The sequence below is a fragment of the Gracilinanus agilis genome, chromosome 3 (assembly GCF_016433145.1).
Source record: "Gracilinanus agilis isolate LMUSP501 chromosome 3, AgileGrace, whole genome shotgun sequence".
Lineage (NCBI taxonomy): Eukaryota > Metazoa > Chordata > Mammalia > Didelphimorphia > Didelphidae > Gracilinanus > Gracilinanus agilis.
The window spans coordinates 285185493-285252927 of NC_058132.1; the positions used below are offsets into that span (position 1 = coordinate 285185493).

The 67435-nt window shown below is 35.6% G+C and overlaps 1 long non-coding RNA gene across 1 annotated transcript; it reads left to right on the forward strand.

Moving 5' to 3' along the window:
* The first annotated feature begins 21479 nt into the window (after positions 1–21479).
* On the forward strand, positions 21480–41935 carry LOC123239320. The gene is made up of 3 exons (XR_006505725.1): positions 21480–21553; positions 30279–30344; positions 41853–41935. It is a non-coding gene; the product is annotated as an uncharacterized LOC123239320 (long non-coding RNA).
* The last annotated feature ends 25500 nt before the right edge of the window (positions 41936–67435 follow it).

Consider the following 67435-nt stretch of genomic DNA (forward strand, 5'->3'; position numbering starts at 1 on the left):
TCTCTCTCTCTCTCTCTCTCTCTCTCTCTCTCTCTCTCTCTCTCTCTCTCTCTCTCTCTTTCTCTCTCTCATACATGTGTGCACAAACATATGCACACCATACCCCCCAACAGATATACACACAAACTTGAAAAGATTTATATGAAGTGATGGAAAGTGAAGTGAGCAAAACCAGTGGAACACTGTACACAGGAAGAGCAGTAATGTACATTAATCAATGGTGAATGACTTTACTATTATGAGTAATGCAAGGATCCAGGACAACTTAAAGGGACTCATGACTAAAAAGGCCATCCACTACCATAGAATGGACTGAAAGTCTCTGAAAGCAGATTTAAGCATATAATTCTTCATTTTATTTGCTCTAGTGTAAGTGATGTGTCTTATTTCATAATATGACCAACATGGATATATGTATTACATGATAACACATGTATTGCCTACAGAATATTTCCAACAGAATACTATCTTGGCAAGTGGGAGGGAGACAAGAGAGAACATGGATCATAAAATGTCAGAAAATTAATATTAAAAATTGTATCAGGAGTCAGTTAGGTGGCTCAGCAGATTGAGAGTCAGGCCCAGAGACAGGAAGTCTTGGGTTTAAATCTGACCTGAAGATACTTCCTAGTTATATAACCCTGGCCAAATCACTTAACCCCCATTGTGCAGCCTTTACTGATTTTCTGCCTTGGAACCAATATACAGTATTGATTCTAAGATGGAAAGTAAGATTTTTAAAAATTTGTATCAATATATAATCTTGAAAAAATTTTAAAAAAATTTTAATGTAAGCTATCTCAAATTGGTAAAATCCAATTAAATGGGAGAAATTTTCCCTCCTTCCTTCCTTCCTTTCTTCCTTCCTTCTTCCCTTTCTAATTCAAAGTTCTAATCAATCAGCCAACAAGTTCTGCAATTGTCTCCTATGAGATACTTTTGAATAATGGAGAATGTACAGACCTTGGAGTCAAGAAAGTTTGGGTTCTGTTGTGCCCCTGTTATATATTCTCTCTGGGCTTGACTTTATAGTGTCCCAGGGGCCCAGTTAGGTAAACTATGCTTAGAAGTCTTGAATTTTTTCCTGGAGCAAAAGGGGGGCCATTTAAGGTTAATGGGTTACAGATGAGTTGCCAATTAGTATGTGGGGGGGAGTTTCTATAGTTATGAATCTAGACATGGGAAAACATATCCTATGTATATTTTTTTCCTTTTCATTCTCATGGCTTGGTTTAAGCTCTTATCCCCTCCTTCCTGTTTTACTTAAACAATAACAACAAAATCTTCTAGCCATTCTTCCTTTCTCTCTCCTATCGAATTGACCCTGTATGCTTCCACCAGAAGAGTACTCAAAAATAAACACTTTTTATCTTGTCATCACTCCCCTATTAATTAGTCTTCAGTGTCTTTCTCCATCCATCCACTGGAGCAGGAAAAATTCATAACTCCAAGCATAGCATAGATCATTATCCAGTTTGCTTTTCCATCTTCTTCCATTTCTACCCAATATTTACCTTTCATTGAATCATTTATTTTATTTATTTATTTTGAGTTCAAATGAAGTCGCTGAGGTTCACACAGCTAATATATCTGAAGGCAGATCTGAACTCGGGAAAATTACTCCCAGCCATGAATGCTATCCATTGCACCATCTACCTTCCCTGCACTATTTTCTTTTAAATATGGTAGGTAAGTTTACAACTGGTTTCACTCATAGTACTCTTCCCTAATTAGGTCACATCTGAGTCCAGTTCTAGGTTCCACATTTGAGAAATTACTTGATAAATGATAGAACATCCAGATGAGTGATTGAGATGAAAGTGTCCAGATCCTACCATTTGAAGAATTTTAAAATTAGAAGATGGGGGTAGGTGGGAGAGGAATCAAGGACTGAATAATCATCTTAAAAGTATTTGAAGTGTTGCCACTTGAATAAGATTCATTCTTGTTTTGTTTGCTTAAAGAGCAGAACTTAGAGCAATGAGTTCAAGTTGCAAAAAAAGCAAAGGCATAATGTCAAGGGACATAAAATAAAAGCAGGGCTTTCTAATAATAATCTATATAAAGGTGGACTATGACATTCCAGTTGCAGTAAGTTTTCTATCTTTTGAGGTCTTGAAGCAAAGGATAAATGGCTATGTGACTAGTATAGTATAGAGGGGATTCTTTTCCTGGTATGATGTGTATAATATGGCATTAACATTCCTTCTTATTCTGAAATTTCTTGAATGTATGGTCTCCTCTCAAAGACACAAATAAGACTTATACAAATTAAAATTTGGTAAGTTCCCAAGAGAAGTATAAAGTTTTATGAGCATTCAGAAAAGGGAACAATTCATGTTAGCTGCATTATTTATTTATTTATTTGTTTATTTGTTTATATATTTATTTATTAGCCCTTACCTTCCATCTTAGAATTGATAGTGTGTATTGAGAGTAGTAAGGGTGAGGCAATGGGGATTACTTGACTTGCCCAGGGTCATACAACTATGAAGTGTCTGTGGTCAAATTTGAATCTAAGACCTCCTTTCTTTATTCATGGCTCTCAATCCACTGAGCCATCTAGCTGGCTCCAGTTTTGTAATTTAATAATCATAAAAGACTATAACATTTTATAATGATAAAAGTTTGAACAGAACTTTGAAAGATGAGTAGGATTTCAAGAGGTGTATATTATGGAGAAGAAAGCAGGATAAATAAAATTTCAGTAGTAGAAGCAATTAGGATGTCTTCCAAGGTCTAGCAAAAAATCTTTTTTACTGGAAGGACAGAGTAGTTAATGGAGAATAGAGGTAGATACAGCTGGAAAAGAACTTCAAATGTCAAATTAGGGAGTTTGGACTTAGGTTATATAATTTAATGGAAAATGATACTTCATATCTGCATTTCCCATTTTATCTCATTCTTCTACAGGTGTCAAAAGTGAGCAAATAAGTAATTTGCCAAGTAGTGACAAATTATCTTAGGATAACTATGGAATAAAAAATAATTTAAAATTATCTTCATTATTTTGTGAAATTTGGTATGTATAATAAAGAGCAAATATGTATGAGTGAATGACTCAGTTATTTCATTTTTAAATTTTCAGTTTCCCTTCACAAAAGGGAAAAATATAAAAGGAGAGAAAGATGAGCATAGAGGAAAGAGAAAAAGAAACTACATGGGTTTTACATATATATATATAGTATAACGTATATATGTTCAATATGCAGCAACATGAATTATAGCAGGTTTCCTTAAAAATCCATTACTTTTAAAATATTGAGTATAAATTTTTCCATCCAAAATTGGCAAATAAATAAGACCATGCTGTCAGGACAGATCTTAGCATAAGCAGAGTGAGAGATCTCTTGATGGTATGATGTGAAGAGTACTGAAAAGTACCCCATTAAACTTCCTAAAATTCCCACAATAGCTATTCTTTTGGATGAAAGCCTTAATAGCTTTAATACAAATGGGAAACAGTGTGACTTTATTATCTCTAGTCATCCTGTAGGTACACAGGCCTTAAAGAAAATGGACACAGACAAAGTACATTTTTCCCTTTGGTATTACAGAAAGGAGGGGAGGATCTAGATTAGGAAGGACATATCTAAGTGGGACATCATAACAAAAAGTCTGAGATTAATAGGGACTGCTAAACTTGAAGAAAGGCTTTCCAAATAAACCACCTTCCTCGAAATTTCTCCTAGAGTTGCAATCCTGATACAATAATAATGCCCTATATGAAGCACTTTACAAAGTATTCTTCCTTACAAAATACATACATATATATATAAAGAAATGATTCAGTGAAAGGTTATTGGGTAGAAATAGCAGAAGATGGAAATAAATATATAAATAGAGGCAGTTGATTATAGGTGACACGAAAGAAGATTGAAGAAGCATAGACATTTATCCAGCTAGAAAGGACTAGTGCTGCAACAACAAAAAAATAGTTTCCTTTGCTCCAAGGTACTATTCTTTTCATTCTACCATGATTTTTCAGTAATTCAACAAACTTTAAATTGAGTGATATCTCTCAAGTTCTGAGTAATCTCTTAAATTTAACTTGCTGAGATTAAGGAAAGGAATATGTACCATTAACCATAGCTGGGGGAAAATAATTTGGAAATGATTTTGACTGCTTTTTGCCATGGCCAAAGAATTCATTACCAAGTGTCTAATCCACTGGTCATGAGCATCTCCGTATTAGGCTAGCCCAGTCCTCAGAAAATAGACATGGTTTAGTTCATTCTCAACATGGTAGATGCTGCCAGTCCTTATAATACACTGGTGTAGCTTCCAAGCACAAAGTTACCCTCCTCATCCAAATGACATAAGTAGAGCTTTGTGATTTCTATAGGATGTCAACAGAATACAAAGAAGGAACTAGTATAGTCAGTGGGCCATCTACACATAACGGAAGAGAGAATTGAACAACAGTCATATAGGGTTAGCAAGAAACAAGAAGCTTGTAATTTAGCTTCCTTGGAAGAAATGGCCACATCCATGATATCACATATCCAATGCAGCATATTTGATTTATTCATATATTCAGGTTCAATAACAAGAAAGTGTCTGAGCCCAGTAGAAGAGTATATTCTTTAGTGAAAGGTTTCAGAAAAAGTAGAGAAGAAAAAGTCTATTCTATTAGCATACCTGCATTGAAAAGAATAAAGACATATTGAACTCCTCAGGTGGTATTTTAGTAGTTATAGTGCTGTAGTGAGGAAAACCAGTTCAAATACTACCCTAGTTATTTATCTGATCCTGGGCAAGTTGCTTGACCCTTTGAGACTCAGATTCTGAGACTTTAATCTCAGTTTTCAATTTTTAAAATGTAGATAGTAATAGTGACTACTTCAAAGAGTGGTTTAGAGAATCAAATGAGACAATATGCATAAATCACTTTGAGAAACATAAAATGCTATCTGAATTTTAACTATTATTATTATGTTAAAATGCATAACCTCTGACTATGTTTAGTCCAATAAACCATTCAGAATAGTTCATCATTTTTTTTCCATCAGAGAAGGAAGTGCCATATAAGATCCATCCCCAATTCCCAAGTTACAATTGAACCATATTTTAAAACACAATTGGGAAATACTTAATGAAATAAATACAAATAGAGTAAAACATAGATAACATGATGCCTTAACACTAAGTTACTATGAAGCCCTAAGATATCCTTCAGTATCGGCTAGTAGCCTTCATTTCTATGGGTTTGACACCACTTTCATAAGGGATCATTGCACACAGCTGCCAAAGATATATTCCTAAAAGGCAGGTGTGGTCATGAAGCTCGCTGGCTTGGTAAATTCCAGTGGTTTCTTATTATATCTGTCCAAAAAAATACATATAAGGATTTTTTGTGGGTTTTTTTTTTTACATTTGTAGCCCTTTAGATCCTGGTTCTACCCTACATTTCCAAGTTTCTTCTATGTTACTTCATCTCGGGCATTCTCAAGCATTCTACAGCCCAGCTAAACTTGCATTTTGCAATTATTGTGATCAATATGTCAACCCTCACACGAGATACTATATCTTCAATCCCTGTGTATCATTCCCATACCTAGAATGTCCTCCCTCCTCTTGTGAGCCTATTAGAATCCCAAGCTCTCTTTGCCACATGCACAAGTCCTTAACTACCACTCCTCCACTGATAATACCTCCCCCAGAATTATCTTGTACTTATTTTGTTATATAGATATGTATTATTTCTCCTAAGAGGTACCTAATAATACATGGATAACCCAGGGGAATTGCTTGCCAACTCTGGGAGGGGAAAGAAGCAAGGAAGACAACATGTGTGGGGATTCAGGCATGAACAAATCAGGTAAATATTCTAGATGTGCCCAAAAGATGACTTTTATAAGCAATCTGCTAATGTACCAGACTTGTGAATATGGTTCTTGTATTTCATATGATTGATTTCTTGCTCCTTATAACAAAGTGAAACTCTAATCTCATGGTATTCTGACCACTCCCAAAGCCTTCAGCCCAAGGGTCCTTTGGACCTCTGAGCAGGGGGTTCACTGCAACCTTGTCTTAGCCTCCACCTCTTTGATCTTGTGGTTGCCAACCAAGCCAATGTTAAATTCTGTACCATGTCCCATGTTCATTAACTACCTCTCATTCCCCATTCCTTGACTCGGAGATAAAAACTGGATTCACCTATGGCCCTCTCTCTCTTTCCACCATCAGAGGAGCACGCAGACAGAATCCCATGCTGCTGAACCTTCTATCCTTCTGTCTTTCTTTCTTCCTCATGTTCTCCCTCTCTTAACCCCTTCACCCATATTCCTGCAGTTTTTAACTTTCCTTTTAGGTGCTCACCAACAAAAAGAATATTTTGTGGCTGCTGGCAGCTACAACATGAATCATGTCACCTCGGAAAACTTATATGTAAATTTGTCACTGCGATAAAATAAACTTTTTTTAAAAAATAAGAGGTATCTCATTTTTTTTTTATTCACAGAGATTAGCACAGTCCTTAAATACCCCTGTTCATTGATCCATTAATCTGTATGTCCCTTAAAATCAGGAATTTTCTTTTGCCTTTCTTTTTGTCCCCAGCACTTACTATAGTGTTTGGCACATAGTAGGTGTTTAATAAATGATTCTTGACCAACTGGTTGATTGGTATGCTGACTGCAATAATGTCATAAGTACTAGAATTTAGCCACTGATTTGAAATATCCAAGTAGAGTCAATAAAAGAAGGAACAGCAAAAAGGGCCAGATGGATAATTGGAAAGCTATGTTAAGAGTTAATATTAAGATCCATTAAAATACATTCTTAATTGGAGAGAACTCTATAAGGCATCCCTACCAAAAAGTTGAAATCTTAACATTTAATTTTTGCTTAAGCCAGCAAAAATGGAAATTTTGCTGGTTTTACAAAGTGCCCGTTTTTCCTTTTTTTTTTTCCTTTTTTTTTTTTTTCCTTTTGTAAGGCTTCACTGAACAGTGGTAAATATATAAGGCTGTCTTTAAAGCAGCATATCGACCAATTACTCGGAGCTCACAGACAGACAGCCGTTTATTTTTCTGGCATCAGGAAACTAGCATATTTGTATTTGGAGCTGGTACCCAATGAATCCTTGTTCCATGAGCAGTACAAGGCTCCAGATGGGAGAAGAGCTGTCTTCTTTTGTGGAGTGAGCCTGCCATCCAAGCTCATGGTGCATGATTGAAATCTCAGACATCTGACTTTGTCAGAGTTCAGTTCCCTTTCCCTTTGAGACACTCTGCATTAATAACTGCTGTAACCCATTGCCAATCTTCCCCCAAATATGCCTCCTTTTGATTGGGAAAATTAATGAAGAGGCCCTGGTTAATAGAATTAAACACAAACACTCCTAATTTCAGTATGGGGGAGAGAAAAAAAAAATCCATGCTCTGATTTTCTCTTGACAGCACAAAAGTCCTGCCATCCCTAAACTGCTTAATTATTGAAATGAACTGTAACAGTACACTGGATAGGGGCAGAGGTCACTGAGCAGTACTGGGAGTCAAACAGCAAACAGCAGCTCACAAGGCTCTCCAGTGCCTGAGGCTCCAGCTAAAAACCCACACACTTTTTCTCAAGCATTCAGCCTCTGATAGGTAGCCTGATAGCAGCACCAATTTGCTAGTATTACAGAGGTCCAACGGTGCTTGCTTGTTTTAAGACAAGCCAAACTATGCTCTGGTGACCACCGTGACACGACAATTCCCATGCCCTATCGCATTCCTCTTTGCAAATCCCAGGCATTTTTTTTCTCCCTACGTGCAATCCAGGATGTAGACAAATTGAATTCCAAGTGACCTATGTGGGGGTGGATTTTTTGGAAACGACACAACAAAGAAGGAGGGAAAAAAAAAAAAGATATCTTCTCTCATTTTTTTTTTTTACTTCCTCTGCTTTTCCTTCAGAGCTATTTTCTGTTTGGCAGTGAAACTAGATTTTAATTCTATAATAGCATCGGTATTCCTTTCATTTTGCAGAATTCCAGCCTTCTTTCTCATTAATCTGCCCTCCCTACTCCATAGGTTTCCATTACCTGAATCTTGCATTCATTTTTCTAAATGAAGAGAGATAGGAGATTATCTAGAATATGTGTGCACAAATCTTATCCATATAAATATATAAATCTTTAATATATATTATCTATAATATGTGTATATAAATCTTTAATATATATTATCTATAATATGTGTATATAAATCTTATCTATATAAATCTTAAATTATCTATATGTGTACACAAAAAGGGGCTTTAATATATGTATGAAAGTATATATGTGAAGATATATAGATATATATCTGTGAGTTTAAGAGGCCACTGAAGTTCACACAACTTCATACACATACAACAAGAATAGGTAATTAATAAATTCTAGGCCTGGAGTCAGGAAAACTCATCTTCCTGCATTCAAATCTAGCCCCAGACACTTTCTAGCTTTGTGACCTTGGGAAAGTCGCTTAATCCTGTTTTCCTCAGTTTCCTTATCTGTAAAATGAGCTGGAGAAGGAAATGACAAACCATTCCAGTATCTTTGCCAAGAAAATCCCAAATGAGGTCACAAACAGATAGTATAAAACAACTGGAAAATAAGTGATTGTTGAATGTTTGATTGATACAGTAGCAACCACTAAAGCCATATAAACACACCACTCCATTAGGAGCATAAATGGCACTGTTTAAAAGAACTGAGTTTACATCTGAATTAAATATGCCATAGAAAAATCATATATTTTCACAGTAAAGGTCAACCTACTTCACAGGACTATTGTGAGCAAAGGGCCACTTACGAGGAGTGTGGTCTTGACCAAATTATTTAATGTTTCTAGGACTGCTTCCTCATCTCTAAAATAGAGGGAGGAAGAAGGGAATAATCATTTGGAGAGTGTCTACTACTTTCCAGGCACTGTAATGTAATGTTTAGGTAAGCACTAAACAAAATCATCTCAGCCGATACTCACAACATCTCTGAAAAGTAATTGCTATTATAATCCCCATTTCACAGTTGAAGAAACTAAGGCAAAGCCAAAGATTGGATCTGAACTCAGGTGATCCTGATTCTAGGTCTAGCATTCTATCCCTTTTGTCACCTAGGTTTCCTAAGGGAACAATAATGCAAAACAAAATGGAAACAATATCCACTCCTTCTTTCATAGAGATGGTAGGAAGGCAGTGTTTTAAGTGGTAAGAACACAGGATTTAGAGACAGAGAACCTTGATTTGAACCTGGATTTGAGATTCGTTACTTATTAAATATATATGACCTTAAGGAATTCGTTTCTATTTAGAGGGGCCTCTGTTTTCTTATCTTTAAATGAAAAACCTAGACTATGTTCAACCCAATAATTTAATAAGAATTTATTAAACATTTGCTTTGTAGCTGCCAGGCAATGAGAAAAGAAAGTAAAAAAAAAAATCTTACACAGTCCTTGCCTTCAAGAAACTTGCTTTCTACTTAAGGGATACAATATATAAGCAAATAACTATATACGTGATTATTTTAGGAAAGGGAGAATGCTGTCAACCAAGAGAATGAGGAGGATGCTTCTCATAAAAGGTACACATGAATCACACCTGGAAGAAATCATAGGATGCTCAGAGGTAAAGATAAAGAAGGGGTTGCGTTCCACAGGCATGGGGAGTCATTAATGGGAAAGTATGGAGTTAGGAAATGGAATTATTTGTATGAGAAATGGTAAGTAGGTCAGAGTAACAGGAGTAAACAATGTATGAAGGGAGGTAATATAAAATGTTGAGAAAGGTAAGTTGGAGACAGAATATGAAGAACCATCAAAGTTAAAGATTTTTTTGTTTGTTTGATTGATTTTTATCCTAGAGACAATAAGTTTTTTTTTAGTAGAAGAATGACATGGTTTGATATATTCTTTTAGAAGATTATTTTAAGCTGCTATTATGGAAGAAAAATTCAAAATGGAGCAAATTTGAAATACAATTTCCAATTTGTCTAATTAGGTTACCAGAGACCAGATGAGGTATTTTGAAAGCCTAAACCAACGTTAAGGCAATGATGACAGAGATGGGACATATTATGGACACAGGACTGGCAAAAATATCAACTTCTTGGATATAGCGAGTTGGGGAGGGTAAAATGTGAGTGACACCGATTTTAATAACCTATATGAGGATGTATGACTGTATACTCAATAGAAGAATAAAGAGAGAAATGGAAGACTTAGGTAAAAAGTTAATGAGTTCTGAGTTGGACATGCTGAAGATGTCTAAAGGATATAAAATTAAAGATAATCATGTCAGTTGGTGATAAAGGACTAGGCCTGAGGAAAATTATGAGTTTTTTTATGTAAATGTGAGAGTCAACTACATATGATTGCTAATTGAGCTCGTGGAAGCCAATAAAATAATCAGTTCAAGTCAAATCCACAAGCGTGTCTTAGTATCTACTATACAATATACGAGGAGACATAGAAGAGAAAGAGGACTGGACAAAGTCTTCAGGGTATAGTTAAGGGGAAGGAAGGAATAATGATGTAGTAAAGAAAACTAAAATGAGGAGAAAGGAAAATTGGTCAGACAGCTCAAAAAGATCTAAGAGAAAAAAAAATCATGAAAATCCAGACTGAAGGTCTAATGGATTGTGTCAAATGCTGTCAAAGAGTCAAGAAGGATAAGGGATGGCAAAAGAACATAAGATTTTGAGTAAGTCAGTCTCACTAGATCTTAGCTTCCTTAAAATTTAATGAAAAGTAATACTAGATGATCTCCAATATTCATTCTAACACTATAATTCAATAAAATTAAGTATTATAACTTAAAAGATGTTGTTAACCATAACGGAAATAGTGTTAACATTTAATAAAGACCCAAGACATTCAGAGGTCTAAGTCAGATTTCAAGAATTATGAGTTAAGCAGGATTATATAGTCATTTTTCATGAATTTTACTGTGAAAGAGAAGGCATATGAGAAGATAGCATGAGGACATAGCATCTATGAAAAATGATATCTAGGGATGTGGAGAGGGAGGGTCAGGACATATTTGTAGGAAGCAAGAAGGAAGAATTTAAAGATATGAGGTGATAAAGGGAAACCTATGATGGAAATAAAAAGAATAAAAAGAATCAGAATCAATAATTTCAACAGAAGGGTTTGTCTTGACAAGGAAAAGGTCTACTTCTTTCCCAGAAACAATTGTAACAATAATAAAAATAATTGATAATAATAATAAAGGGATAAGTAGGTGGTACCACTGATAGAGTGCTAGGGTATGGTATCAGGAAGACTTGAGTTCAGTCTGGCCTCAGACAAATACAAACTTTATGACTCTGAGCAAGTCACTTAACTGCTTCAGTTTCCTCATCTGCAAAATGAGCTGGAGAAAGGAATGGCAAACCATCCCAGTATCTTTAAGATGCCAAGAAAATCTCAAATACAGTCACAAAGAGATACGACTGAACAATAATAACAGTAATAAATAATAATGATAATAAATAGCATTAATATAGCATGATTCCTATGCCAAGAAATGTGTTAAGCACTTTATAAATAATATCCCATTTAATCTACAATAAGGAAGAATGTGGGCTAATATTGAGAGGTTTTAAGAGATATAATGGATTAGACGATGATACCCAAAACAGATGGTTTCTATTCAGTAAAGTAAGAGTTCAGTCAATGTCATTTGCTCAGAGGAGTGGGATTAAGGTATGAGGTGTTTGAAAAGGGAATAAAAAAAGTTCATTCTGGCCACTATGGGGTTTCACAGAGCATCATTTGAATAAAAAATAAATAAAAGTTTGCTGCCTGGCAGTGATGGCTCTGTTGAGATTAGGTAACATAAATTCATGGGGACTCCGATATCATAATTGTATGACTTCCTCCCTGGGCACTGAGCAGCCAATGAGATTGACAAGGCATGGTCAGGAATAGGACAAAAGGGAAAGATTCCTGAGTGGAGGTAAGCGTGTAATCGAACGTGTTCACCGCAGAAACAAAACTGGAGAGAGAAAAGTGACATCAGAACACAGATGATGAGATAGAAAATGAAAGGGCTAGCATTATGGGAGATTATGGAAAGGAAAAGATGGTGATTTCTATGATCAATTTTAGCTTCAAATGCTATAGTTCTATCAATGGTAGGAATGGGAATCACTATCCTGGTACATGTATAAATAGGAATAGCAAAATGGGCATTGGAGTTAAGTATTTGTGAGTTTCTGGAATCCTGTCCATTCACCATCATATCCTGTCTCTTTTTCCATACTTTTCACTTGCTCCTACCTTCCAGTTCTTATGATGTCACCTTCAGTCCATGGAACCTCTCCCTATTTCCCCTCTATACTCCTGTTATTCTGAAAACTTCATAAATGCCCAATTTTATTTACTGCTGGTACCAGTTTCCTAAGACTAACCACGCAGTTCCTCATGGATTAGTTCATTGAGAAATTGCTAAGAATTGTTTGATAATATGCAGTCTTAATCACATAGCCCATTCATGAACTGCCCCATATCTTAGCCCCTCATCCATAGTTCAGCTTCGCTCAGAATCGATTCCATTCTAAAAGAAACTTCATTTTTTCATGCACAGCTCTCAACTGGTATGTTTAAGCTGCAGGCCAATCAAGTTAAAATGTGGCTTGTTGGTAAATAGGCTCTATAAACTAGAACTAAAAGCCACATACCCCACACATTACACTGTCATGGAATAAAAAGCTTGATCTAACACAACATATATTATTTCTTTTCCTTGAATACTAACATTAAGGAATTTTACTATATTTCCTTTTGATAACATTCATCAAAAGTTGAAAAAAGAAAAACCAAAAGTTCAAATGACATCATCTTGAGTTTTCACAGAGATAAAAAGAGAATAAAATAAACCCTTTTTGGTTGCCTAGAAATAATGGTGACTCACAGGCATTTATTTCATGTATTGTACTTCTATAGATCCAAGAGATGCCCCCAAATATCTAGCACAGAAAAGTTGTTCAAACTCTCTGGTCCAACTTCCTCATTTTATAGGTAAAAAAAACTGAGGATGAGAAAAGGCAAAAGCAGTTGTCACAAATAATTGGCATCTCCTTGATCATCAAGTCCTGGGAAAGAAAAGTTAGAGTATCTCATATGGAAGAGTCAGCAAACTTGATGCACAGCAAAAGCCATAGGGATTAATAAGATTAGAGAAAAGTTGGGAAAGAGTACACATTATTAGAACAAGGTGAGGTTCCCTGGCTCAGGCAGTTTAAGATTCCAGCATGGAAGAGAATCCACATTCATCAAATGTACTTAATCCATTCTTTAAATAGCATTATAGCTTCTTTAATTTCTCTCTACACTGCATTTTGTTGTTTTTGTCTCAAAGGCTTTAACTCAGAGCTGGGACCTTCACTAGGAGGCCTGTGGATTACAGGAAATAATGACCCGTATATATTTAGTTGTTCAAAGGAAATTAGAGTAGCCTGATTTTTATTATTCCCTATTGCCCCACGTTCTCTGGTGTAATAACTTGCCCTGTTCTCTAATTTACTTTTACATCATCAGAAATGTATACCATTTAGTCCAGATTCTCCCATGACCAATCAGGACCTGCTGCGAGCTAGGTTAACAAAACCTTCAATAGAATGCCGACCTTCTTAACACAAACTAGCCAAAGACACTAAGGAGCTAATCTCTCTATAAATTATGTGAACTGAAGAAAGTAATTTAACAACTTATTCCCCTAGGTAGCCCAGTGACCACTGTGTGTCCCTTTTATTGAATTTGACAGCTAACCTTTCTAGGTCCAGTACACATTTTAGATTAACCTTTGTCCCTGAAAATTTTGTTAGCAATTTCCTTCGGGTTAATTTTTTAATTGTTAATATTTTGGAATGTTTTTAGGAGACGTGACTTCCCTCCTCCCCCAGTTCTTCTTCCTTTGCTTTCTCAGTCAGCACTGGCCACCATATTCATTCAATCTGTTCAAGGTAAACCCAGAAACAGAATTGACTTTTTTCTTATTCCCTTATAAGGACAAATCTAAGTGGAAGGAAGGAAGGAAAGAAGGAAGGAAAGAAGGGAGGGAGGAAGGAAAGAAGGAAGGAAGGAAAAAAAGAAGGAAGGAAGGGAGACTAAGGAGGGAGGGATGAAGGGAAGGAGGGGAGAAGGGAAGAAGGGAGTCAAGAAGGAAGAAAGGAAGGAAGGAAGGAATGAAGGAAGGAAGGAAGGAAGGAAGGAAGGAAGGAAGGAAGGGAGGGAGGGAGGGAGGGAGGAAGGAAGAAGCTGGGAAAATAGCCGGGAAGGAAGCTGGGAAGGAGCCAAGGAAGAAAGGAAGAAAACAGAAAACAGGTTGAAAAAAAATCAGATATTTATGTTGACTTTTATTTTTCTTTTTGATTTTTTAAAACCATTGTCATTTTAATTTGTTATTACTAGAATGCAGAAAAAATACAACCGTGCAGCCAATAACCATCTTCTAGACAAAAGAACTTTATATTTTATCAGTTTTTCTTTTAATTAAAACTTCTAAATCAGTCTATTCAAAGTTCAAGATGAAACTAACATTTCAAAGGTTGTGTAAAACTGATTTCCTGTTATACTCCTTGCATTTCTCAGGACAATTGATGAAGTTTCTTGGATTCTCTAAATTCCATTACAATAGTTTAAACTGAGTGCTCTTGAACCAGAGAGATTTGGCAGGACAAAGATGAAGAGAAGTAGTAAGTAGACTTAATAATTACAACTCCTGAAATTCCCTCCAACACGATCACATTTTAAGAGCTCTATAAATTTGGCCTTTACAAACTTTTCTGCATCCCTCCCAAGCATTCTTTTTTCATCTAGGCAGTTGTTTCATTATTAAATAAGTTCTCCATTACAAGACAAACTAGAGCTACTCATTTTACTTTAATTTTCTTCCATCTTAGATATTTAAGATGTGTGATATGTGTTATTGCTCTTGTGTCTATGTATGTTTTAGCAGTAATCTGACTCATTTATTTCCCCATGTGTACTGTCTTAGATTGTTTTCTCTTTAAAATTCTGACAAACCTAATATCTCTAAATGATCCTTGAATTTTTTTAAAAACCTAACTAAATTCATCCATTGGTCCTTAACAAGTTGCTAATTCTTATTCCTGCTGCAAAAATTCATTATGATTTTATAATATGGTCCGAGTCTTGATCCTTGATGCTGGAGTTTCAGGATTTGGGTCCAAATGTTGGCTCTAATGTTTGCTAGCCCTGTGATAATGGGCAAGTCACTTGGTCTCTTTGGTCCTTAATTTCCTTATATGTAAAATGAAGGAGTTGTACATGATTTCTTAATGAGTACCAGGAAGATTTGTTTTTTACAGCAAACCTTTCCATACCTCATCCCTGTCACCCCGTGTAAATGTGACTTGCTTCATTCCCAATACCCTTATACTCAGCCTTTCCTAGGAAAAATCGTGAAAAAAGCAAAATTTGTCCCAACCATCATATTTCTAGTTCAGTGTCATACCCTTCTTATTTTGTCTTCAGTAGACTATATATAAGCACACACACACACACACACACACACACACACACACACACACACGCACGCGCGCGCGCGCGCACGTGAAAGAACCCCCATCCCAGTGAGACATTTGGTAAAAGTAGAAGATCTGCTGGAACTAACAGAAAGAGATTGTCAGGTAAAGAGGAAAGACTTCATATACAAAGTAGATATTCCCTAGCTTGAATACCTAAATTACATATGAAGAGGCCAGCTAGACATCTTCTTTAGATGATCCTCTGTGTAGATGGGAGATAAAAATGACTATTAAAACTAATCACTCTAAGAAAATACTAGGGGCAAGAGTATTTGAGTCAGGAACAATTTGTTCACAAAAGAAGCCAACTTTCTCTCATAGCCTGAGGATGACAAACAACCTCAGAGCTGAGGCTAATGACAGAGACAAAAGAGAAAAGCTTCTCCAAATTCCAAGCCATTGATGGCAAACTTTTTAGAGATCCACCCCCACCCTACCTGCCCCAAACTAAGTGCCATGCCCACCTGCCCCCAGAGACCAGGGGCCATCCTCCTCCCCTACTTCCCCCGCCCCAGTCCCCAGTGTACCCTGGTCCCTCTTTACCCCACACAGGGTAGGAAGAAAGTGCTCCCATTGGGCTGCTGGGTGGAGGAGTGGGTTAAGTGAGCAATGTCCTCAGAGAGTGTATAGAGGGGGAGAGGAGTGGCCCAAGTGCTCCACTCCCCTCCAGCTCTGCCACCTGTGAGCCACCCACATTATCCCCCATAGGGTGGAGTATGTAAAAAAAAAAAATGTCATCAGGCAGGGTGGAGAGTGGGAAGGGAGAAGCTCCTCCTGAGTCCCTCTGCCTTTCTAGTAATTAACTGATAGGTTAGGGAGAGGCTGTGTGCCCACAGAGAGAACTCCATGTGTCTTCTTTGGTACCTGTGCCATAGGTTCACCATCACTATTCTAAGTTATAGATCTTTACTCTAGAATGAAAGGGGTATGGAACACTTACACTAAAAAGATCACAAGCACACACAATTCTATCCAGTCAAGCTAGGGGCTGTGAAGGTGGAAATGGATTTGCCTCTCAAAGAACAACTGCAGGTGACCAATAGATTAACTCCTTCAATAGTCTCACATATCCAACCTTTACAGGGACCAGTTGCTGGGCAACCTCCTCAGTACTCTCAGGCAGCAGTAGTAGCTCAGCAGCACTGGCTGTGCCCACTGAAACAAGCTGGAATCTGGTGAAAAGCCTGGACAGCTACCTAGTGACATGCTCCACTCAGCCCAACTTCACAGTGTCCTGTCCAGCAGAGACATTCACACCTCTGGAGGGGCAGCCCCAGATGAACTGTGGAGCAACTCAGAGAGAATATTATCAAAAATCCTCCAGAAAGGCCCTGGACATGGTGGTTGAGAGCTCTGGATTCCCTACCTGTCTCTTCATCACTGCTCCACCTACAATACTCTTCACTCCTAGACTTTGAGTGAATTTTTAATTAGAATGTGGCTCTGGATTTGGGAGAAATGATTTATAAATACTGTTCTTGACATACAATTTAGGTAATTATCTTTACAAAAGAACTAAATGACTCTACTAACTGATCCCTAAGTAGAAGCATACTAATGGGGGTTCATGAGCCAGTGTTTAGGAGGTTAGCCACATAGAGGGATACATCTTGAACTCTGGAGGTACCACAGGAGGTATAACCCCTCTGAGGACCTGTCATACATAAAAATATGCCTATATTTGTAACTTTTGTGCATATGTGTACATATGTACACATATTCATATGTCTTTAATGTAAATATATCTACAAGGATACATAAACTTGTCTACATGACCTAAGAGAAAATAATAGCTAGGAGTTAGTAATTATCTGAGATAGGATTCAAACACTATACACACATACACAAACATACGTATACATGTATACAAAAAGGGGCAGGTAGGTGGCCCAGTGGATAGCGTACTGGCCTGGAGTTAAAAGACTCATTCTCCTGAGTTCAGATCTGGTCTCAGATACTTGCTATGTGACCTTGGGCAAGTTATTTAAACCCGTTCGTCTCAGTTTCTTCATCTATAAAATGAATTGGAGAAAGAAATGGCAAACTACTCCAGTATCTTTGCCAAATGGAGTCACAAAATGTCAGACACAAATGAAATGACCGAACAACAAAAACACATAAAAATACATAAATACAAACATTTGTACATATACATGTTTATTTGTGTGGATACATATATGTCTAAGAACTAAAATATACCTATGATATCAATGCACAATTATGTATTTTATGCACATTGACACTTCAAAGGGAATTTGTTCTACTAATGTAGGGATATAAACATTTTTGTCTCATCATATAAATGAGAAGCTTTCTTCTGTTAAAGGAATACTAAGAATCAGTAGATGTGTATGAGGAACAAGTCACTTTACCTCTAAGGGCTGTCTTTTCCTCATCTCTAAGATGAAGGGATAGGACTAAATGATCTTTTAGGTCCTTTCCAAATTTTAACTTTCTACAATTCCAAGCATTTAGGGGCCTGAGGATTTTTTTCCTGTCACTGAAACCACACCATCTAGACAGCTGCCTGATTAACACTAAATCCTTGGTGAAAAGTGCTCCATAGTGGGTTTTGGCTTATGTGTATTGGCAGGGGCACAGGGACAGCAGATGGTCCCTCAAATTGAATTTATTTCCTCTGCACAGGTGAAAAGAAAAAAAGAGGAAGGGTTGCTTTTTATGTTAAAAAAAGCATTTTCTCCACTATACCAAAAGCACTTAGGAAAGAACCATGAACTTTACTTTCCTACAGGAAACTTTTGTGAATAACTCTGGACTTGAACTCAAGAAATCTGGTGTCTAAATGCCACTTCAAAAAATCACTACTTCTATGACCCTGGAAAAGACACTTAATTTCTCTGGGTTTTGGTTTTCTCATCTGCAAATTAAGGCTAATGATCACACTAAATTATTGTTTAAAAGTGTTGCTTTGAGAACCAAATATGATAATGATTATAAAGTGATTTGAGAATTTTTAAGAATACAAATATCAGTTATTGTTGTTATTCCCAATAACCAAAATTGTTGGTAAATGAATGAATGGAGAAATTAAAGTAAAAAAAATTAAGTGTAAATAGGAAGTGAGGTTCTGAGTACATACATGCAAAAGTGATGCAGAGACTTTGTCCTCAATGAGCTCGGGGGCTAGAGGTTACAAAGAGAAGGGAGGAGTTTGGGTTTGGTTTGGTTTGGTTTGGTTTTTTTTCCCCCAGGAAGGGGGTATGGCTAATACATATATATAAGTGTGGCAGCAGCAGTGCAGATGGCAAGATGGTCCATGTGAAAAACCATTTAGAATATGAGAATAGTCTGATATATGGGCTGGCTAAATATGGTAAAATAGGGGAATTTGCACTTGCAGACTTAGAAAGACTGCTCAACTCTAGAGAATGAGCTACAAAACTAAGTGGATTAACTCCCTGGGAAATTGAAGGCATATTGTGTGAAGTTCTGATCCATACAAGAAGAAGAAAGGAAGCTATAGGATAAAGGCTTTATGATGTGTTTTTCAGGTACACTGAATCTCTGGGATCTTCCTTTATGGAATTTTACATTGTTGTTTTGTAAGAATGAGTTTCTCATTTAATTGGGTCATCCATTATTTTTGTTGTTTTTGTTATTATTATTCCATCTATAATAAAATTATTGGTGAATTATCTTGGAATTTGATTCAATGTGCATGTATATGGAACTTATAACATAACTGGACTTCTAACATGATAGTATAGTTTTTCTTCCTAAAGTTTGATATTCTGAGGCAAAGTGTCACTCCCTCTGGCAAAAATAAACTAAAATAAAATAAAGAAAAAATTCACTAAACTCTCTCACCCTATGTGACTGTATACTGGACTGTGGAGCATAGCATTGGTTTGGAATGATGGATGGCTTAACAATTCAACCCAATCAGACAAGACTAGTCATCAATCACTTTAAATCAATGATAGACCTTAGGTGTATGTATGTGTATATATGTGTGTGTCTTTGTGTGTGTGTGTGTGTGTGTGTGCGTGTGTGTGTGTGTGTGTGTGCATGTGCCTTTCCTTCTTATTCATTCTGGTGACCAGAGAGTTGTAGAAAGTACCCTCATGGCCTAAAATGAGTAAAGAAAATGGCTTTTAACGCTGCTTCCATGCTCTATCCATCACTCACTCCTGTTCAAGGCCCCATAAAGTGGATTTTCTCAAGGCCCATCTTTCTCATCTCACAAGCAGCTTAAACAATAGGTATGTAGAAGTAAAAAAAGAAAAAGAAAAAGAAAACAGGTCCGAGATGCATGTATTGCATGCTTCGTTTTAGCAGTGTTCCAGAATGTAATAAGATTTTAAAAGAAAGATGCAGAAGAATTCATAAAGGAATCACACTTCCTTCTTACCAAATGCTCCCCAGCTCCCCATTAGTGGTTCCCTAAGAACAGTATTTCTTCCATCAAAATATATCACCTCAGTACCTATCTCATGATATACTCATAGTGTCAGAATGTTTTTGTTTTTTTTTAATGAAAAGCATCCTTTTAAAAATGCTCCCCATGGGGGCTGCTAGATGGCTCAGTGGATTGAGAACCAGACCTGGAGTCTGGAGGTCCTGGGTTCAAATCTGTCCTCAGACATTTCCTAGATGTGTGACCGTAGGCAAGTCACTTAATCCCCATTACCTAGCACTTATTTCTCTTCTGCCTTGGAATACACAGTATTGATTCCAAGATGGAAGGTAAGGATTGTTTTTTGTTTTTTTTAAAACATCCAGCACGACGGATTCTACTATTGCCTTTTATTTTGTTCTGTTTATACAAGAAAATAATAGATCTCAATTCTACTTTTTCTTTAGGACTCCATTTTTCTATACCTGCATGTTGCTGAATAAATAACAAATGAATTAAATGTAAAGAAGTACCTTATAATCACTAGATTGGGTCTCAGACACATCAGAATTGCAATGTAAGGATCTCCTATGTCATATATATTGGTAAATCAAGTCCAAGGAGCTCATATGTTATTTTTTCCAATCTCATTAAAGAATATTATACAACATGACTGAGATCCAGATTTTCTGATACTAGCTTGCTCAGTGACCTAGGTTCCAATGACAGTTAAATAATAAGAATATCAGTTTAGTACTTGAAGGACCACCTAATCCAGTGTCTTCATATTTACAGATTAGGAAACTGAGACCCAGAGAAGTAAAAGGAATGACTTTCCTAAAGTCTGACAGGTCCAAATGGCAGAGCCAGATTTTAAATTTAGATTATTTTAATCCTAATCTACTACTTCTTACCAAGGCTCCTGCTTAGAATAGTGAAAAGAAGAGAAATTTCAGGAGTCCCACCTCTGATGTTATTATCCATGTTGCATTGCTAAGTCAATGAATTTCCATTTCTTTTTCCTTAAAATAAGGATGTTGGACTAGATATCTTGTGAGGCAACTTCCAACTTTTAAATGAGAAAAGAAAAAAATGACCATACCAGTAATTTTACTGGGATAAGGAATAAGGGAATATCCAGATGAAGAAACCCCCTATTCCAATAAAAGTCAGTCTATCTAGACCAGTTGGGTCAAATTCAAATAGAAATCAAGGTCACTTATCAACTTAGAAAATCATTTCAGAAAAACTTGGAAAGACATATGAATTGAGGCAAAGTGAACAGAACCAGAAGAATACTCTATTCAGTGATGGAAATATTGCACGATGATCAGCTGTGAAGAGCTAAACTATTATTAGGAAAACAAGATAATCTCAAGGGACTCATGATTGAAAAATGCTTTCCACAGCCAAAGGAACTGTTGGAGTCTGATTGCAGATCAAAGCAGGGCATTTTTCATTTCATTTCCCTCATGAGTTTTTTTTTTATTATTGCATGTGTGATATGTGTCTTTCTTCATGACATGGACAATATGGAAATATGTTTTGCATGACAGCACTGGCATGACTTATATCAACCTATTTTTTGCCCCAGGGCAAGTGGGAGGGAGAGAATCCGAATTGAGAATATCCAGTAATAATCGTCAAAAATCCTTTCTTTATGTCATTGAAAAAAGGAGGTAAGAAAATATTGGAATCCTCATATTAACATTCTCTATGTTGCATTGTGTTTTTATTTACTCATTGAATATTTACCAATTAAATTTTAATCTGATCTGGGCTAAATTCACACAATCAAATAAATAAATATTTATTTATTAAGCAAATAATATGTGATGAGAGAATATTGGCAACAATAGCAAGAGTAACTTTATCATCAGGTCTTTTTGAAAACATCTATGAGTCTACCTATTATCTTTTTTTTTTTCAAATTCAATTTTTTAAACTCCTTCAGGTGGCGAAAATTTGAGAGTTGTAGGAGTGTAATAGTCCATCCAACATGTCAGACCATTTTAGTAATATTAATAAGTAACAAGGGCCATGTCTCCCATTTTACAGTTCCAGAATCTAAAGATGAAGGAAATGCCCCTTCCTGAGGTCAGACTGTGAGTCAGAGCTAGTCATGGAAAATGGGAACTGTGGTTGCTCAACTAGTGAGGTAACGCTGTTCTTGAAGTAATGAGACAAATGACAGCCTGAATCCATTCAAGCCCTGATTTTTTTTTTTAAATGTGCTTGTGCTACATGAGGACAACTGGGCATGTGATAGAGTGACTAAGGCACAATTAAAATGAAAGTAATGAATTCAGGAGCACAGGTCCTTGCAGAGGAGTCAAAAATAGAACCCTAAATCTTTTTTTTTTCCAGGTGAATTAGTTTAAATTCGCTGAAAAACAAAAGCAAGAAATAATTATCTCCAAGTACAGAGAAACAAGTAAACTTCTACTCCATCAAAGATAGAAGATCTGGGAACATCTTCCTGAGGTTGTATTTTTACATGCTGAGTTGCAGCCCAGATACTGTTGTATGGCTACCAAATTATAGGCTATATCCAATTCTCACATAGTTCTTTTTTTCATTGGTTGTACAGGAAAAGTAATAGCATGTCATTCTCTTTTACTTGCGGGATTTAGGTATTCTTCTTCCTAAAATTGGTTACTTTGCTATGAAAACTTGCCAGCTTGGGCATTGGAGGTGTGTGCTTGCTGTTGAAGCGGGGGTGGAAAACCCCATAAAAATGGGAGGATCTGCCAAAGAGCTGGTTATAGTTACTCGTTCTTGGATTGAAGTGGCATGTTTATGACTCATAGGCTCACTATTATCTAACCTTAACAGTATTATCCAGAGATCTTTATCATTTAAATGACTACTTCAGAAAAAAGATCTCTGGGCAATTTTACTATGAAAAAAATTATGAACATCCACTCAATAGGTGGTTGGCATCCTACCAGTTTCTTCTTTCATTTCACTGTCCTATAGATAATCTACAAAAACTCTATATATAATATTTTAAGATTTAAAAAATATTATATATATACATATATATATATGATCTCATTTGATCACAGCCTTGTAAGTTATGGTTATACTATTTTTGCAAAGAAGGAAACCAAGACTTGGAAAGGTTAGGTGTTTTGCCCAGAGACCCACAGCTATTTAATGTCAGGAACAGAACTAACCAGGTCTACCTTACTATAATAATGCCACGCTGCCTCAGTCTACAAATCTATAAAAAATCCAATTAAACAACGTGCAAAAAAATTCTCCAAATGCTTAACTTCTTATATCTTAAGCATGAGGCTAGTTAAATGTAATTTAACACATAAAAAAAAAACTACCAAACACAGATATTACCAATTAACATATGATTTGAACAATCAACATTCAGGCAATTAATAGTACTCTTTCCATTTCTTTAATGTGGGTTTCTGTGAGAGCATATGTTAACTTGAGGGAAAGAGAAATCATTTATTTAGACAAGGTTTAAGAGAAATTTTGCATGCCAAAGAACAATGGTTATTTCCATTTCAGTAAGATTCAGCTTATCAGGCTTGGGACTGCTTGACCTAACCTAAGACAATATTAGGGAGCGGTACAAATCCGTCTGGGAAAGATGCTAGGAATTTTGACTCAGTTGAGAATTTCAGAGGAACTATTTTGGCAGACAGGACCTCTGTTCTGGACATCTGTGTTTTCTCAGATTCATTTGATGCTTTCTCTTTTTTCCCCTCTTTTTTTTTCACCCTTTTTTAAAGTGTCCTCTTGCCCTCCATCTATTCATCTGGCTTGTAGAAAAGTATATAATCATTTATTATCACACTTCATTTTTGTAGAATAAGAAGCCATTACTCTATTTTTATTGAAATGGGAAATGGAAGAACAAAGATTCTAAGTGAGCTCTACCCAGGAATGCTGAGAAAATCAGCAGTCAAATTATAGCACCTAGTGCCTGAGCCACAACAAGCAATTTGTTAACATGGGGCAAAGAGCAGGAAACATGCCCTCAAATTGACTTTTAAGTTGGTAGAGGTATACACCCCAGGAAACAGGCATCCCACTGAGCTCAGAGATCTGCTACAATAGAGATAAAGAATGGGATGTTGTGGAAAGAGAGCAAGGAAAGACCAAATAGAAACTCAACTGAAACAAGGGGAGGAAAGGGAGTCTTTGCTAAACTAATTGTTTTTATATTTCTAGGATAGAGAGGGTCCTTCTACATTATACTGAAACCTCCTTTCTTGATTTCAGTGCCCTGGACAAAGCCCTGGTAACCTCTTCCAAGTTAATCCTCTGCCTACTGCATTCCCAGGTAGCAATGGATCCAAAAGAAGTGTTAATTGACAACAGTAAAGAAAGATAGATGGCATAGAGAGACCTAAGTTTGAATTAGGCAGCTAAGGGAGGTTAAGTGGATAGAATTCTGAACTCAGAATCAGGAGATCCTAAATTCAAATCAAGTCTCAGATATTTTTACTAGCTGTGTGATTCTAAATGAAGAATTTATCTACTCTGTCTGCCTTAGTTTCCGAATCTGTTAAATTCAGTTAATAATAACACCATTCTCCCAGGCTATTTGTGGGTATAAAATGAGATAGTATTTGTAAAAAGCTTTTCAAACCATAAAATATTATATAAATGGTAGCTTTTATAATCCTTCTTTAGATAGTTAGTAGCCAGTGTTATTTCAGGTAAATCACAACCTCTTGCAGCCTCAGTTTCCTCATTTATAAAATGAAGATAGCAATATCAGGGGATTTGTGAGGTCAAATGGGATAGTAAAGCATCTACAAACCTTATTGTCCAAATGCTAGCTATGATCATGAATTTGACACTATTGGCATTATTGACAATGGTCATCCCCTCTGCTGAAATATGAGATGGAGTCTTCAATTTCCTGTTGAACTAGAAGACTTCACTCTATCTTCTTCCCATATTTTTGATTGTTTAGTTTGTAAAAGCATCAACAGACTATTAGATTTATAGAAACACAGAAGAAAGAACAGGCTCTTTTGTCTATCAAAAGATTGTTTCCAAACCATCAGGAAGAAAAGAACTAGATTCTTTAGAATCAATGGTTTTATATTTTTATACTCTCTCTTGGAGTGGTGCGCTATGGTAGGACTAGCAAAAGTTTTCAAGTTTACATGCCCAAACTGCAATTTCAACCTGCCTGTGAGCCCCTCCCCAACTCCTGCATTACTCAGAGGGTGGAGGAAGGAAGTACTTGCTTTGAGTGGCTGGACAGGGGGGAGGGACATGTAAAAAATGTCCTTCAGAACTGGGAAGAGGGGGAACAGAGCAGCTCCCCCAGTGCCAGCTTGGCACATGTGCCAATACTTTGCCAATGTTGCTCTGTGGGTTTTGACAAGGAATGACTATTCTAGAGTAATTACTTATTCCCTCCTACCTGAATTAACAGTTTTTATTTCATTAAATTTGCTGAAAGCTCATAGAGTATATTTTAGAATGATGTTTCAGTACATCTCAATAGCATCAGCAACCAAGAGAGCTAATGTAATTTTAGCCTATAAGGAAATGTAGTGTCCAGGACTAAATAAATGTTCATCCCACTGGATCACATCTTGAGAAGAGTTTGTTTTAAGTATTACATTTTGGCAAGGTCTCTTGAGAACTGAAAATTGTCCAGAAAAGGGCAACCAGGTTGATTGTCTCAATATTATGCCATGCCATGTGAGGATCTGCTGAGGAATTCAGGGATATTTAGAGTGGAGAAATGAAAACAAAATTGATCCAATAGTTTTCAAGACTTATAAAGATGGTCACTGGAGAGTGGGATGAATTTCCTTCTGTTTTAGTCTGAGGGGAAGAACTAAGAGCAGTGGCTAAAACTTACATTGAAGAAAATTTAAGATTAGTCTAAGGGGGAAAAGTCCTAACGAAGAGGGCTGTACAAAGATGCATTAGCCTATCTTGGGAAATATAACAAGGGAAGGATGAATAATCACTTAGGAGTTATTTAGAGAAGGAAATATTTTTTGGATATAAATTTTATTAAATTGCTCCTAATTTCTAATCAAATTGAAATTCCATTTATTTTCTCCATGAGCTTTTGAACCTCTTTTTTCCATTTGGTCATTTCTAATTTTTAAGAAACTTTTTTTCTTCATTGTATTTTTGTATATCTTTTTTCCATTTGGTCAGTTCTGCTTTGAATTGCTTTCATTTCTCTTCCTCATTTTTCCTCTGCCCCTCTCTTAATTTACTTTTGACATATTTTTGAGCTCTTCCAGAACCTAAGACTAATTCACATTTTTTTGAAGTTTTTCATGTAGCTGCTTTGATCTCACTATCCCCTACTGAGTCTGTGCCTTGCTATGCTTTGTCTCTATAATAATTTTCTATGGTTAGGTGTTTTTGTTGTTGCTGTTATTTTGTTTGCTCATTTCCTCAGACTTTTTCTTGATTTTTACTTTTACCTTAAAGGTGGGCTCTGTTCTCAGAGCATCCTCTTAAATTTCAGTTTTTCCTTACTGATACCTTCAGCTCTAGCTCTGGATTTCTGAAACTTTAAGTTCTTCCAAGGTGGTATGATAGCCTGTGGGCTAAGTAAGAGCTCTGGAAGTCACCTGCTGCTGATTCAATCTCCTCTAGGGACTGCTGATGACTTGCAGGGCTCAGAGCACTGTGGGCTGCCTTGTTCTCAGATTCATGGCCTTACCTCAGGCTTGGGCAGAGGCTTTGGGCCTCACTCTGGTTTTACACAGGCCTGGTGCTGTGAACAGAGTTGTGCTGGGTTTTGGAGCCCTGCTTTGGGCTTGGGAAAGAGCTCTTGGCCTCCTCTTGGGCTTGTACCAGCTAGGTTCTCTGGGGACTGCCTTGCTCTAGGGCCTTACCTTGGGCAGGGGCTCAGAGTCTCAATCTGAGTATACATCAGCTAGGTGTACTTGGGTTGTCTTGTGCGAGGGTCTTGGGCCCTCACTAGGCTTGTGATAGGCTGGAATTTCAAGGGGTGGGCATAGGGTGCTCTGCTCTTGGCTTAGGCAAGGTCTCAGGCTCTCAAAGTTGGCTTGGGCTCATATTCAGAATCTGGAATAGTAGATGTAGGTGGCCTTGTTGTTGGCTTATACTGGTACTTCTTGATACAGCCTTCCTAGGGTCTATGCTTCCCTCTCACCCAGTGAACCAGAGCCTCTCTGCCTACTTTTCAAGATGTTTTCTATAGGAAAATTGCTTCACTCGAACCAGGTGTTGGTTCTGCCATTCCAGTATTCATTTTGAAGATTTATTTTATGGTTGGTTGTAGAGGATTCTCTGAGTGGCTAGAGCTCTCCCTACTTCTACTCTTCCATGTTGGCTTTGACTTCTATTTTAAGTAATTTTAAAAAGGCTTATTAATACTAAATGAAGAGCAGATTAATTTATTTAAAGCACGGAAAGGCTATGTAAGTTTATGAATAGTGTAATGAACAGAATGAAGAGAACATTATATACAGTAATAGAACTATTGCTTGAAGAATAATTTGTCTATATCCACCTTCTGAGAAAGAATTGGCAAATAGAAATAAGCAAGATATACTTTTATATACACATATAACTTTTTGTCATAGGATGGGGGGAAGATTCCTGGAAATTTTAAAGTAAGAAACAAATAAGTTAAAAAATTAAAAACAAATGAACTGAACCTGGACTTGTTAGTTTAAGTGACTAGCTTATAGAACCCAGCTAATAGAACCCAGCAACATATGGACCAGGCAGGTAGGAGGTACAGTGGATAAAGTACCAAATCTTGAGTCAGGACAATCTAAGTTCAAATCCAACCTTGGAAATTTACTAGCTGTGTGATCCCTGGCAAGTCAATTAATCCTGTTTGCTTTAGTTTCCACATTTGTAAAATGATTTGGAGAAGGAAATGATAAACCACTCTATTATCTTTGTCAAAAAAAAACAAAATAGGGGCAAAAAGAGTTAGACATGGCCAAAATAACACAACGACAACATCATGTGGACCATTAGCTTTACACAGTGGGAAAAGGCTGCTCCCTAGGCCCAAAGTGAATTCCTAACCTCACTCGGTCCCCTAAAAAAATTCACACTGTTGATCAGAAAAAAGTGATAGAGTGTGGATTGCTGAGCATAACTTGGCCCTACTGCTGGGAAAACTATTCAAGGCATATGCCCTACTGATGGTAGGTCACTAGTGTTAAGCTTGTAAGCAAAGTATGGTGTATTTATGTAGCTACTCTAGTGTGTTTGTCCAGAAGATTAAAACACTCATGATGAAATGGAGAGTACATGTAAGTATTTTTTAAAAGCCAGAATAAAACCACAAATGTTTGTTTATATTTTTACTAAATATGTTAGCAATGGTCCCCTTGCCAAAAAAAGAGGCACTTTATTTTACTAATGTTATTAGTAAATATGTATTTTCCTAAGTATTCTTAAAACACAACTTTATGGTACAGAAAATCCAGAGGGAATGGAATATCATACAATTGAATAGGTTTGGGAATTCTATAAAAATTTGTAACCATGGCACCCTTGTCATTAGCAATCAAGTAATCTTGATAAAAAGTAAAGCAATTAGCCTTTAAGAAGAACATAAAGCTAATTAAAAATGACAACTTAGTCATCTTGGCAAACAACAACCCAGAAATCAGTCATTACTACCCACTGTATAGTGATAATGCAATAAACTATTGGCTTTAAAATGACCTTTTTTCAAATTAGTTTTAAAATAATCCTCAAAAAGGTAACAAAAACTTTTCCCTTTTTTATACGATAAGAGACTCATTTCTTCTCCTTTATTATGATTCATTCCCTTTAAGGTCTATCCGTTATGGCTAAATAAAGAACTTTTAAAAAAAACACATTAGATGTTTGCTTGAATCTGGTCCTTGGAGATATATCCGTTGGCATAAATTATGTAGCCTTAGAAAATCATATAAACTTGGTACCAGAAGAACCCATGGAGATCATCTAGTTCAACTCATATGATCTAAAATCTTTTCTACAATCAAAATTTCACCAATCAATGGTCAGTTATCCTCATCTGGAGTATTTATGGTGACTGGAAACTCATTACCTACCAAGGGGACCAATTCCACTCTGGAACAACTTTAAGAAAAATTTCATCATGTCAAGAGGAAAGAGGTCTCACTCTATTTTCCAATCATTGTTCCTAGTTCTGCTTTGTGGTGCCACACAAAACAAATCTAATCCTTCTGCCACACCAGAAGCCTTTCTCCATGCCTGGTTCCCCAACACAAGTCTTCTTTTAGTCAGGCTGAACATCTCTATTACTTTCAACCAACTCTTTTTATGACACTATTTAATGAAAATCCCTTCACCATTCTGGTTGCCATATATTGGACACCACACAGTTTGTCCATGTCCTTCCTAAAATGTGGGACAAAGAAGTAAGCACAATAGTACAGATGCTAGATATTCAAATAGAGAAAAAGAAAAGGAACACATCATTTCTCCTGGAACCATATATCTTTTAATACAGCATCAGTTTCATTGGGGATTTTGTCTGTCCTGCTTTATTATTAGATAACATTGAAAACCACTGAGTTCTTTTTCCTATTATCTACATTTACTCATGTCTTCTTCATCTGTTATTTATACAGGTGATTGTTTTAGATCTAAATTACAACTTTATAATTATACATATTAAATGTTATTTTCTTGAACTGTTGTCATCATTATAGACTACTGAGATCTTTGTGGATAACAAAAATAGATGTTCAGGAAAAGATGAATTCTGGCTTAATTAATTAATTAATTACTAATTAATTCTGGTTCTAATATTTCTTACATATAACCATGGGCAATTGATAATAAATTGGAGTAGAAGAAAAATGGGGAACAAAACTTATCCAAAAGGATTCACCATATAAGATAATGAATTAATCTAATATATTATATTATCTTTTAAGAATTCAAAAAGAGAGCACTATTTTTGTAAGTTTATCTTTTTTCTTATAATTTCTATTGCATATTATTCCTATTTTTCTCTTAAAGCTTTTAAACTCCATCTCTCCTCTTAATTTTATATTCTGTTTATTCCATCTTATCCTCTTTTTCTTTAGGTCACTCTCTTTTTTCTTCCAGTAGAAAGAAGGTTCTTTGAAAGCAGAAATTGTTAGCCTTTTTAAAAATGTTTCACAGTTCCCCGAATAGTAGCAAATATATCATAAGGTTCTGGACTTCATATAACAATGTATTTTCATTTCTCTTGAATACTTTTCATATTTTGTTTGTGTTATAGTCATTTGTGCATTTTCACTGTTCCCACCATGCATTTGCAAGATCCATAATGATAGGGATTACGTCACATGTATCCTTTTCGCTCCTTCAGTGTCTACCCACTCACATGTTTTGCTCAAAGCAAGTAACTAATAATTTTTAATTTTTCTTCATTCCTGAAATCATAACTTCCAGAAAGAAGTCAAAGCTGTATCTACACAAAATAACCTTCTGACTGTTTGAGCTCATGTAACCAGTCAAGTAAGTATTTGTGTCTGAAAAAGTTGTATAATTAGAGTCTGTAAAATGGAATGTTTATTGTGGATCTTCCAGGCCACCCTAAATCAAGAGATAATGACCAATAGTTGAATATAACATTGTATATAGTAAAATAAATGAAAAGAATGATGGAACAAAGTTGAATGTCCTATAAGAGTCCTATAAGGTCAACAATGGACCCTGAAAAAGAGATTAGGAAATGTGCTTGCCTACATTCCTTGAAGAGGTGAGGTACTATGAATGCAAAACACTACATACAGTTTCAGGCATGAGACTTGGGCTGATTGTTTTTCAACTATTTCTCTTTGTAACAAGGATAAGATAGCTAGAAATGATCTGACATTCAATGAAAGATAGCAATCAAATTTTAAAAATATATTTAAAATAGAATTTGAAGGAAAATGTCTCACATAAGTTTTTGCTTTATGAAGCTATTTCTGAGGGATGAGAGCATTATCACTGTAATCAAAAGGTTTATAAAATGCTGTTTGGAGTGATATATATATACACACACATATATATATACACACACAAAGAAAGATAGATATGTAGACAGATATAGATATATGCATATGTTAATGTAACAGAAGTCATTTTTGATGTTTTCCCTTCCAGTTTTTACCCTCCTTTGTGACCAAAAAAACAACCTATATATCCAGTAGAAAGAACATTGTCAGTCAATTTATAAAATATCCTACTCTAGTATTCTGCCACGTTCTGTTGTGAGGGAGGTGATATTATCATCTCTTCTTGACATTTCCAATACTCATATTTCAATATTTTTAGTAATTTCAGTTGTTTATATTAATTACTGAAGTCATTGCAAGTCCTTAATATTTACTGTACTTTTAGCACAGTATCACATGAAGTAATTAAGTATGATTCTTTCCATTATATAGATGAGAAAAGTGAGATTCAGTGATTATGTACTCATGGTTTTGTACCTAATGAATGTTATATTTTAGACTCAGAATCAAGTCTGACTCTAGAGTTAGTACTGTGAAATAAGACTGAAAAAGTAGGTTGGCAACCAATTACAGAGAGCATGAAATGCCAAAATAAGGAATTTGTATTTTCATTTTTGTTCACACTAGGAATGTACTATATATTATAGGTATCTATAAACATGGGAATGACAGGTTCAGGCCTATGCATTAGGGATATTATTTCCTAGTTTTAGGAAAGATGGGTTGGAAAAGCGAAAGGCTAAGGACAGGAAATTATATTTGGAGGCTATTTCAAAAATCCAAATAATGAAATCTTATATTTGGTGTAAGATGAGAGGAAGGGATGGATGGGAAAGATATTATGGAAATAGGATCTACAGCACTAGCCAATTCATTAGATAGGGGAAAGAAGAAAAATAAAAATAATCCAAGAAGTTTATTTCTTCAAATAACTATTGCCTATGCAAGACTGGGCTAAATGATGGGGACCTCAAAACAAAAAATTAAATGATCACTGTCTTCAGTGGTGGAGGGTGGTTTATAATATGTGCACAGAAAAATTGAAAATACAAGGTGAATTGAGGACCAAAAAAAATTAGCAATTGACATAATAAGGAGAGGTTTCACTCTATTGCAAATATGAATAACATAGAAATAGGTTCTGAACAATGATATATGTATTACCCAGTGGATTTGCTTATCAGCTTCGGGAAGGTGAAGGGAAGGGAGGGGGTGATCATGAATCTTGTAACCATGGAAAAATATTCTAAAGAAAAAAAATAAAAGGTGGGGATGGAAGTGATGGGTTGTGAAGGAAAAATCAAGGTTTAACAACTAAATGGAAAGGGGTATAAGAAGATAAAGGTAAGGAAAGAGTCTAGGTTTACTATAATTTTACAAATCTGGTTGATGGAGTAGACAGTGAAACCTGCAATGGAAATAAGGAAATGTTAAATCTTGTAGGTAGTTTAGTGGTAATAAATTCTATTAAGGACCATTAATACATTCTATTAAGGCCTTTGAGAAGAGGCCTATGAAACAACTAGATAGTGACACTTTCCAGGTAGTTGGCAATTAGAGACTCAACTAAAAAAGATATAGTATATTCTTGTTATATAGGATACCAACACAAAGGCAAAAGTCCCACTTGAGAGGTTTCCCTCTCACTATCTCACACCCCCTCACCCAGCATCCCAAGCAGAAGAAATAGATAAAAGTAAAGTAGATCTGTGAAATTTTCTGCTTCCTCAGCAATATTCCTCACAAATTCTTGAAATGTCACCTGGTGGGCAGAATCCTCAATCTATCTCTTATCCTTTTGTGATGCTTACAAATATGCCCAAGCCTCTCCTATCTGTAAGAAAATCTTACTACACTCTATCCTCCCCTCAGACTATTATCCAATATTTCTCCTCCATTTCTACAAATAAACCAAACTCCTAAATGGCTATCTATTTTCATTGACTCCCCTTTCTCTTCTTTCTTTTTTGTCTTCTGCCTTCTAACCTCATCACATCATTCAATTGAAAGTACTTTCCAAAAACAAACAAACAAATAAATAAATAAGGAAGTACTCTCCCTAAAGTCACTAATGATCTAATCTCTAAACCTAATGACCTTTGCTCAAGAATACTGCTCTCAGAGCCAGGAAGACCTGAGTTCAAGCCAAATCTTTGACACATATTAGCTGTGTGACATTTGGCAAGTCATCTTCTCAGTGATTTAGAAAACATTCTCTAAAAATTTTTTTTAAAAAGATTCAAAGAATGTGCTCATCTGTGTTGGGAGAGAAGTTTTCCTTACTTGGGAACTCCTTATATAAATTAAATCACAAATCCAGGGCCAATCCTTATCTCTATTCATTCTTTTTGACCTCTCTGTAGGAACCAACACCAAACCACACTCTGCCAATGACTATGCCATTCTTGGGAAGTTTCCTCCGTGATGCTGTCTTGAGGTTAGCTTGTTATCTGTCTGTCCTCTAGATCTGCTATCTCAGTCCTCCAGGTGACATTCTGAATCAGATGTCTCATAGGCTCTTCATATACAACATGTCCCCCTAAAACCCCATTTGTCATTATTCTTCCTCAAACCCAACCCTGTTCTGAATTTCCTTATGTCTGTTGAGGGTACAATTGTCTTACCACTCAGTCAGGTTTGTAATCTCAACATTCTCCTCAGCTCCTCATTGCACCTCATCACATGTATTCAGTCATGTACCAAGTTTTTGTCATTTCTTACTTCCACAACAGCTCTCAAATTGTATCCTTCTCTGCTCATGTCCTTATTCTCCCTCTCCTGTACTATTTAAATAGCTTCCTAATTGGTCTCCTCACCTCAAGTCTTTTTCCATTCTAAATCATCTTCCATACAGCCAACAATATACTTTTCCTAAAAAAAAAGTTTAACTGTATCACTTCCTTATTCCATAAACTCAGTGATTTCTTATAACTTCTTAGATCAAATATAAACTCTTCTATTCAAATTACAACCTGACCCCAACCTACCTTATCATCTATTATTCCACTCTACACATTGTAGCATTCAGACAAAATGCTCTCTTAGCAATCAGGCAATAAAATTAGCATTTAAAGGACATTAAGCAAATACTCTGTGCCAGGCACTGTGCTAAGCACCAAGGATAAAAAGGAAGAAAAAAAGTCTTGTTCCTACTCTCAAGGAGTTCTGTAATAAGGAACCTTTGGGACAAGATGGAGGACATCTTGAGTGACAGGAACTTCGGTTAAAGACCTTGGAATGTGCCCAGGTGGCTTGAGCCAGGGCCAGAAGACAGTTGGAACCACCCTATAAATACCCAGGGACAATAGCAAACTGGGTCTCATTTGGTAGAATTTCTGGGAGGAGGGTGGATTGGAGGGAGGGTAGGCCCGAGACCTGCAATCCAGCATCCATATCTAAGTGCCGAAGGAAATCAATTACCTGCTAATTAATAAGTAAAGTAATAAATAAAGTAATAAATATAGTAAATAAACCCTGTTACAGTTCAACCAAAGAAGACTGGTGTTCCTTTCCTAATTGGTGAATCATCTATAGCTGATTAGGGAAGATTTATAAACCATAGTCAGAATAGTGCTAATCCAACAAGCATATCTATACCAGCCCAAACCCACCCTTTACCATCAAACCCAACCCCCAAGCTAGGGCTAGGGTAGTTGTTAAAGACTTGTAACCACTTCCATTAGGTTCCTGACTTTGGTGCTGTTGTGGGCAGAGGCTTGGCTAAGCTGATCTTCACAGGCTTGGGGTCACTGACACATTGAGTAAAATCAATCACCTGGCAAACACTTCACAGTCCAATACTTTTAATCTCCCAATTTTCCTTATTTCTTCCAACTCCTGGTGCCTCCAACTCACCCAATTACCTTACATCTGTTTCATTTATGCTTATGTCTAGGCTCCACTATGCATTTACTACCCTGCATTTCCTACCCCAGGACAAGCTCTTCAATTCTAAACTCACTGCCATCCTGCTCATTTAAGCCTTGACTGACACCACCACCTTGAACCTTTCCCCTTTGACTGAAAGGCTAGAAGACAGTACCAAATTCCTCCCAAAGTTTTCCAAATAAGAGAGGCCAGAAACTAGACTAATTCCACTTGTTAGCTGCTATCCTGCTTGGTTTCAACTTCACAAGACTCCCCTGGCTGGGTGTTCCCCGATATCCAGTCCCCCCTCTCTCCCTTACATCCTCTACTTTCCTGTCTTCTTTTGTGTACTGTCTCCCCTTTAGATTTTATGTTCCTTGAAAGTAGAGACCATATTTCGTTTTATTAATTGTATCTCCTATAATCACAGTACCTGGCACAGAGAAGTTGCTTTATTAAGCAAATTTATTTTATTTATTAACATGCATTAATGTTTATTGAATTTTATATATGTATATGTACATATATGTGTGTGCATGTATGTATATATGTTGTGTGTATGTATAGATGAATGCAGCCCCCCCCACCCAATGGAATATAAAATAATCAAGGGAAGGAATTGTTTTTTTCTTTTGTCTTTGTATCCTCAAAATCTAACACAGTCACTAACACTTAACTAAGCACTTAATAAATGTTTATTAATGGGTTGCTAGTTGATGTGTTGATTGAAAATAGGTTCTGACAGGGATTTATAGGTCTATGCTATATGCCAAAGCAGCATCCCAATAGGATTATAATTAATTAAAAGTCTGACAGATCTCAAAGGAAAGATCCATTTTGGATTACCAAAGGAATAAAAAAATATAAAGTTTATCTACATATCATTAAGAACATAGGAAAGTCTAAGTAGAGACTGATATGCAGCAATCAAATATAGATCCCCTAAAGGGAATATAAAAGTGAGATGTCTAAATAGACTTGGGCAGCCCCTTTTTACATAGGGCTTTATGTTGGTAGGTACCCACACAGGCTTGGTAGGCATGTCTGGAACTAAACTGGCACAAATAGGGTTGGGAAGGAGGGAAGGATGATAAAATAGTCACGATCCACCCTTAACAGAATTGGTACACTGTTGAACTTGAAATCTTACGTGCATCAGTGCACAAAAAATGATCCAAGAGAAGTGTATGCGTGCCATTGTTTCCTTTGCTGATAAAGGTACAATGCTTTGAAATTGAATATATACCAAAGACAGCAGGAAGAGTGGGATTACCTGGTTCAGGTTGTCAGAATTTGACATAGTCCCAGCAAATTATCTTATATTTTGTGAACTAGATTATTATCATCCTCAAAGAGCCTTTATCCAAGATACTAAGACTTCATTGATCCTGGTATCTGAGGCCCCAACTCAAAGTTTCAATCCTATACAACTAAAAAAATGATGATACTATCAAGAGAAGTAGAAGAGTTGAGAGGACAGATAGGTTTTCCTGAAAAATTAGCATAATTGAGCACATGTTGAATTTCAGATACCAACAGGTGACCAGTCAAGAGGAAGTTGCAAAGGTCAAGCTTGATCTCTGAAGAGATGTTGGGGCAGAATATGCTCTTTGAGAGTTATCTGCAGAGGAATAATTACCCAAGTCACTGGAATTAATATGTCTGTCAAAGAAAACATTGTAGAGAAAAGAAACAACCAACCATAACACGATTGGATGAGGTCAGAGACTATTGGGGAGTTACACATGCAGATGCATCTCCTTATTAATGTTTATTTTGCCACTGTTTGTCTATACATAAGTTCTTATTGCTTAAAGACTACATCCTATTTATTTCTGACAAATGTCTTTTTATATCTCTTTGGGTCATTTCTAATTTTGGTTTTTCTGAGACCTTGTTCTTCTGAGATTCATAGCCATATATCACAACTGAAAGAATTCTAATATTAAGGAGATGGGTTCTGGCAATGGTAAATAGGATCATATAGCTAGAAAGGATTCCTAGGGGGCAGCTAAGCTCAGTGGATTGAAAGCCAGGCCTAGAAACAGTAGATACTAAGTTCAAATCTGGCCTCAGACATTTCCTAGCTGTGTGACCCTGGATAAGTCACTTGACCTCCATTGCCTAGCCCTTATCACTTTTCTGCCTTGGCTCCAAGACAGAAGGTAAGGGTTTTAAATAAATAAATTTTAAAAAATAGAAAGGATTCCTGAGCCATTCATTTCAACCCATTCCTTTTACCGTAAGGAAATAGTCATACAGGGAATAGGATTACACAGAATAGTTTAAGATCATCCAGAACACCACACAATCCCTTGAATCACTAGTTGGTCCCCCCTTGGTATCTGAAATTCAACATATGCTAAATTATGATAATTTTCTTTCTAGAAAATCTATCTGTCCTCTCAACTCTCCTACTTCTTTTGATAGCATCATTTTTCTTCAATTTGCTCAGGTTTGAAATTCTGAAATGGAGTTTCAGATATCAGGCTGAATGGAAAAGCCCCATTATCTTTGATAAAGTTGGATTAGAGATAAGACTGGTTCATAATACCTAGACAATGACCTGGAACTGTATTAAGCTTAGCTAAGTATGGGGTCATCCCACTTTCAGGATAATCTCTTCTTAATCAATTCTCAGCCAGTTCTGGGGACTTTTCAATAATACTACAAAACTCTAATACAATTAGTCTTTGTGGATATTTCTTGAGTCTATACTACAGGTCACACAGTATAGAAAAATTAGGATTTTCTGGGAGTTTCAGTAATAAGAAATATCCTTGAATTTAGTCTACATTGAATCTAAATCATAGCAAATGCAGTAAAAAAGCAGCTCAAATTATAAGGGATTCAGTGTTGTCATATTATTTGAATATGCCTTTTAGATCATTTAATAATTCCTTTCCATGTCTTATGATGAAATATTTTGTCAGCTGGCCAATAAAAATATTGAAGGCAGGTATACATGGACTCATACAATGTGTGTAAGTCAAACCTATATCAAGATATTCAGTTGGCCTGGTTCTGGAATGATTTCCAGGAATTGATGCAGAGTGAAAGGAGCAGAACCAGAAGAACATTGTACACAGAGACTGATACACTGTGGTAAAATCGAATGTAATGGACTTCTGTACTAGCAGCAATGCAATGACCCAGGACAGCTCTGAGGGATTTATGGAAAAGACGTTACCCACATTCAGAGGAAGAACAACAGGAGTGGAAACAGAGGAAAAACAACTGCTTGAACACGTGGGTTGATGCAGACATGATTTGGGATGTAGACTTGAAATGACCACCCTGGTGCAATTATCAACAATATGGAAATAGGACTTGATCAACAACACATGAAGAAACCAGTGGAAATATGTTTTGGCTACAGGGGGCGGAGGGAAGAAGGTTCAGGGCTGGAGGGGAGAATAAGAACATGGATCATGTAACCATGGAAAAAATTTTTCTAAAAATTAAAATTTAAAAAAAAAGTAGTTACTGATAATAAAGGTGTAATCCAAGTAAAAACAAACAAACAAACAACAACAACAACAACAAAAAAAAAACCTTGTTTTTTTCAGGCTGCTTCCTACAGTAAAATTAGATCAAGTATTTTTACAGTGAGAATAGTGCAAGGAAACCTACTCTATGACTGGATAAATAGCAATTTCTTAGTAGAATTGAATCATGAACCTAAAACCTCAAACTGCAGAAGGCTCATGTCTTCAAATTCAAAAACCTCCAACAGAAGGATAATTCAGGAAAGTAGTATTTTCGAACTTGAGAGAATCATTTATTTAAACCAAGAAATTAATTTGTGCCCTACAAAGTCATTCTGGCACTATACTACACTGGCTATACAGGACTGTTTTACATATACGTATACAAACACACTCACATATTCTTCTGCTGTTAAAACTTCCTTTTCACTGCTTCCTCATCAGGAATTCAAGCAGTAGGAAATAGGTGAATACCAGTGAGAACATGTCAGTGTGCACTGCACCCTGAAGAAGAATTGTACTGTATTTTGTTACCAATTTTATTTTCCCCTACTTGGAAAAAAAATTTGATTATTGCAAACCCTATTGCCAACATTTGAAATAATTTCACAATACCATGAAATCTTCCAGGGTACCAAAAGAAGAAAGAAAAGAAAAAAAAAAAGCCAGATCTTCAAAGTTGCCAACATAACTCTAATGGAAAAGCAGGGACTCAGACCTGCGACAGGTCAGAAAGCCTCTTACTCCCTGTCCAATTGCTTTATAGGAACTGGATTGATTTTTTTTCTTTTTGCGAGGTAATGAAATATTTAAATAACTGCTACTTGGCACTTCTACAGAAAAGCTTATTCCCACAGTATTTCTTGCCAGAATTATAGAAGGAAGAACCAAATATCAAACGAGAGCTGTTGTTCTCGTGAGACTTTCAGTCTGATTCTTCTTACATGCCATCCCAAGTAAAATAGAAACGTAGAGGGATTGGGGGGGGGTGGGGGATGGCAGGCTCTATGGAAGGCTTTAGTCATCACCAAAATTTATCTGAGCAAAAATGGAAATCTACAAAAGCTATAGTTAAGTAATAATCTTGCTCTGACAAGGAATGGCTTAGGCTATAACCCTAATTTTTTCAGATTAAATTTGTGCTCAATTTTTAAAAGGAACTTAAAAGTTAGGACAACATGACCCTTATCTTGTTATCCTTGTTATCATCTAAATAAAATTAAATCTCTAGAAAGTTTCTCACTGGAAATAGTGGGTGGAACATAACATTGGTGAGCTCACTATGGTCCTTTTGATAAGGCAAAGGTTGTCTGCAAGGACTCCACACCAAGCAAGTTCTAAGCTGGCATTTACTGTAATAAACAGCTAAATGGCAACTGATGCCTTTAAATCCTTCAAGATTGTCTCTTGAGTCCAATGCAAAACTAAGGAAGAACTCATTTCTGTGAAGTTCCTCCATTTAATTGCAGCTTCCAAAATTTATTGACAGAAGAAAACAAAAACATTTGTGAGCATGGGGGCTGGTGGTAATTCAGGTACAGTGGAACCAGGAGGAATCTGCTGATTCCAGATGGAGTGGATATATTCCCATGGCACTTACTACTTGCCAAATGTTTCAGAAAGCAAACACATGACCTAAAAGATTTTGCAAGTGTGGGGTCTTAAAAAAAAACTCACAAAAAACCCTTCTTATTTAAAGTCATTTCTTAATTTCCAACCATAAGTTGTTTTTAAAAACACATACACTTTTAATTTTTTTTCAGCTGTCATGCCCACTTTAGTGAGTCTACATGTGTGGGTATGCCATAAAAGCTCAGTGGTGGTGGCAGATGTCCCCTTTGAAATATTTCATCTGCTGCTAAGGGGGTGCGGGTTGAGGGGGACACATGGGGGAGTGTCACTTTGGTGCCACGAACACCATTCCTTCTGAAGGCTTTAACACAGGACAGCCCCTCTGGGGCTACTGCAGGCCTGCCTGATGTCACTACAGCAAGCTGTATGGGAAGCAGAACAACATATGAATATGGCAAAGATTAAAAAAAGGAGAGAGGAATTTAAAATAATTATATCCTACCATAACCCTATTAAGATCTAAAAGAAGTTTCTTTAAAAAATAATTGTTGTTATCATGGAACTTCATGCTGTGGAGCAATGAATGACTGTTTCATTAGGAAAATATCTAGATGCAAATTTCTAGAAGTCAAGTCCAGTCATTTCAGTTCATTTTGACCTTTCCTTTTTCTGAATTCCTATAGCATTTATACTCCAAACCTCATGTTTTACCATGAAGTTGTACACTGCGCTTTATTGTTCTTTACGGTCTTGCTGTATCTCTCTAATTCACTCTTCCAATAGTCATAGTAAATTTTTGAGAATCATCCCAATCCAGTTTTAAGTAACTCACATGGTTACACAGTTTGTCTTTACAAAAAAGAGACTTCACATCCTTTAGCTTTTACCCATTGGTCTTTATTTTTCCATTGTGAATGTATAAAACAATCTGTTTGGATTATTTTCTTCAGCTGTTCTCTCTCTTGGCTTGACTTTCCTGATGGTTTGGGGAAAGAAGGTCATAAAAGAAGATTTGGGTCTTCTCCTTTATTAGACCAACACATGCATTTTAGGAGATGGGTTTTGAGACCCTAACATTGGAAGTTAAGAAATTTCAGGAGAGTAAGCTTCTGGAATATGGGACTCCTGGCATGTGAGTTTTGAAATCAGCCCCAAGAAGCAAGGAGTGACCTTTGGAAGGGACTTTGGGTCCTTCTACAACAATAGCTGAGACAAGGATCCATTCAGCCACAATGCCACACATTTGTATATGAACCTGGTAGAATAAATGCTATGTAGAAACTGTAGAATGTTCCCCCAAGGTATTAAGGAGAAGGGAGGTTTGGACATTTGTTCTTACCAAATCTCCAAAGTTAATATCCATTTGTAAAAGTTCATTGAAAAACCCAAATGAAACAATCTTTTCCTTTTCCCATATGTCAAAATTTGGAATACTGAAAGACAACTATTATGCCTCCCATTATGTCCTCATGGCTTCCCAAGGTAAACTTCACCTAGAGACATAGTTCCTAGATACCTCCTTATCCTGATCTCACTCTGATGTATGTAATCAAAACATGTTTTAGTAGTTGAACAATATAATTGTTTTGATTTATGGTTTACGGTTAATTAAAACTCTTAGTTTTGTTTTGTTTTAACAGAAGATTTACTACCAAATTAGGTGTCTTTCATAACATACAAATTTTTTTAAATTCAAATGAAGGACTTTACATTTCTCTGCTAGATTTTCATTTGACTATTTTCAGTCTACCATAAGATCTTATAGAGAGGATTTTAAATCTTGACTTAGACATTTATGACATTCTCACCTTCCATCTCTCTTCCCCCTCTTTCCCTCTTCTTCTTTCTTTCTCCTCCGCCCCACTTCCCCAAGTTTTATTGTTTTGTTTCATCTGCAAATCTTAGACTATTCAGATTTTTTCTCTTTTGCCAACTCAAGGCTAAAATTTTTGAAACAAGACAGTACCAGAGAAAGAATCTTAAAGCATCATATAAGAGACATTTATTGATGTTTATCGATACATTATTCAAAATTCTTTAAATTACATCTATTAAAAATCCACCTATAGATCGAATTGTCTCATCTTATTTCCCAGGATATCATGAGGTAATCAGACAACTACTCTGTGGAAATCAAGAATCATTCAAGATAACTGAAGTAAGCCCTGGAACTGTGATGTTCAATCACAGGCATCATAATGCAAACAACAGAAGAAGTAAAAGGCTTGTTGTACCTAAGAAATATCTTACCTGGAAAGTGAGATGGAAGGATAAAAGATAGAGCTACTATCCATCATCTTCTTTTAAGTGATCTTCATACCTAAGAAATATATAAAAAAGTGAAAATCAAAGGATGAATAAAATGGCCACTTCAATTAATATTTATCTGTAATTTTCTTCAATTTCTTCAGCTCCAGTTCTCTCTTGTTCTGGGAGGATTCACATAGTCTGGAACTCTTTCTAGTTCTTTGACAAACCCTGTTTTGGGTTTTGCCACATTGCTACTCTGTGCAAGCTATATAGCTCTAGCAGGAAAGACATCTTAGAAGCCATAAATCTTATTCAACTCCTTCACTTTATAGATGGGGAAATGGAAACACCCAGAAGTTAAGTGATTGGCTTAAGAGCACACAGTAAATATCAGAGAGGTCTATCAACCCAAGTCCAGTGGTTTCATAGCCACTTCTCAGGCAATTGCATCCTAATGCCTTGCAGGCTTCAGGGGTTTCTGCATTGAGCTAGATCCCTGAGTTCAGCAAACATCAGTTAAATATCTTAAATAAACAGGTTTCTCTAAGGTCCTTTTGACTAGGGATTAATTTAGAGTTGGTTCACTTCCCCTAAGACATGAGTCACTACCAATGGTATCCTACCAGTGGCCCAATATAATTAGTTGTTCAATATAGACACAAACCTATTGGACTGATACAACTGCACAATATTAAAGTAGGCATTCAACATACCATGCTCAGGTTCTAATCTGCTAGGATCATGGAGATGTTTAGAGCATTTCTAACTTGTTTCCCCAGTGGGCCAGGTAGGTTGAAAAGTGCATGAGGCTGGAATCATAGCAGAGTATTAGGATACACCTATACTCAGTTTCCTGATTAGAGTTTAGGAACTACACTGCTGAGTTTATCTAATCAATAAAGGGTTCTAATAATGGCAATATCAACTTTATGGTCAAACTCATCTCCCTATGACTTGACTCCAAACAATAAAGAAACGAAGACTGAAACTACTGTTGAAACATTTAAGTGTCCTATTTTAAAAAGCTGGAACATTGATTGAGTCTTGCCATTTAATCAAAGCAAGAAGAATTGACTTTGTTGCACCATGAATACCACTAAGTTTTAGGGAGAGAATGCAAAAAACTGTAACTTATATCTTACTGTTACTAATTATACCTTAACAAAGTGATTTATCAGCTCTATTTCATTAAAATGTTTATTAACAAATATGTGAAGTTTTTTTTTTTTTTCATTTTAACCCTCACCTTCCGTCTTGGAGTCAATACTGTGTATTGGCTCCAAGGCAGAAGAGTGGTAAGAGTAGGCAATGGGCATCAAGTGACTTGTCCAGGGTCACACAGCTAGGAAATGTCTGAGGCCAGATTTGAACCTAGGATCTCCTGTCTCTAGGCTTGGCTCTCAATCCACTGAGCCACCCAGCTGCCCACTATGTAAAGATTTATTAAATGCAATACTTCCAATGCAATGTCTAGAAAGGATAAAAAAGAAAATTGAGGTTATAGCTTTGCCCTCAAGGAATTTACTTGCTATTAAGAAGTAAAATACTCCCAGATAAATATAATGACAGTTAAAATATTTAAGTGCATAAAAAGAGGACACGTATCAGTTTAGGTGAGAGAGAAATCACTTTATGTGAGCTAGAACTTGCCCAAAGAAATCACTAAATAAATGTTTGCTTAATATATTAATTTTTGAAAGATGTGCCATAACTCCTCCTTTTCCAGGACTGTGATATCTCATCTCTACCTCTTTGGAGCTTTAGTTTCCTTTAAAATTCATCCCAAGTACCACTTTGTACATGAGGTTTTTTTTGATCCCTCCCTTATCTGCTTGTCTTTGCCACTATCACCTCCCCATATCTTTATAAACTGTGACTATATTTTGTATATCTTTACATATATAAATGTATATGTATATTCTCCAGGCAGAATATAACCTCTCTTGAGCTCAAGGACTGCTTATTTAGGGGAAAAGGGGAGAGGGGGAATTCCTTGCATCTAGGACCATGTCTGGCATATAGTTGGCACCTAAAAATACTTGTAGATTGAGGATGATTTATTTTATGGTTTCAACATTGTCCATATTGATTTTGACATCTTTTCATACATTACATCCAATACACTTTACTGAATTATAACTGAGGCATTTAAATTTTTTTTTATATTTCTAAGGTCCAAGTTTAATTAGTTTGATGTTCCTAAATTAATAAGAAGAACCTGGTAGAACTATTCATTTCTACTTCTAATTATGAATCAAAAATACTGGTATGCACAGTTTTCTTAGAATATCTAGCCTTATATTTTCTTTCTGCTCAGTCTCTAAGAATATATTTCTTTGCAGTTAGGTAGAGGAACCAATATATTTTTTATGATGCTTAAGGGGTTAGAGTAGGTAGAAGACCACCAGGAAGGGGACATAGTTTCATTTCTGTGGGTATGACTTAGAGGGAGGTGCTAAACATTGGTATTTCCTGGTGAGCACACACAGATTCAAGGTGTCATATATTTCAGTTACATATATATGTGATGTAATTGCCTCTTTAATTTTGATAAAGACAAATGAATTTAAAATTTGTTGCTTTAACATTTTGACATTCTAATTGTTCATAAATGTACTGTTAAATAGATCTCATTATCCTTTCTTATTTAAATTTTTTTTTTAAAATACAAGTGTAATTTCATCCACATAGGGCGCTTTAGCTGAGGAGTTTCCTTTATCAAAAAAAGTCAGCACTTTTTCTCTAACTTAAAATTGGGGGGAGTTGCCTAGATTCCATGATGTCTAACTTCAGTAGAAACAAACAGGGACACTAATCTGTACATAAGGATCCCTATGGGTCACATACTGATTTAGTTTTAAAATGAAATGTTATTTATATTATTTTTTTATTTGCTTTATTAAATATTTCCCAATTATGTTTTAACCTGGCTCAACTGCATTTAGTGTTGTTGCTATATAAATGTTGGGCAATGTTTTTAGACCAGAGCAATGAGGGATGATGTGATTTTCCTAAGGCTTTATAACCAATAAATGTCTAATCTTCCTCATTCTGGCCAGCTTTCTAGCTTCTATGTCATATTAATTCTCTAAATATACTTGCAAACACACATACACACACACACACAATACTGGAAACTTGAACCCAGGTGTTCCTGACTTTATCCACTGTGCCATGCTGATTCCCCCTATTCTTCCCTATAGAGAATTTAATTTTTCCCTCTAGAGAATTTAATAATATGAGTTAGAAGAAAAAAAGGAAAAACATCTGCTCTTCTTCTATAATTTGCCTTAAATCTCTTGTGCGTATAAAGTTAATGTCAAAATTGCAAGGAAGTAACTACTCCCTAAACACCACCCCACTTCAAAAAAGAAAAAAAATTTTAAACCAATACTTCAAATGATTCATGTATTTGTAGTTTCAGGTTCCTCTTTATTAATGCCAAATACAAATTGCTGTGGCTAAATAAATTAATTTAATTTTAAAAAGTAAGTGCATACTGATTGACCTCCTGATAACTAACTTTTGCAGGGGGTTGGCTAATCTCTCCATGCAAACAATCAATTGCTGGGTCTATCCACAGAACTTTTCCTGATTTTCAAGACTAGTTAGAATTCATGCTCTCCTGGCAATCAAGGTCATTTATCCCCATGCTACAATGAAGTGGCCAAGAGGGTTTGTAATGGAAATTGATACCAAAGGTGTGCAAAATAATACATAACACATATGAAATATTAGGATAGAAAATGGAGGATTAAAGGAGTTTTTCCATCTTCTCAGAATGGAATTGAAGTAAAAAAAAAAAATGTTTCGTGCCTGCCGTTTACTGGTTATGTGACCTTGTATCTATTATTTCTCTAAGCTTGAGTTTTCCTGTAATTAGTAATCCTTGTAAGCCCCACTTCGCAAGTTATTGTTAGGAAAGCATGCCATCATTTTAAAGAAATGTAGATTGGGGTGGGGTGGGGGTGAGGCCTTTCTGTGGTTCTGTTTTTATCCTTGTGGGTATCTCTCACCATGTAAGCTCTCTTGACTAACACAAACCCAACAACTCATCTGTAACTTATAGTCTTAAAGAGTTTCCTGGGTGAATGAGGTTGGAGGGGTAGGTGTCTTGTCCAGGTCAAACAGTCAGAAGCTATCAGAGGAAGGATTTGAAACCATTTTCCTAACTCCAAAGCTAGCAATCTAGTCAGTATTCTCAGTGTTGCTATTCTTTTTCTTACATTTTCATCATAAACTATTATAATTATTTCCACACATAAAATACTCCTCGAAATTTTTTCAACATTATGTCAATGCAGTTTTTAATATTTGTTTGTTGATCTTTTGCCATTCATATTCTCTCTCCCTCTTCCCCTCCTAGATCTCCCATTCCCCAAAAGGCAGGTAATATGATATAGGTTGTATATATATATGAAATAAATATAATGTATATTTATTTATATAACATATATATAATCACATATATAAAATAAAAATAACATATATATATAAAATCACATAATACATAGTTCTATGTTCATCATGTTGTGAAATGAAATACATATTGCTTACATTAGAGAAAATTCATGGAGGAAATAAAGTGAAGAATGACATGCTTCATTCAGCACTTGAACGCTGTTTCTTCTATGGTGATAGATATCCTTTTTCATCATGAGTCCCTTGGAGTTGTATTGGAGCTTTGCTTTATTGATAATAGTTAAGACATTCAAAGTTGAACATCATACATTATTGCTATTGCTGTATAACACAAGACACTCCTAAGGAAGAAACCTNTATATATATATATATATGAAATAAATATAATGTATATTTATTTATATAACATATATATAATCACATATATAAAATAAAAATAACATATATATATAAAATCACATAATACATAGTTCTATGTTCATCATGTTGTGAAATGAAATACATATTGCTTACATTAGAGAAAATTCATGGAGGAAATAAAGTGAAGAATGACATGCTTCATTCAGCACTTGAACGCTGTTTCTTCTATGGTGATAGATATCCTTTTTCATCATGAGTCCCTTGGAGTTGTATTGGAGCTTTGCTTTATTGATAATAGTTAAGACATTCAAAGTTGAACATCATACATTATTGCTATTGCTGTATAACACAAGACACTCCTAAGGAAGAAACCTGTCCCTTGAATAACCTTCTCTCTTCAAAGAAACTCAGACTACTTTGCTCCAACCACAAGGCTCACAGGCTTTCGGTTAATCATTCAACCAATAATTATTTATTAAGTGATTGCTACATGCCAGAATCTGTGCTAAGTGCCAGAATTATAAGTATAAGGAATTAAAAGTTTTAATCAGGTTATCACCTCCCTGGTCTCTCAGACTAAGTATGGCCACTGCAGAGCCAGCTATCTACCTTTGATTGCCCCATTGCTCCTTAGCAGAAGTATATGAATAGACTAGAGACAACCTGGCATTGTGGATAATGATGTTCTTAAATTTAAATCCTTCCTCTGACACTCTTGGCTGCATGCCCCATCTCTCCATGCTCTATAAAACTCTCTAGGACTCCATGTTTCAGACAGGTCCTTACTATAGAGGGAGTTTCCTTCTAAAAGACAATCATCAGTTGAATCCCTATCCTATTATGTCAATAACATTGACATAATTCTTTACCCATCATTTGTCCTGTCTACATTCTAAATTCTTGGAGATCTGGGATAATTTTCCAATAAATAACTCCAAATCTCATAATGAACTCGTATAATGTTATGTAATTATTGGGTGGACAATAAATATCTGATAATTAGTGTACCAAGTTAAATTAATCTTCTTAAATTTGAAGTAAATTCAATTCTACAATAAAACTCCACTCTCAAGTGCCCAAAATATACCTTCCACATGGGTCACATTTTATTTTTTTTAAAGCCCAGATAACCATTCTATAGCAATAGCAATAGTGATAGTAGGAATAGTAGTAGGAATAGCAATAGTAGAGCAGCAGCAATGGTAGTAGTAGGAATAGGAGCAGGAAAAGGAGGAGAAGTAGTAATGGCATTTATAAAGCACTTACAATATGTCAGTCATGGTATTAAGCACTTTAAAAATTTTATCTCATTTGATCTTCATAACAACTCAAGGAGGTATTTCATTTTATAGTTGAGGAAAGAGGCAAACAGAGATTAAGTGACTTACCCAATGTCATACAGGTGGTAAATCTCCCCACTTAGTGAATGTTCAAATTCTAATCCCAACAATTTTTTTTTCAGTTTCCACTGAGGAAATGCTATTGAGGAAAAGACCTTTGTGATGTTTCATCATCTCTAGAGAGCAGAAATGACTGAAACCATAAGAATCATTTTAGGACTCAAATTTGTGTTTCAGTCTATTCTTACTAGGTGGTAATATTAGGAGGCCAAGGCTTCACAAGTAAAGGTCTCTTTAGGCACTGGATGCTAAGAATTCCAGTTAGGTTATTCTATGTCCAATTTTGTGCCTGAATCAAAATAAGCCTCTTTTTCACTGACTGAATTTCTGTTCATCTTTTGCCACTTCCATGAAGCTTTCTATGACTGCTGAGTCAGTTGTGACCTTCTCCCTTGTATTTCACATAGCACTTTATTTCAGATCTCCATAATAGACATGAATTATTACATATTACCATTATAAGCATATTTATCTAAAACAGCATAAGCTCCATGAGGACAGGGAATGAGTCTTAACTCATTTTTATTCCCTTTCTAGCACCTGGTACAGTATTCCTCATACAGTATATAATAAATGTTTGTGTTCTTGAATCTGTGGAATAATTAACGTATCATTATGAATATTAACAAATATATACTTAATAGCATGCATATAGTAAATGAGATAGCAATTTAAAGCTAAAATAATCAAGAAATTTAAAACCTAGATCCAAATTGCAACCTTCTCTCTGTTTTTTTCAAGTAATTACTTTTCAATTAACTCTGTTTTTTGTACTTAGGCTTGTCACAAATTTATCTAATCTTTCTTCATTTCAAATTAGAAACAAAACAAAATAAACAAATAAATAAAAACACACCCTTCTTTTAAATTCATTCTAGGACTCTGGAGTTCAAATAGACTCTCCAGACCAGAATAGCCAGCCTCAAGTCAGTAAATGACCTTAAGCAGCCTAGAATATTGCTGTTCAGTGAGAGAACTCTCCAGAAGTCTGGCTGCTACCATAAACAGGATCCATCACTAGGAGACTTCCTCTCCTTGGCAAATAGGCACCTAGAAGCCTATACTTGCTCAAGCCAATAAAGAATAGCAAAGAAACCAGAGAAAAGAACAATCTCTTCCTTGGGGATCAGTCATCGGAACTAGGCTTGTTAGGGTTAACCACTTTTTGTTAACCAATCTGCCTCTGTTCCTTTCTTAAGCCTTCTTGGAATTTTTATTCTGTTCTTATACCACAAACCACTACCATTCTCACTTTCTCCTCTAATTTCAAGGGCCTTTTAGACTATAGGCACTGTTTCTCTGGGTAAATATCTAATATTGGTTTATTTCTCCAAATACTAAGCAAATCCTAAATTTGACACATTACCCACATGCCAAAGAAATCTGAGCAACTATTAGAAGCCGAGTATCAGATTGCTTTCTCTCAATGTTCCATGGGCCAGGGGCAGGATATCCAGGTATATTTTGATTTGAGCACAGTTGATTACAACAAAATAATGCCATCTAGTTAAGCTTGTTTTAAAAGGGGTCTTACTCAAACCACAGTTAAGGGAGGAGAGAAAGAATCCCAACTGTAGCAGTTTGGGAAGCAACAACCAACTACACACAATTGATTCCCAGAGAGCAAGGAAAAGCCAAATTATCTAACTGCTAAAGGCATTTTACCAGCAACATGAAATATTACTTTTAATAAACACCCCTTTAATAGGACAGCTATTGCATTCTCAAGACATCACAGTATTTTATAGATGGAAAAAGAACTGTAGAATCAACTAGTCCAGCTCGATCATTTAACAAGTAAAGAAAAAAAAAATGAGACCCAAGGAAGTGAAACAATTTTCCCAGTCAAATTAGTGACAGAACTAATAAATAACAACAAAAACAAAATCTCTTACCTCCATGTCTAGTGATCTTCCCATTTGTATACTAAAAGTAGACATTACCTTCTCTAAGAATCAAATGAAACACAAAACACTGATCCTAAAGACCAGTGAAAATAGATTTTTTTATTTGGTTAAGATTATGGACAATAATAATATCTACTATCACCAATTAAATCAACAAATATTTATTAAATGTCTAGTCTACTGAAGCAACACATTGTAGTACATACAGCATGTCACTTGCAGGCTGTGTATCTGAGTTCAAATCCCACCTGAAACATTTCCTTTGCCTATGAAATGGGAAAATAATACTATTTCCACTACCTACCTCACAGGATCTTTTTGCAAAAGAACTTTATGAATTCTGAAGAATCAGATAAACTTGATATATAGTTGTAATTAACTAGACACTGTACTATGAAGAAGGCAAAAATAAATGTGACACAGTCTGAACCCTCAAGGGACTAAGGATACTGATCTAAAAAGTATATTTCAAATTAAAATGAGAAAAATAAACTCCTTATTTATAAGGACCTTGTATAGTTTAATGAGGGAGGCAACAAGTACATATGTAACTTTATAGATGAATACATAAATATAGCTATGTCAGTAAAGGCTTCATGAAGAAAGTGACACTTGGGTTTCCTCTAGAGGGAATGCTATGATATGGAGGTGAGGAGGGAATACATTCCAGGACTGAGAGATGGCCAGTACCAAGGCGCAGCTTTGGAAGATGAAGAATCATGTGTGAAGAATAAAGAAAAGAACAGTTTGATAATATCACAGACATGGGAGGGGAATTAATGGCCAGAGAGTTGGAAAAAGAGGTTGGGAAGTATTTTAAAAGATAAAGAGGACTTTTATTTCATCTTAGAAGCAAAAGGAGAACCTAAAAACGGGTTGAATTTGGAGTGACTTGATTGTATCTACACTTATGGAAAATTACTTTGATAGCTATGTTAAAAGAAATGAATCCCCAGGTGTGCTCCAAGAAGATGACTATTTTGGTAAAATGAATTTTCCTAATTCAGCTCAGTGTCTAGGATTCTAGACATGAAATCAAGAAAGCCCTAGTTTCCAATCTTTGAGCATGTTGCTTCACCTATCAAATCTTCCTTCTCCTCATATGTAAAAAGAAGGTTTGGGACTAAATGGCCTTTAAAATCCTTTTAAGCTCTCAATCTATAATCTGATAGAATATTAAATTGTAAAGGAATTATGAAATCTGCTGGTAGGAGATTTTCTACTCCAGAGAAAAATCAGAGATCACTGATTTATATATGTATGCATATATAAACATCTAAATTTAGCTAAACATATACTTTAAATTATATATATATATACATATATATATACACACACACAATTATCTACATTTACTTATTTTTGGATGACATTTCCTATAAGCAGAAAGATTAGATAAAAAATAGATATTGACAGACATTTATTCATATATATATAGATAACTATAGAGAGAGACATTAAAATTGGACTAAGGATTTGGGATACATTTTATTGGAATCTAGATATATAGATTGTCTATTTATACAAATATATTCATGAATATTTAATGTGACACATGTTTACATACTTGCATGAAACTGAAATATATGTTAGGAACAAGTTTTAAATTGAATCTTTGGGGTCCATATCAACATGAAGAAAATTAGAAATACTGGACTTGCTAGCATATAGACATTTGTATGTATATGTATTTGTATTCATATAGAGATACATACCTATATGTATTATAAAAAGGAATTCTTTAATTTCTTTAATAATGGGGAACCTGGAGGTCCTCTTACCATAGAGATGTGTAGGGATTAACCAGCTCACAGTGACAGGACTTAGGAACCAGGAAGCACCTTGTCAGTAGCAGGCAGTCAGTTGCGGACAGTTAGGAGTGTCAGTTACTGAAGTTGGTGGGTCAGTTGTGAGAGTGAGGGCTGGCTGTTGCAGGGAAGTTGACTGCTGGGCGTGAGTTGGTCCTTGGGGGTTGGTTGCTGGTGGTATGGTTGGCTTTTAGTTGCAGGAATATAAAGGCAGGCCTGAGCTTACTGAGAGGGCTTTTGACTTTAGTCTTTAAAGGGCTTTTTGCCTCTAGGATATCTAGAGAGCAGGAGGTCTGTCTCATAGGCAAGGATCTGCTGCCAGCTGGCTACTGACAGTTGAGCAGCTATAGAAAACAGATTGAAGGAGTGAGAGAGTGGTGGCTGTCTATTATTTTAGGGATTTAGGTAGTAAGCGAATCATTTATAGATAGTATAGGTTAGATAGGCCTGGTGTTTGCCAGCTTCTTTGACAAGAAGAAGCTGTCCTCAGAAGACAGTTAGAGGTAATTATTAGGAATTTTAGATAGTATTAGGAATTTTAGGTATATTTATAGGGTATAAGATTAGTAATCTCTCGTCTTTTCTATCTTTCCCTCCTTTACTATATTCTTTTACTATCTCTATTTTAATTAAACTAAATTGTTAATTGTTAAAAGCTGCTAGAAGTTTTCTTTTCTCTGGCTTAAAGGGATAATATTAATTTACAACTCTACTATATTCTCATTAAGACCTAATTTATTAAAAGCTGCTCTCTTATTTTGTCAGAACCCCTAATTTAACCCTTACAGTATGTATGCATGTCATGCATTATAGTATAATGTAGTGAAATGAATAGAATGCTAGAATTGAATTCAGAGGATCAGAGTTCAAATTCTAACTCTTTGGTTTACTACTTTTATAACTTGGACAAGTCACAACTTCTCTAGCTTTTGTTTTCTTTTATCGTTTAAAAAGAAAGTATTGGACTAGACTAGGAGTTCTTGGACTTTTTTTTGTCATGAAAGCCATTGACAGTCAGATGAAGCTTATGATCCCCTTCTCAGATAAATGTTTTTAAATGCATAAAATAAAATAGAGTATTGCAAAGGAAACCAATTATATTGAAATGTAATATTTGAAATATTTTTTAAATAAGTGTACATGGTTTAAAAAAAGATATTAGGTTAAGAATCTCTGCATCAGATGGTCTTTGAAGTTCCAGTTTCCAGTTCAGAATCTATGCTTCTAAGATGTGAACATGTTTTTCCGTTTAAAATAATATAAAAATATTTTGATATTCTATTTTGAGGCTACATGATGACCTCCTGAACATTCTTAATGTTGGTTTCCTTCTCTAATTATTTTGCATTTATATATATATTTAACTATCTTATTTTTATTTGCATGCATTCTCTTTATATGGATATTTTTATAATATTTATAAATGTACTTGTTCCCCTCTTTAGGACATAAGCTCCTTGAGAGTAGGTCTCATTTCATTTTTTTTTCTGAATCCATTATTGTGCCTATAACAGTGCTTGGCATATAGTAGGTGCTTAATAAATGCATGTCAATTATTAGATAATAATATGAAATCCTAACTTCTCTACCATTTTTTTGTTTGACAATAGACTGAGTCTTTTTTAAAGTTTCATCGAGATTTCATGAATTACAAGCAAGATAGAAAATAGAATTCTGTTCTTTTTCACCTTTGTCTTGACATCACAATCCTCCACCCTCTACCCCCATACCCTTCTCAAGCCTTACAATTGTGATATAATGAACCAGGAATTGCCAGTTTGTGAATGTGTAGTTTTCTGAATGCACCATTCCCTAGGCCAGCTGGTCACTCAGAAAAAAAGGGCAATGAGAAGAAAATGGATTGGGGGTGGGGGGGAGGCGGGAGGAGTGGAGTTCCCTTCTTAAGAGTTCTTATGAAACAGAAGATTCCCATGTTTGAAAGGTCAGAGAAAGAATATAATGCACTCATGAAAAAGAGACAACCTCATTAATCCTGTTGTTCTTGGCCCTGTCAATAGAAGAAACATAAATGCTGTCATCGCTGGAGTGTAAGATAAAGGATAAAAAGTGGGAATTCACTCTTTTACTGCAAAGACTGTTCTTTGGGTTTGAGAACATTTCTGGAAATAACCTGAGCTGAGAAAATGTTCCCTGTGAGGAATACATGTTGTGGGAAACTGTGTGGAAGACAAAGTTTGGTCAGTGACCTTCTGCCTGTACTTTAATCAGGCTGCGAGCAACATACCAAAGGAGACAACAGCTTAAAGCAAAGAGTGCTCTGCTGCCCGGGACATTTTACCTTTTCTCGATTATATGAATCAAGTATAAAACACGAGTGTGTCATAAATCTCTATTTCATGCTTTCAGATACTGCACTGTAATAATGATAGACTGTAAATCATGGGAAAAAAATGTTACCTTTACTTCAGGACTGCTCAAATAGCTAGAAATAGGACTCAACAATAGCACAGATGTCTAGTGGATATAAAAACAAATGTTTGGCAGTTGTCTAAAAATGGGAAGTACTAAGCTCTGACCTGAGATATATTAGAAATAGCAGTAGAATCATCACTGTCAGATTTCCAGTATTTCCCTTCAGTAATTTAAAAAGAGGGCGAGAGAGAGAAAACAACCACACCCTCCACTTAAAAATGGAAGCAGAAAATATGAATAAATGAAAAAGTTAGGCTTTCAGTTCACCAAATTTTGAAAATCACGTATGCTTACATGCATGTGCGTATAATTTCATGGCATACAAATATATTTTCATGGAGAAAATAAATATAATAAAGTGTTATAGTTTGGGATGTTAGATTAGGCTGTCAACAAAGGGAAGGTTCCTGAATGGGCCCTAGGGGGCTGGAAGAAGGATTTAAATGTGCCAACTATTAGCTAATTGTGAGGATAACGATGGCTGGACTCATTGCACAATTAACATCTCAGGGACTGCTTTGCAAGAGCTGTTACAGAATGAAAATGCCCATTTGCTGCAGCTGTGACCAAGTTCTCTAGAATATAGTAATGGGCCGGTGGAAATGGGAATACTTGAGATAATGGTCACCAAAGAGAAGGCCAGAGAAGCTTTTGTGAGGTCTGTGGGGAGAGGACAATGGCCAGAACCAGGTACTTTTGTTTAGATGGTCACAGAAGTAACGATATCATTGTCAATGATTCATGTTCATAGTATCACACTGCATTTTCTCATGCCTCATAGAAGCTGGCCAATATGACCGATTATAGAAACAGAGTTGACATTTTGAAGGAACAATTTAGGAGATTTTGGGAAACAGGGTCAAATAATTCTACTTAAAAATTGACTCCCAAACTTCAGAGAAAGTCCAACCTGACTTCCCTCAGGTTGAAACAAAAAGCCCTGTAAATATCCAGTTCAGTTTCCTGTGATTCTCCATTTCCTGGGTTTCACAAGGACATGATGCTAAAGAAGTGAAATATGGTGAGAAAGTCTGTCCTGCTAAGATTTTTCTCACCCCGGCGGTAGGAAAGTACCATACCAGAAATTACACAAGAGATTCTGCTCTCATGAGACTGGCAGCCAAATTTTGAGCCATTTTGATAAGTTCAGAGGAGCTTCCATCAAGAAGCTTTCAGATTCTTGTCCCTATTGACCCCGCTGAGCCCTTTGAGAGTCACCCAACACTATTTCAGAGTTCCCATAAACACTTGGACATTTCCCTGTGAAAGCTGACAAGTTTTCCCGAAAGTCCTCACATACCACCCTCGAGCTCATCTTGCCAACTGTGCTCTATCAGTGGGAACTGCTGGAGTTGTTCAGGCAGATTTCGTGCAAAAGGCAAAATGAACCCTCCTCATCCCAGTACCTGAGATGCTCTCTGAGAATCGTATAGCACCTAGCAGCTGCACAGACTGTGGAGGAATTCCACCCCTCTTTCTCCCAACCCCCCACCATTTCCATGCAACCAAATGCTGCTACCATGATACTTTGTGAAAAATGCCTCATGATCATGGCAATTACTGTGTGTCAACACCCCTGTAAATATTCTGGGACTGCAAACATTTCAGATCAGATCCCCACGTGGAAAAGGGACTATTCACCTCAAGTTTATAAATTAGCTATATGATTTATCTGTGGGAACCATTTCAAAAAGTATAGATTCAGAAAGACATCTACCACATGATGTCTTTTCCATATGGCATCTCATAATTATTTTGCTGTGTGTGAACATGATGAAAACAGTTTCATAATTCTCCAAGGGTCAGAGTAAATTATTTCAATTAGACATATTTCAGAGCAAACATTACCTTAGGGTTTATTAATAATATTACCTGAGAAGGAACAGCTGCCTTTTATGCATAAAAGGCTGTCAGTTTCTCACCGCTTCTACTATAGAACCCCTTTTGTGACTTTAAAAAATGGCAGATTTTCTCATGCTTTACCTAAACACAGAACTTGGCAGCAGAGACCTGGTTGTAATCCTCAGCAAGGGAGCTAGTGGGTGGATTTTTTCTCTATAAACTCTTGTATAAACCACACCAGTCTCCTGGTATTTATTCTGTGTAATGTTGGAAATTGTACACAGATCCAGCAGGCCATGTAAAGGAGTTTTGTAACTTCCTGAAGCCCTTTCAGGCAAAATCCTTACTCTGAATGCAGTCCCAGAACTGCGGGACATTACAACAGCATAAAAGGAGAGGTTTGCTCTGTTTCTTTTTCTCTGTTTCTTTTATTCTTTCTTTCTTTTTGTTTTATACCTCTTCCCTTTAGAGCCTTCCAAATGTGAAACAGGTCAATTGGGGCCACATAATAACAGCAATTAATATGACATTAATTGACCTATTTTGAAAATTCTGTATATTGCAATGACATCATAGATAAATTATATAGCTAAATTATCTTAATAATTGGGAGCTAGATATACTTTGAGTATAAGGATTCTTAACCTTTTTTCTGATCAGAGAACCCTTGGTCAGTCTTGTGAAGTCAATGGGCCTCTTCTTGGAATTATGCTTTTAAGAAAGTACATAAAATAAAATACGATTATTATATAAGAATAGTTATCCAAAAAATTTTAAGTTCAAAAACCTCTGTTCTAATACATTTCTTCTCCCCTCTCCCTTCCAGATTGATGGTCACTTAATGCAATGGCCATAATCCATACATTACAAAACTTAAACAGACTTAGCTTTGAATCTCTTTCTGAGAACAAAGTTGCTATAATAGAGATCCTGAGCCAGTACTCCATTGCACTGAAATCATAGCATCATCATTCTCAGTATTTGAAAGGACCTCAAAAATATAAACACCTGTAGAACTCAGATTAGGTTAGATATAGCCATGTCCTTCTAGAAGCTAGCACCTTTCTCACAAATACTCTTTCCCATACACCAGCATCTTCATTGGTAATGACCAGGTTTGAAAAAAAAATAGCTGCTGATTCCAGTTAGACTTAACAAAAATTGATAATGAAAGGAGCTTATCATTACCTGGGGAAAAAAAAGGGAAACCATTTATTCTTCTCCTCTCATTCAATTTCCCAAACTGTTTCCTTTATTGTCAATTATCATATTACCATTAAGTTGGTTTCCTTGTTATTTTTTTCTTAATTAAGGTCCTAGCATTTTTGGTCTCTTATTGCAATTAATTCAAACAGAGAATTTTATGAAATATGCTAGGATTATGGAAAATATATCATTTTTTTTCTTTGAAAAAAAGGTTTTTAAATCATTTCTGTCTGTGGAAACACTATTTGCTGTGTCTTTATTGTTCCGAATCTTGGATTTACCTTTGAATTTTCTCTCTCCCTCACCTCTTATCTATTTATCAAGTCCTTTGGATTGTTTCCCTTCAGCATATGACCAATGACTTAACTATTGCAAAAGCCTCCTAAAAGTTCTTTCTCCTTCCACTCCCACCTCCCTCCAATTAATCCATAATATCACTGCTTGAATTTGATCATCACATTCTTCACAAATCTTCAATAGCTCTGAGTTGCCAAGTAAGTTAAGCTTAAACTCCTATGCCTGGAATTCATGACCTTCCAGAACTTTGTATCATACTAATTTGACCTTATTTGAGAATAGCAAAGGGAAAGCAGAGCAGTGGATTTGCAGTGAGAGGGCCTTGGTTCAACTCCTGGTTCTGACCTTTACTCCCTGTGTGAAAGGGTTTAGCACAGTGCCTGGTAGATTGCCAGTGCTTAATAAATGATAGCTGACTACCTTGGGTAGTTATTTAATCTCTCTTGTGTTTTATTTTCCTCATCTGTAAGAAGAGATTGTACTGGAAGTATTAAGAAGTCTCTTCAAACTCTTAATCAAGGACTCTCTGACATTTATCCCTATGACATACTCTCTGAACTACTCAAGACTGTTCTATCCCTCAAGTATGTCCCACTCCCTCCAACCTCTGTGCCTTTAATAATTCTTCCTCCGTGTCTGGAATGCACTCACCCTTCTGCTTCCCCTATTCTATTAAATATCTACTCAAACCTTAATGCCTCCTTCAAATGTCACCTCCTCTTTGAAGACTTCACTAAAACCCTCAGTTAGAAACAACCTTCCCCACCTTTGACTTCACAGGGTATTTGGTTTTGTAACTCCCTAATGCAATTATTATGTAACATAATAAATTATGTATTTTAATGTTAACCCCTTTACTAAATATTAAACTCCAAGAGAACAGGGACAATGTCTTATCCCAATGCTTCACCTCTTCAATACCTAACTTGGTGTTCTTTGCACAGTATGTTTCTGATATATATATTTGGTAAATGAGTAAATAGATATACCCTTCATACCTATGCCCTGAAAGGAAAGGGAATCCTAAATATAAGCATTTCATTTTAGTTACTAATAAGTTATTTTTCCCTCTCTCTAAAACATGTAATCTTGCCAGAAAAAAATGTTCTTTAGCATATAATGATTTGATTAAAGAAAGAAGAAATTTGAAGAAACCTAATACCAATTAACTTTGAAATGTATGGCTTCTTAACTTTCACAGAGTCATTGTACCTATGAAAATTGTAGATTGAAGGCTTCTGAGGGTGACAATATAAGCAAACATAGTTTCTCACATAATTCCTCTCTAACCAGAGTATGTAAAAAATACCACAATGTAAAGGGAAGAGAGCTGGCCTTAGAGTCATTAGGGAATATCTGTATTCAAGTCTTCCTTTCCACAATTCAAAGTGAATGATGATTAGTAAATCACTTACCTGCTTAGTGCCCTAGGTAACTCTCTAATGCTTTAAATTTAAAAAGGGTTAAGGATTTGTTTCTGAAATTTCCATATCAGGAAATCCACATGACAATGAAATTACAGTTCTACCCCCTCCAATAAAACAAATGTATCAAGAGCATAGGATGAATATCAAGATATAGGATCATATTTTTCTTTCTTCATAAATATCTCTTTATCCCTCTTCATTTACATTTATAGGTCTATTGCATCTTATAATTTTGTTACATTTGATCTTCAAGTTTTTTTTTAACATTCTGTCACTTAGATGGTGACCCTAAGTGGCAAAAGCCAAGAAATGTGTCAAGAAATTGGTGAAGTTACACAGGGACATACCCTGCCCTATCATGCAATGTCAAAATTAGTACTGGGGTAAAAAATTGACTAGTGTCAAATTCAAATACTTGAACAATTTAGTAATAATATATCTCTGTAGATTTAATATTTTAATGCATTTTCCTCAATAATCTGGTAAGATAAGTACTGGATGTATTACATTAAAAAAAAGGAAAAAAAAACAACTATGTGACCATGGAGAACTTCTTGTGTGGGAATTCCCTTCTACATATATATAGCAGTGATTCCCAAAGTGGGTACCACCACCCCCTGGTGGGTGCTGCAGCGATCCAGGGAGGAGGTGATGGCCACAGGTGCATTTCTGAATTCAATAAATAGTTTCATAATTTCAAAGTTCAATGTTTCTAATTACACCTTTCTTTACTATATTTCACGAAAAAGGTAGAAACATTAATACATATATCTTTCCTATTAATTGCTATTAAAATTTAAAAAGAAATAATTTCCAGGAGGCACTAAGTAATATTTTTTCTGGAAAAGGGGCAGTAGGCCAAAAAAGTTTGGGAACCACTGATATGTGGCAACCTTTTTAAAATACATTTAATAAAACCAAGGGAATTTCCTGAGGCATTTAGAGGTTAAGTGGATTGCCTAGAGTCAATCAGTTAGTTATGTTTCAAAGGCTAGCTTGTACCTCAGATATTGCTGGCTGCAAAACCTGCACTGCACCCATGATGCCACTTCTGTGAATATATTATCATTTCCATTTTATAAATCTGGATACTGAGGTCCAGAGAAATTAAATATTTTGTTCAGAATTATATATCTAGAGTCAAAGCCACTAATAAAACCTAGATACTCTGAACTCCAGGTTCCACGTTCTTTCCATTATTTTACCCTGCCTTACCAAGTTGACCCTATGTATAAGGTCAGATCATAAGTGAATGATAAATAAGTAAATATTAAGGGTCCTGATGCACAAATAACCCAACCTTCCTACTGAGTTAAGTTTTCCATAGTACTGAAACAAATCTTAATTATTACCCAATAAATGATGAGGGGCAGAGTTACAGTTTTTGAATATGGATCTCCATGTTGGAGTCAAGAAATATTTTTCATATCAAGTAATTTCACTTGGTTATTTATCTATAACCTTCCTGGTTCAAATTTCCATCATCATCATTATCCAATACATTTGTGTAGTGATTTATAGTTTTCAAGGCATTTTTTTCATCCATTATCTTGTATGAGTCACACAACCATTAGGAAGGTATGACAGGTGGTATTACTAAATGCACTTTCTTGATTAGGAAATTACAATTCCTGAGAGAATCAGGGATCTATCTAATGTCATGCCTCTATGTTTTAGAGCTAGAACTCCAATTGTTCTTCACATTCTAATCTAGATTGTTCTTAGAATCAAATGAGATAAATTCTGTAAGGTTCTTTGAAAATTTGAAAATTCTAATTATAAATGAATTATCATTACTTTGAGAGAAACTAAAAAAAATTTATTCTAAAATGGCAGGTATGCTGAAACAATGAAGCCAATAAAATTACAGAAATATCTAGGATAAGAGGTCTAGTTATATACTACAAATAATGAGAGTATGTACTTCCACCACCCATCTGACTATACATATATAGGTGTGTGTGTGTATTTAGTCTCAAAACCAACAAAAAACAGAAAATATATACATATACACACACACACACACACATATATTTTCAGTTTTTGTTGGTTTTGAGACTAAATCACTCTACCTGGACCAGGATGAAAGTCAGTAGATATTTATGGACTAAGTCTCACTATTGACTGAAATGTGTACCCTAACCTGTTCTTTTTCTAATCTGAGCCGATTTGCTCCTCTTTAGTCAACCTGGTAGTTCCCTACTCTGTGGACTTACCATATTGGTACAGGATTTACTACAGATTCTTAGCTACTTTGGTTCATAATTTCCTGGGCTTAAGTTATCCACTAACTTCAATCTTCCTCACAGCTGTAATTAAATATATAGCTTTGCCAAATCTGGCCTAAAAATACAAATTGGAGGGATTTGGCAGATTTGAAATATATATATTTTGTTAATATGAGATTTCCACCACCCCCCCCCCCCACTCTACAACAAAAATGGTGAAGGATTTGAGATCTCTAAGTCTACCTTCTCATTTAAAATATCTACCTATGAGGGCTACTGGGATAAAGTCCAAATGATTTCCTGGCAAGCCAATCAAAAGGATGATACAATTCTATTAAAAGACTCTGCAACTTCCTGTTACTGGTTTTTCCAAACAGAGTTTAGGTGTGATCGTCCAATCTTTTACTAACAGATCACACGCCACTACTAATAAATATGAAAATGACTTCATTTATTAAAATATGTAAATAACATTTAAATTGAATTTGTACTTCTGTATTTTGTTTTATTGCTATAATTTATTTAATAAATTAATGAAAAATATGTACAGTGAGGTAATAGGCTACTTTGTCACTTGTTCTTAAACTACTCTCAAAATTAAACAATGTTGTTTAAGTTCTAAATAATTCAGGTCAGGATGCTGTATTTCTAAGCAAGAAAACTCATAGATCCTGAGTTCTAATGTCATTGTTACCATTTATTTGTAATTTGAGTTAAATTGCTCAATTACTTTTGTATAACAATGTCCTAACCTATAAAATAAAATTATTTTTTTCTAAAAAATCATGCTAATGATGATCATGCCATTTTCCCTCAAACTAATTAAGAATTATGAAATGACCTTTGCATATATAACAACAAAAGGAATAAACATTGTCAGTGTATGAGCAAGCTTTCAAATTAATTTTCCGAAGAGCATCAAAATCATTATTGACTATTATTGTGTATTTGTTTTATTTCAATGAAAAATATGTTAACAGAAAAATGCCTCTACATAGCAGCATAATAAAAATTGATTAATAAATTTTAAAATTAATTATTATTTATAAGTTAACAAATTGCTCTTTTTTAATCTTTTACAAAAATGTCTGAGTTCAGAGTAAGATCCTCCCCTTCTTCAGCTTTGGTTCTGTCCCTTCTTAAATGTCTTTAAATATCAAAATTAATTAATCAAAATTAATATTGTCTTAATAGTGCAAGATAAAGCAAATATTTCTAATATTATTCTAATAGCTTTAATTTAGAAGGAAATTCTACTTTTAAAATAAATCTAAGGCATAGAAGTATAACAGGAGGTAACTGATTAATTTCTGAATTATTCTTTACATGGACATCAATTTTGGAATCCTAAGAACATATTTTAATAGGCAAGTGTATAGATACATACATACATGTGTATATTTGTGCAAATACTCATATATATGTACACATTTATATATTTGGATATATATATACACACATGTGTATATATGTATATATAGGTGTGTGTGTGTGTGTGTGTGTGTGTGTGTGTGTGTGTGTGTGTGTAAACAAATGCTTTCAGACCAGGTCATAATTTCAATCTTTCCACCCTGGAAGTAAGGTCAAGAAAATTCCTGATCCTTAACTAATTGGCCAACTAATCATTTCTACCACCTCACCTCTTTTCATCACCTCTGAAAAAAAAGAGTTGTTTTTTTCTCCTCCTAATGAAAAAAGATGACCAGGCAAGAGGTTTATTTTTTTTTAAACCTAGAAATCATTTGCTTTTCAGTCTAGTCCTTGAAGTCTATCATTCAATGAACAGAATAACTTTTCTGAACACCTTTCATTGTCCTTTTTGTCTTTACACTGGGCTTTAAAGCCTTGTAATGGCCAATTTAAGAAATAATGGGATGAATTTGTCTCCCTCCAGTCTACAGTATAATGAAATATGCACACCCTTTTAATGGTCCTCAGGCTCTGACATCACCAGGTAAGCCCTTCCCAGAAAATCCTCCCCTGGGACACATAGGCTACATGCTGTCTATGAGTAACTCTGCTCACTGGAAAGGGTTTTCTTTCCCTTACTTTTCATCATCTGCTTTTCATGTTTAAACATATAGCCCCATATAGGAAACATTAGAAGGCATATTCTAAGCCTCAGCTTCCCTTTAACATTTTAAATAGGCAAGACCTTTGCTGAACTCCCAAACTTTGCAGCAGTTAGTTCACTCTGAGTTTGGCATTTGATCCAAAAAGAAAAAAGTAAACTTTTCATCACTCACTGATGTCATCCAGAGAAGGGGAGTTTATGTTCTATGAGCTCTAATCTTTGTTTTCTCTCTACCTTTCCAGCCTATTTGTTTCAATTATTTATCATGTCTTTGCAAAGCCCAAGAAGTAGTGATGCCTCCCCCACATCACAGAGTATTTAGTAATCCCAGGATTTCCTGGGATTGGAGCAGTAAATTTTGGCATTCCTTCATCCTAACCTCCTGCAGGTATTGAGCAGAGTCTAGACACTTTACTTTTAGAAGGCCCCAAACTCCAGACTGCACAGATAATAGATCTTTCATCGTGCAGTAGATTATGAAGTGGTAGAGATCAGGATGAAAATTAATGGAGAAGTTTGAGACAAAGAGACTATTTACCTTCTCTGGTTAGGACAATATCCATCACACTTGTAACCCAACAGACTGCTACTCCCCATTGCCCGCTGCACTGTACAATTGTTATTTTTAAGAAATATTTTTCTCTTTTGCTTTGATAATAGACATATTTTTAAATCTAGTTCACAGATTTCTGAAATCCACAACTATTTCTTCCTCTCCCATCCTCCTGCCTCACTTCTCCACCTAACAACGTCTTCACAATAATGCCATTTGATTTAATACTTAATAAAATTGTAAAGGATGATTGTGATCATGATAATAATAATAGAAGTGACAAAAAACCTGCAAGAGGAATGCATTTGAGCATGCAGTCATGTTAGTATTATATAAAAAATTAAAGTGAAATGATCTCCATTCTCTAGGATCTTTCCATGAGTGGTCCCATGAGACAATATGGACATAGACTAATTAGTAAAAAAAATGCTTCACTGAGGAAAATCAAGTTAGAGGTATTGAATAATAGGAAGATCTGGATTCAAGTCTGGTCTCTGATACATACTAACTGTGCAACCATTTATTAAGTCATTTAACCTGTTTTACATGATTACACGTGGAACATGTGTTTGATTGCTTACTGTCTCAGTAAGGGAGTGGGGAAAGGTGGGTTAGGAAGAAGAGAGAGAATTTGGAACTCAAAAATGAATCTTAAAAATAATTTTACACATAATTGGGGAAAAAACAAAATATTATTTAAAAAAATAAATCATTTACACTCTTTGGTGTTCAAAACACCTCATTAAGGCTCCAAGTTGCAGATGAGTTTCCAGTCTGGATCCAGATTTCACATTCTTACAAAATGACAGGTCTGAACAAATTTGAAAAATTTAGCCATGCAAAGAGGCAAATATATAAAGTGAAGCGGTGAGTGAAGGGGTAATTTGCTCTCTTTCATATGTGAGGGAGAATCTTCCATGAGCAAGATTTAAGAAAGGATGGGATGTGAAACCTGGGGAAACTGGGGAGGAAGGGCTTTCCTTCCAAAATGAAAGTCAAAGGCAGAGCTATCAGCAAACTGTCTCTCACTTTTAGTTTGGTGAACTTTCTTCACAAGACCATACTCTGATTTCATCCATGGCACATCATTTGATTTCTTTCTTTGAGAGAAAGTCTATATCTATCCCTCAACCGTATTATTTTAGCTCAAGACACTTCCACAAATTTCATCGCTTCCCACAGAGTAGAATAAATTTTCCTTGACGAAGGTGATTACCAGGTATTAAAGGCTAAGCTCATAAGAAATTTGTGAATTGTTAAGCCTATTTCTTAACCAGTCAAGAGCAAATCCCTCATGTTCATACCTTTTTATGTTAATGTAGCATGCTACCACATCACTTGTGTCTACTTGCATGTCAGGAGAAAACTCCTGAGGCGATGATGTTCCCTCCAGAAATGAACAAGGGCAATTAACTCACTCAATATATTATGTGTATTTTTCTTTCAGAATCTTTCTAGTTTTCCTCAGGGAATTTTTATTTTCACTTCAGAAATATGTATGCATTACTTTTTTGTGATAACAAGGATTTTATTTCTTCCTTTATTAGCTGTTGGGAGTGCCTGATTATTTCAGGACACAATCTGAAGGTCTAGGAGTTCATACTTCAGAAAGACAAAGATGATGCACTATCTAAGGAATAGGCAGCCAACAGAGTACACAGTGCAAAGCCAATCTAACCAGCCTGACAACTTGCCAGTCTGACAGCCCCAAAAAGAGAAAAGCTCCACTCTGCCTGTCTTCTACAATTGTGAGAGTTGATCCCAGTAGAGGGGGGCAGTCGAACCAGCACATACAGTGTTGGCCATTTTACCATCCAAAGGAGGCATATCTGGAGCAAATGTCTTGAGCATAATTTATTCCACAGACTTGCTGGAATAACTAGTGTTCCTCAGAGTCCACAGATGTATAGTCAATGGGGAGCTGTCTAGCAACATGTGATTTTACATGTCTTTCAGCTCATTCAAAAATCTAAAGGCAATACCCTGCTCTCAGGGACATCATCCAGTGAGGTGACATTTCCTGCTGGACTCTGGGTTCATAAAGCATTGCATGCATCTCACTCAGCCTCATACCACATAGAAATTTTCCCCTCCACATCTGACAGATCACAGAGACAACAGTCTTTAATTAATTATTGATGCCAATGTAAACCCATGAAAAACTCAGTACAATTAAAAGAAACTTCAAGTAACAGAAAAAAACAAAAAAAAATATAAAAGTAATTTGAAATTATCAGGTCACATTAGAAGCCTGATTTCTTTGGGTTATAGTGATATGTGGAATTCATTTATCAGAAAACTAGAACAATGGGAGAAAGCAAAGCATATATTGAATATAGATATATTAATTCCTACTTTTACATATGTTAAAGTGATAGAATTTCCTCTATTCTATGTATTGTTAGAACTCTGAAAACATAATTATATCATTTCCATATACTTTATTTCTCCCCCATCACTTCTCCAGAGCTCCCTCAAACTTGGAGTGATAAGCGATTTATTCCACAGCAGGATCTGTCCTAGACATTAAATACAGGGGAGGGGGAAAAAACTTGTGGAAAGGAAAGCCAAAACTGGAAAGTAGATAAGGAAGTAGGCTTCAGCAGCTAGAGCTGGGGTAGTATTAAAGCAAATTTCAAATGTAGCTATAAGCTAAACTAAAAAATTTAAGAAGATAAATAAGCCCCACTAAAATTTCATTACTCCAATTATAAGTATAGTCCTCTTTCTCAAAGGAAAACTCAAAATATGTGGCAGTTCCATTTTGACTTGGCTAATTAATGAATTTAAGTATCTTGAGAAATGAATTTTCCCCCTTCTCATCAGTATTAGTATGTCTTAACCATAAAATGAATGTGTCTTACCCCTATTTTGGAGAAAAAGAACAATTACTCCCCCAAAATAAACAATGACCTGAAAAGCTGGACAAATCTGAAGTTTAATAAATTTTAGTTGAGGTTTCAGATTAGATTCAGAGATCCTCCATGATATAGTAAATATAAAATGTAGTTCACAGCACTAGTTATATTCTGTCTATGCAAGCAAATTTGTCCATAGGATTAAAGGCAATAGCTGGAACTGCTATTGATTAAAAAGTCAATTCCATTCTAAGACAGGTGTAAATATCTCAAGAAGACATTGTTTGCTTCACATTCTTTTATTTATTTATTTTTTGTGGAAAGGGGAGAGATGAGTTTGGGTACTAATTATATGGTGCTTAATCCAATGCTTCAAACATTTAGAAACACCACAGGTGCTAATGTACCATTCAGCAAACATTTTCAGCACCTACTATGTTTAATGTATTTTAATTGAATTAGATTTTTGCCTTGAATGAACTAGATTAGCCATGAATGTTGACTGAACCCATTGCCCCTTTGCTCAGGTCTCAATTAAATTTGTGTACTCAGAGTATATATATATATATATATATATATATATATATATATATATATATATATATATATATATA